Consider the following 57,435-nt stretch of genomic DNA (forward strand, 5'->3'; position numbering starts at 1 on the left):
AGGCTATTTGTCACAAATGTAGGATAGTTGAACACCCTTCCATCCCCTGTGTTAAGCCTCAACTGCATGTGTTTGCTTCCCCCATGGAAACGCAGCCCTCTGTCCCAATTCCAGTTGATCCATGGGCTCTCTCTGTCGTCCCCTCTGTTAATTTGAATGAAATGCATGTTCCCCCAATCCCTCCTCACGATATATTTCTTAAGAAAGGCAAAAGAAAGGACCTTGACTTACTAATGGAAGTCAAGATAGAAGAGGATGTACGTCGAAAAAGCAATCTCAGGAAGGCTCAGGGCTATGGTAAGGGAGGAGATGATTCTTTGGTTGAGAATCCAGTGGGTTGGTATACTGGTAACTCCTCGTCCTCCTCCTTTCACTCCACTTCAATTCCTCCTAACTGGTTCTCGCCACCCTTGGAATCCATCGACAGTTCTGAAGAGAAACGCAGGCACATATTTGCTGATTCTATGTTGGCGTCTCCCGACCCTCAGTCTGAGGCTAAGGAGGAGGGGGAGATGGAATAGTTTACTTGGTTGATGTTCATCTTGTCTTGGTCGTGTTCTTGGTTTCTGTTTTAAGTAATATTGCATGTTAAGTGTTTTAGTTTTAATTTCTATGCTTTTATTTTGTTAATCACATCTACTGGATTTGATGTGAGTAGATATCTCTGAATATTTCAAGTGGTAGTTTGTGTTTTAGTAATCGGATGTTACTATCTTTTGTTAATACTAAATATTATAGTTCAATTTGTTCCTGTTCTTAGGTTTTAGTTTTGTTCTGATTATCAGTAGCTTTTGATCTTCAACATATAGCAGTTTTTTGATCTTGATTCCGGAGCTGATAATAGCCTGCTGTTAGTTAGAGTCGTCGTTGGGCCCAGTGGGGTGTAGCTCCTTAGGCCTGATTCGTCTAAGCACCCCGGTTCTTTGGCCTGAGGTGAGTGCCTCTATACTCTCTTGAGGCAGTGCACAAAAAGTGCATAGAGGCAGGCCACGCAGAAGGAGCGCCTGTAGACATAGAGCGACGGCAGACTCCCTCTAGAGGCCCATATTTAGATAGGATAAATGATTAATCAGCACAACCCTTGCCCAACTATCCTCAGCTGGAATGTCAGAGGGCTGGGACAGTATATCACGAAGAAACACCTTATATCCTTAATCAATAGGCATAACCCGGACTTTATTTTCTTAGCTGAGACCAAGAATAGAGCAAATACCATTAATAAGAGCATTAAAATCCATAAACAATATAGTAGTCACTTTGTAGAACCGATAGGTAAAGCAGGAGGTCTAGTTCTTTATTGGAAACACCACTTGAAGACCTCAATAGAGTATTCGGATAACAATATTATTCACGCTAAAATCTCCAACCCCTCTACCCATTATTACATCACCGGCTTCTATGGTAGCCCATATCATAAGAATAAGCTCAATCCGTGGAAAAAGCTAAAAACCCTAGCGATAGAGACAGACATGCCTTGGTTGGTCATAGGCGACCTTAATAATATTTTAGACACTCAAGAGAAACAGGGTGGAACTCAGGCTTCTGACTCCAACATGTCAAGCATACTTTCTATCCTCAGTCAGCTGGAGTTGATGGATTTGGAGTATCAAGGAAACCCGTACACTTGGACTAATAAGCAATACGGGGAGAATCTTATTCAGGAGAGGCTTGACAGAGCACTATCTAATATTAATTGGATGACGTTATACCAGTACTCTAGTGTCACACACCTCGACTCTGTGGGTTCAGATCACCTCCCTATCATGTTAGGAGAAAATAACAACATTAATAACAAACCCAAACCTTTTAAATTTCTACGAACTTGGATGAACCACCCGGATTGCCATGACTTCATAGCAGCCAAATGGAATTCAACCACGAACATCCAAGGAGAGCTGAAGAAGTTAAGCAGACATCTCACCCTATGGAATAAACAGGTGTTCGGCAACATAGAGAGAAACATCAAAACCATTACAGACAGTATTCAGAAGAGTAGTAATAAAGAGGAGTTAGCTATGATGTACGAACAATTAGAGAAACTATACCTGCAGCAAGAGAGCCTATGGAAAGAAAAATCAAGAAATAACTTTATCTCGGTAGGTGATAAAAATACTAAATACTTTCATTCCCAAGCTATTCAGAGAAATCGTAACAATAAAATCAGGGCTATTAAGGATACTAACGGAGATTGGCAAGATGACATGAATAGCATCTACACTATCTTTACTGATCACCTCTTGCATATCAATACAACTGAGAATACCTCAATAGCGCCGGAACTCCTTAATCTCTTTCAACCTTCAATCACATCTCAGCAAAATTATATGCTTTGCGCAGTTCCGGAAGAGGAGGAGATTAATCAAGCCATTGCGGGTCTTAAAAAGGATGCTGCCCCAGGCCCAGATGGATACCCTCCCTTCTTCTTTCAAGCGAACTGGGACACTGTGAGCCTAGATATCCATTCTCTTGTTCAACAGTTTTTTACGACTGCAACACTTCCGAACGAGGCTAATCACACACACATTTGTCTGATTCCTAAAACCACTTCGCCGCAAACTCCAGCAGATTATAGACCCATTAGCCTCCTCAACACCACCTACAAAATCATCACTAAAATCTTAGCGGATAGACTCAAGGACACTCTTAAAGAGATTATATCTCCGTTTCAAGCGGCCTATATTCCGGGTAGACAGATCTCGGACAACATAATCATAGGACAGGAGATCATCCACTCCATGAAAAAGATGAAAGGGGCAACAGGATACTTTGGGTTGAAGCTGGATATGTCTAAGGCTTTTGACAGGATAGAATGGAATTTTATCACGGGCATCATGAGGAACTTAGGATACTCAGAGCATTGGATCAAGATGATAGACAGCTGTCTATCTACTTCTTCTATGGCTGTCCTAATTAATGGTCGACCGGGACCTTTATTCCATCCATCCCGAGGAATTAGACAAGGAGATCCTCTCTCGCCTTTTCTCTTCACTTTGGCTATGGAAGGCTTAAGCAGAATGTTAATAGCAGACAGGGACTCTGATACCTTCATAGGATTCCCTTCTAACCACTCAGACCTATCCATCGCACATCTCCTATTTGCGGATGACTGCATCATATTTGGACGGAACTCCATCGATAACATTCACATACTTAAGAACATTCTTAGGATCTTCTGTGAGTCCACAGGTCAGATGATTAATTACACGAAGTCTAACATCTTCTACTCAAAGAACTCGCATCCCAAATTCAAGCGCCTCATCATGCGCTTGTTAAAAGTCAGGAATGCCTCCACGTCGGAAAAATATCTGGGGGCTCAGCTTTTCATTGGTGCTAATAAAACCAATGCGTTTAAAGATATTCTTCAACAGATACAGAAGAAACTTGAGAGTTGGAATCACTCCTTCCTATCTCAAGCTGGGCGCACTATCGTTGCTGCAACGATAGTGGCGGCCGTACCCCGATACCAAATGCAATGCTTCGCCATACCTAAAGGTGTAAGTAAACGCATTATGACTTTGCAAAAGTCATTCTGGTGGGGTAAGTCTCGCGGCATTTGCACGAAGGCATGGTCGTCCATCTGCCTCCCCAAGGCTCTGGGAGGGCTGGGTATTCATCTGCCAGAGCTGGACAACAAAGCTATGCTTTGTAAACTAGCCTGGCGGGTTAAAGCTGAGCCTAATGCTCTGTGGGTCAGGTTCTTAAAAGCCAAGTATTTTCCTCACAAAGAGAGCCCAGGCCCAGTCAAACCCAATTACTCCTGGACCTGGAACACCATCAGGAAACACATGGATCTTATAGAGGACTTTCTTACGTGGGAAGTTCACAATGGTAATAAAATCAATATATGGAAAGACAACTGGATTCCAGATATTAATACCCCCCTGAATCTTCAAAATGAAACTACTATTACGAAAGTTGCTCAACTTATCCAGAATAACGAATGGAATGAGGAGGTTCTCTCCAGAATCTTCGACCCCCAGGCTCAAAATTTAATCAAAGCGATTCCTATCGACTCAGAAGGAGAAGATCAAAGAAAATGGACTCTCAACAAATCAGGAAGGTTTACAGTCAACTCTATGTATAAATACCTTTCAACCAGCATGAATTCCCCCCCTCTTCATAACCCAAATTGGAAATTCATCTGGAAGCTTCCCACTATTCCGAGAATCCAAACCTTTATATGGAAGATTTGCACGCAAACCCTCCCAGTTAGGAAAAGAATAGGCAAATTCATTGATGGCAACACGAACTGTCCCAACTGCGCGGAAATCGAATCTATTGAGCACGCTCTCCTTCACTGTCCTTTAGCTAAAATATTTGGTTCTACTTCAATATTATCTCTGAGAATATTTCGAATGTGGCGGATTGGATCTTTTCTTGGGAAAACACTACCCCGCTGAACGATCATGAGATCCAGAACCTTTTAGCTACGATCCTTTGGATCATATGGAAAATCAGATGTGACCACTGTTTTCAACATGAAATTAATGATCTTACACATATAATCAAAATGATACAAAATTTCCCTAGAAATGATAACATTAAGTTGAATAAGAACAAACCAGAGGAATCTAAATGGACACCACCTAAACGTGGATGGTTGAAAATGAATGTTGATGCATTTTACATGAATATTCACGAAATAACGGGTACGAGTCTGATTATTCATGACTCGGACGCTAAATTTATATAAGCTCACACCTCCATTGTGAGAAGTAGAAACAGCGAAGAAGGTGAGGCTATAGCAATTCTAAAAGGCCTGCTCTGGGCGGTCGAACATAACTATAACCTTATAAACATAGAAAGTGATAATCTTAATATCATCCAGAACATCAAAAACAGTAAAAATGGAATTCAATGGCAATCCTGCATCCACATCCAAAAAATCCATGAAATTAAAAGCAAGCTGGATAGAGTCTCTTTCACTTTCTCTTGCAGGTCTTCTAATGCCGCAGCGGACAAGCTAGCTAAGAGGGCACGGAAAAAACACAAATCAGAAACTTGGAGTAGAATTCCTTATTTTATTTCGAAACTGTATTGTAATGACACTCTTATTACTTAATGAAATAGCACTCTTTAACAAAAAAAAAACATAAAACACATTTTCATAAATTATCAAATGCAGAAAGTTCAAACACCCACAACAATTATCTCTTGAAACATTGATTTAAACAGAACTTAAAAACAAGCAATATAAAGATAACGATGGTGGAAAAGAGAAGAATCCCAGTATTATTCTACCCATTGTGGAAGCTTCCCAGATCGAAAAACAGCAAATTTCGAAACTTGTGAATAATAATAAGAAATCCCATTCTCTTTCAATAACTCTTCAAGCAATTTCTTAACTTTATCAGGATCTTCTCTCTCACATTCAATCTCATAACTAGTACCAAACTCATACTTAGTTTCATCTAATTCCAATTTCAATCCTTTCCATTCATAAACATTTCTAAAATTTCTAAACCTACCTAAACAAACAAATCCATTATCACCAACAATACCAAATTCATCTTTAACCCTTTTTAAAGCCCTAGAAGAATCAATAGACCCAAGTCTCCATGTTTCAGTAACACAAACCCCACCAATATATAGAAGGATCGATTTCTTCTTCATCTTCTTCAACACGGCTAACACCATTAGTAATTACAACTTTAGCTTTCAAAGAAACAATACAAAGAGAATCATTGTTGTAGATAGAATCGTAATCGAAGAATAGCTCGTTTTGATGAAAGTTTAGAATGGGTACCATCAAAAAGTTGAAATTGATCAAAGAAATTATTTTATTCCTTGATGGTTTACAAAAGAAATATAAGATTCTATTTATAGAGTTACAATACTACTAGTTTCTATATTTACTAGCTTCTAATATATTTACTAGTTCCTAATATCTTACTAGTTTCTAATAGGGTCCATGGGTATGAGGCCCAAAATAATGTTAAAAAAGGATTTAGGACCCAATCTTCCCAAAAAATGGGGGTTTTAGTCCTTTTGCACTTTGGACCTAAAAACCCTTACTATATAAACCCAAATCCCTTCCATATCCCCGTACAGATTTCTCGCTATTTATAAATTGGGCCCGGACCAAAATGCAAACAGCATTTTTGTAGCGTGATTTATGATATTAAATAGGAAATAAGGGATATTTCCAAATCAACTTTCTCTCTCTTTTTTACAAGTTTAGAAACCAAATTAAATCTCCCTCTTTTTTAATCGGATTAAGGACCGAATTTTTCTGGGATCAATTTAGCTTGATTTGGGGGTTAATATACAAAATGTATATATTACTTTCTCTCACTTAACTTTCTAATTTGGAAAGACTCTATTTTCTTGGATCAATTTAGCGTGATTTGGGGGTCAATATACAAAACGTATATATCACTTTCTCTCACTTAACTTTCAGATTTGGAAAGAGTATATTTTCTGGGATCAATTTAGCGTGATTTGGGGGTTAATATACATAACTTATATATCATTTTCTCTCATTTAATTTTTGTTTTTACTTATACATAACCAAACATCTCTTACAAATTATGAAACATGGTCATAAATTCTGTACAATTTACAAATATTAGAGTAGCATTTGTTTTTGTTTTTACTCATACATAACCACGCATCAAATACAAATTATGAAACAAGTTCGTAAATTGTGTGTTATTTATGACAAAGAAACCATCATTTGTTATGTATACAACGTAATTTATCCAATGGTTCACATTATTAATACCAGAACTTAATATTTTTTACACAGGTACACTTCAGTATCTTCTCAACTATCTGAGTCATTCAACAAATAACAGTTACACGCTTTAAATCATTCTTGACAAACTTGAAAACATGTCCTGTTTTTATACTATACTGTTGAAGGGTGAATCGAAATGCTTTAGTTTTATCTTCTTCCCTACGTTGGATGATTCTGTAGGAATTTCCATCAGTAACAGCTAAACTACAAAACAAAAATGTAAATAATTGTCAAAAATACGTATCATTTATGAAAAACTACAATGTAAAATGTTATAAAGTATATATATATTGTTTTATAAATTTCATAGTACTGTTTAATAAAGTATATATATTGTTTACCTTTTTCTTACAATAAAATTGTACGGAAATCTTCACTGGTTCGAATGTGTAAAGCGCAATAAAGTACATATAATTGTTTGAACAATACAGATTGTTTACATTCTGTTACAATAACATTGTACGGAATCTTCTCTTATTCAAATGTGTCATGTTCAATAAATTACACATAATTACTTTTAAATTACACATCATTTATATTCTGTTACGCAAAAAAAAAGGTCATGTTCAATAAATTACATATAATTTCTTTTAAATTATACATCGTTTACATTCTGTTACAAAAAAACGTACGGAATCTTCTCTAGTTCAGAAATGGTACGGTTACCAGGATCTGATATCAAGAAATGTTTTAAAAATCAATATTTGAAACCTAAATCTAATGAAAAATAAATTAATACATGGAGACAAACATTACATAATCGAAGATAATGAATTAGTAAACAAGGATTTAACATTAATATCATAAATCGGTTATGAAGATCTTAGAGAGAGAAAAACATGAATAATGATGAATATTTGAAAAGATGATATAGAGATGAAACCGATTATAATGAAAATCATAAATATCTTTAAAGATAATGATGAAAAACATTAAAAGAAGGATTAAATTTGTTACCAAACTCGGATGAAACTGTTTCTTAACAATGGTACGAACTAAGTCCTTTGATGATGGAAATCGAAAAAAACGATGAAGACTTCAGCTGGTCTAATGAAGATGAAGCAGATTTTCGAGAATAAAAAAAATGGAGGATGAATAGAGGATTCGGTTTTAGAGAGAGAAAAGTAATGGTTTTCGTTTTTGGATAAGAATGAAGGTAGAGGTTTCTGCTAATAGGATCGTGAGTGGACAGAGAAGGTGCGAGATAAAAATGAAAAATAGATATTTGGATATTTTGAAGAAAATAAGTTTTTGTTTATATAGAATGTTAGTTTAGATATTATGATTTAATATAAATTCTAGGGATTTATATTTTCTCTGGAGATGGATACAAAAAGACTAGATTTCCATTTATGTTAATATTTTGGTTTATAAACTCATTTTAGGATTAGAGAGGATTAAAAGTGTGTTCAAGGGTAGAATTTTGGACCATAAGCCCAAAAATTATATTTGGTACTTCTTAATATTTTAAGTGGTTGAGCTTTATAAATGAACTCTCTTTTAATATAAGTATTGAAGCACCATTCCCAACGAAAAAAAAAATTATTGAAGCACCATGATCTATTAGATAAATTTATGAAAAACTGAAAACTATTGTGATTATTGTATTTGTAGTCGTAAATATGTACTAAAACTAAACCAAAATATGGGTATAAGGAAGTGAGATTTGTATTGATATCAAAGTACACTATATTCCAATATACACTTTTCTCATATATAAGGAATGAATGGTGGAGGGGTATTTATAACCCTTTCCATGCATTCACAATTCCAACACGTAAGGGACTAATGTGGAGGTGAATGGGATGCTAATAGGCACCTCATGCTTGCATGAGTGAGGTGGATGATAAAGTTTCTATGGTGCAGGCACCTCATATTTGAGATAAGCTTTCCATGGGCAGCCAACTAATGCCCCATAATAAGTTTTCTATGGGCAACCACTTAATGCTCCATAACACTCCCCCTTGGATGACCATCATTCTCTTTGTAATGACTATCTCTTCAAAATCTTGTCAGGAAAAACCCAGTGGGACAAAAATATGACAAAGAAAAGAGCACAATGCTGAAAACAATGAGACATATAAGTTACGCTATAGCTGCCTCGTTAAAACCTTGCCAGAAAAACTCATTGGGATAAAAACTGGACGAAGGAAAAAGAGTACAGAGCGTAGATATCCAGTACTAGTGATGCGAAAATCTTCATAGATGATATTCTCCCCCTGATGAATATCATATCTTAGACCGATGTAATCTTACACCATAAGATTATTCAAACTCCGCATTCCAATGCCATGTACTAGTTTTCTGAACGTTGTAGTAGGCAAAGACTTGGTAAACAAGTCGGCATAATTTTCACATGATTCTATCTTCTGAATATCAATTTCGCCATTCTTCTTAAGATGGTGCGAGAAAAATAATTTAGGTGAAATGTGTTTTGTTATGTCACCTTTAATATATCCTTCCTTAATTTGAGCAATGCAAGCCGCATTATCTTCGTAAATAATGGTAGGTGATTTTGTAATCCCGGGGAGATCGCATGAAAGTCTAATATGACTAATAATAGACCTTAGCCATACACATTCTCTGGTAGCTTCATGAAGAGCAATAATCTCCGAGTGGTTAGAAGATGTAGCAGGCATACTTTGCTTACTTGATCGCCAAGAGAAAGTTGTACCACAACTACTAAAAACATAGCCTGTTTGTGAAACTCCTTTATGTGGATCAGATAAATATCCTGCGTCAGTATATCCTATCACTTGTGAACCATCAGAGGAATTCTTCGAATAGAATAACCCCATGTCAGTAGTTCCTCAAAGGTATCGAAGAATATGCTTTACTCCCATCCAATGTCGTTTTGTTGGTGCCGAACTGAATCTGGCCAATAAATTTACTGCAAAAGAAATGTCAGGTCTAGTACATTGAGCCAAATATAATAAAGCACCGATTGCACTTAAATATGGTACTTCAGGACCAAGTAGTGTTTCATTATCTTCTTTAGGACGATACGGATCTTTTATAGTATCAAGAGATCTGACAACCATTGGAGTACTAAGAGGATATGAAGTGTCCATGTGAAATCTTTTCAAGACTTTTTCAGTATATAAATTTTGATGAACAAGTATGCCACTTGTGCTCCTCTCAATTTGTAAACCAATGCAGAATTTTGTTTTTCCAAGATCTTTCATCTCAAATTCTTTCTTCAAATATTCTGCAGCTTTTGAGACATCTTCAACTATCCCAATTAAGTTTATATATCATCAACGTATATTGCAATGATAGCAAATCCAATATTTGATTTCTTGATGAACACACATGGACAAATAGGATCGTTTACATATCCTTCCTTGGTCAAGTATTTACTGAGACGATTGTACCACATTCGCCCTGATTGTTTTAAACCATATAAAGCTCTATTAAGTTTAAGTGAATACATGACACGTTGTTTTCCTTCAGGTAACTTGAAACCTTCAGGAACTTTCATATAAATATCTGTATCTAGATTGCCATATAGATATGCAGTAACGACATCTAGTAGATGCATATCGAGTCCTTCTTGAGCGGCTAGACTGATTAAATATCTGAATGTAATGGCATCCATAACAGGAGAATATGTTTCCTCATAATCTATCCTAGGTTTTTGTAGAAAACCCTGTGCCACAAGTCGTGCTTTGTAGCGAACGATTTCGTTATTTTCATTGCGTTTTCTCACAAAAACCCATTTGAACCTAACTGGATTTACATCCTTAGGTGTGAGGACCACTGGTCCAAAAACACTACGCTTATTGAGTGAATATAGCTCTGCCTGAATTGCATCTTTCCATTTCGACCAATCAGGTCTTTGTCGACATTCCTCAATAGAGCGTGGTTCATAATCACCATTCTCTTTCAGAATTGAGGTTGCAACTGCAAATATTGTTTCGAAAGATAGAGTTTGTAGTTCCGCTATCAACTACACATATATCCTCATCATCCTTTGATATTGTCTTTTTGTAATCCATACCTTTTGTACACAAAAATAAGACATAAGATTATGATATATTTGTATTATATGAACATGACAATATATTACATTAATTATTTAAGAAACAAAGTAATATATACAAATATAGCACTATTCTGGGAAAATTTTGTCAAACTCTTCATCAAGTAGTTTGTCAAATTCAGCGGGAGGTAGATGATCAAAGCTACCATCGTATATATCTCTTTCGGCTGCTGGGACGCAATCTTTTAGAATCTCCAGATTACCGCCGTAATCAACAGGAAATAACTCGGTTTGTGATTCAGTATGATGAATTTCCACTTCATCAACTAGAAAATCAGACACATCTAATCTAGTGTTATAGGAGGAACCACCTATCTCCATCTGGTTCATTTCTGTATTCGTCGTTGATTTCTTTAACGACGCTTGATAAAGATCTACCAGATGTTTTGAAGTTTTACAGGTCCTTTGCCAATGACCTGTCATGGCACATCTATAACATGATTTAGTTTGCATTTCAGATGGTTCATTTAATTCCCTTTTTCCTTTGTCTTGTCGACTAAATGGATGATGTCTAGTACTCGAGTTATTATAACGTCCTCCACGACCACGACCGTAACCACGACCACATCCACCAGAGTGGTAGCCACCATCTCTGTTATTCCCACTTTGACTGTTCCCATGACCGCGTCCTCCAGAGTGGTAGCCACCATCTCTGGTATCTAATTGGTGATCGTTGCCACGACCACGCCCTCTAGAGTGGTAGCCACCACCTCTATTATTTTGTTGTGATCGTTGCCACGACCAACTCATCCATAAGATGTCACATAGGTTTCAGATACTTCTGAATAACCTGTTGGACGAGCCTCTTGGTTTTTCATAATAACTTCTCTATTTTGTTCCGCAACAAGTAGACAAGAAATTAAATCAGAATGATATTTAAAATTCATATTTCTGTATTGTTTTTGCAGGTTCATGCTAGATACATGAAAAGTAGAAAATATTTTCTCCAGCATTTGTTCTTCACTAACAGGAAAACCACAATGTGCCAATTTTGTCGTTATTTTAAACAAAACTATACTCAGAAACAGTTTTATAATCCTGCAGTCTTAGATGCAACCAATCATTTAAAGCCTTAGGAAGGATAACTCTTTTTAAATGGTCAACACGTTTCTTTAAACCGGTCCATAACAATAAAGGGTCTCTCATATTTAAATATTCCGACTTTAGATCTTCACATAGATGGTGTCGGATAAAATTCAGTGCAGCCGCACGATTCTGAGAAGTTTTATTATTGCCCTCTGCTATGGTTTTCCTTAGATTCCTTTCCTCTAAATGAGATTCAACATCAGGAGCCCAATTAAGATAGTTTCTTCCTGTTAGGTCAAGAACTGCAAAATTTATATTAGTTAGATTCGACATTTGAAAAGTAATAACACAACTTACTTTGATTTTCAAACGGTCTTCAAGATAACCCTTCGTCTATAACTGGAATTATTTCCCCACTTGGTTAGAGCCTCGTGCTGATAACGTATTGTGATTATTGTATTTGTAGTCGTAAATATGTATTAAAACTAAACCAAAATATGGGTATAAGGAAGTGAGATTTGTATTGATATCAAAGCACACTATATTCCAATATACACTTTTCTCATATATAAGGAATGAATGGTGGAGGGGTATTTATAACCCTTTCCATGCATTCACAATTCCAACACGTAAGGGACTAATGTGGAGGGAAATGGGATGCTAATAGGCACCTCATGCTTGCATGAGTGAGGTGGATGATAAAGTTTCTATGGTTCAGGCACCTCATATTTGAGATAAGCTTTCCATGGGCAGCCAACTAATGCCCCATAACAAGTTTTCTATGGGCAACCACTTAATGCTCCATAACAAAAACAACAGATGTTAAGGAATGTAACCCGGTTATAAGTGATTCCTTTATACAAATAGAGTTGATTTTCATGTTTTCATTACTTTAAGACTTCTAGCATCTGCATTTTGTTTGCAAACTACTACACTTATGAAAAAATTGTAACACACCTCTTACTTTCTCCTTATGAAAAAATTGTGACACACCTCTATTATACAAAAAATACTTTTGTTTAACGTTGAAATTGATAATAATAGATGAATGTGAAATCAATTTCATACCAAGATCATGTTCTTGCCAAAGTAACATATAGAAATAGGATTTATCACATTGTTCTACACAAGTTCTCCATTCCACTCGAGTTAATGTAGTTTATAATGATATAAGAATTCGAATAACTAAGCTAAAGATTATATTGGTTATTACACTTCAGTACACTAAAATCTGACAAAGAAGAAGAAAACTCAGAGTAGCACTCCTATAAAAGTAATATCTTTAACAAAATATAAATCTTATATGGATATTGATTTACTTAATCAACCTATCTTTCATCATCTGTGTATTTCATATGGAACTAATAATTGATCCATTGTTTCATAAAGTCTCATATTAAAACAAATTAAGGAAACACAATTCAACATAAAAATGAGGATTAAACTAATTACGCAGCATAAAAATAATAACCAAATGAGAAGATAATCAAACTCAATGAACAATATGAAACAATTTAAAATAATAAGATGGAGAGAGAAAACAATATAGTTGAACTTTACCTTAGAATCAATATAATAACCAAGATTATATCCTTGGCTTCAACTCCTAATTCAGCAAAGCTGCAGTTGCTTCCAAGATGTAAAGACAATACCTACAAATGGCAAGGCTATGAAGATAAGAAAGTCAAATGATATAATTAAGTGATGATCGTCAGAAGGAAATAAGTATAAGCAAAAATGGTTGCCAATGAAGAAGTAGAATCAGACGGGCTAAGAGCCAATTCGAGGTTTCAGAAGTAGTTTAATGAGAAACAAAAATCTAACAATAGACGTCTAAAGAGCCAATGCAAGCAGTATTACACAAGCGCTACAAGTACAGTCTACACTTTTTTCTTTGTCAAAGATGACGTTATCCATGACAACAATGAACAACCATAAAATAAGCTTATCACAAAACATTACATTATTTAGGAAGGAAAGGAGAGAACCTTTCTCGATTGAATCTACAATTTATTGAAGTCGTTCATGAATAAAACAAATTCATGAATATTAACTTACCTAATTCAATATATGTTATTGTTCAAGAAAAACACTAAATAAAGAAGTAGTGCCTACAATCTGTCAAAACAGCAAAAGCTAGGTAGTACCTAAGCAGGTAATACCAAAAATCAAATCCTAACATCTAGCTAGACGGAAAAACACCTGAAGCCTATTAAAATGATTCAATAGACTAAATCAAATCATGCAACCTCTTATAGAAACATATGGTGGATTAAGAAAGAAACTAAAAAGTTACCAAGTTTAGAAAAATGGCTTACCTCCTGATGAAGCGTCTTCTGTGTAGATGACTCTTCGAGTAGTAGATGATTTTGGTATCTCTTCTACGGTTTGTCTATACTGGTACCAATTTTTTGGTATTCCTCTGTACCTGTGTCTGTATTCATCTTTGTGCACATTTTTTGTGTGTTTTTCTGCTCAAATTTCTACCACAACCAAATGGCAAAGGTCCCCAAATTTTATCTTCACATTTTGCCTTCAGATATTGGTGCGTAAAAGAAGCGTTTATCGAAGCCATAAGGCCTGGTCTAGGATATATAGGTCGGACATTTTCACTATTTAAGCTACCAAGGCGTCGTTAATTTTTTTCACGATTTTCAATTTCGTTTTGGTGTTTATTCCACTTTCCTCGACATCTGAAATCTATGTCAAGTTTTATATAACAAAGGTCATAGCAAGTTTTCCTATTAGTGTAAATCAGAAACAACTATCTAGCTAAACATAACAAAAGTGATTTTGACAATTAATCTAAGCAGCTGTAGCATGTAATGACCTTTATTCCTGATAAAGTATTTCACTTCCCATTGTAATCCTTGCAATCTTGACCAGTGAGTTATTTTACCTTTGCAGGATGATAGACTTACAGGGACTGGATTGGCGGGAATGAGGCAAAAAGATTTGATCCAGTGGTACGTAACTCAACAGCACGAAAAAGGTAAAAAGAAAAAGACTACTATAATTCTAAAGGCCGATCAAATCAAAGCTACTGTAGAGGTAAAAACACTGGCTTTAGTATAATTCTGAAGATTTGTTACATTCAATGAGTTTGATTCAATACCAGATTTTCATACAAAGAGAAGGATAACCGAGCGTTCTGGACGCGGGAAGTGCATATGCACAGGTCGATCAGCGGTCTTATTATGATACTTATTATGATGATCCAATGGACGTGTCCGATTCTTATTCGCAACAACATGAAACTGAGTAGGTTTTCGTGTGAGTTGACGCAACAACCGCTATGTTTTAGACATATTCGGGAATCCGTTCTTTGGTTTTCTTCTGTACTTGTGTTTGTATTCATCCGGTGAACATTTTTTTTGCGTTGTTTTGCTCAATTTTCTAATACAACCAAGTGGCAAAAGTCCCCAAATTTGATCTTCACCTTTTGCCTTCAGATATTGGTGCGTAAAAGAAGCGTTTACTTTATCAAAGCCATAAGGTCTGGTCTAGGTTATAGGTCGGACAGATTGGAGTTTCACCATTCACACTGTACTAACATATATGTCCATATCGACAGCGAGGAATGTAGAGAACGGAAATTATAACTAAACCAAGGGGTCGGTAATTTTTTAATCATTTTCAATTACGTTCCGTGGAAATTTCTCAGGTTTCCATTCCAAGGGGTCACCTAAAGAGTGCCATGGAAAACTACAAGAGAATACTGTGACAAACAAACTACATCGAACATACTACAAATGTATGCAAACAACATATACATGTTCTTTCTATTAGACATTTCATCAAACACATATATGACAACATCAAAAACATAAAGATGCAAACCAAATTTTGACATTTCTATCAAAATCTACCTAACAGCTACTGAAAGAAACATTCTTACCACCATAAGATCAAACCCACATAAACTTATGAACAATTTTGAAAAACGAAACCAACTGAATAAATTTCTACAACGACTACAATGAAGATTAAGTTTAACAGAGATTGAGAGAACAAAAGATGAACCAATAAATTTCTACAATGAAGAGGAAGTTTAACAGAGATTGAGAGAACAAAAGATGAAGTTTACCAGAGAACACTAACCTCTCTCTTGGCCTGAAAAATGAACCAAAACCCCTAGGAAAATGATGTGAAGGAAATTTTTAATCTATCCGTGATTTAAGTGGGGGGTTTTAGTGGTTTCAAAAAATGAACCAAAACCCCTAGGAAAATGATGTGAAGGAAATTTTAATCTATCCGTGATTTAAGTGGGGGGTTTTAGTGGTTTCAAAAAAAAAGTGGAGGGAGAGGAGATGTGTCTGGTGAGTGAGAAGACACATCCGATGATCTCATAAAAAAAGATACATCCGATGGAAAACAGGAAAGCAATGTGGCTATAGGCGCCCAGATGCACACATAATAGATTTTGTCAAATCCAACGGTAGATGGTAGTGCTGATGTGGGTGGGATGGTTGGATTTATTCTGGGGTTTGTCCCAGTCAGCACCCATCCACCTGTTTTATTATATAGATGAACAATATTATATGAGATATCTTAAAATATGGAAAGATATTCCAACACTCCCCCTCAAGTTGGTGCATAGATATCGCACATGCCGAATTTTTCCACCAATTTCAAAAATATTCGACTTAAAACTGCTTTCGTAAGAACATCAGTCAATTGATCTTCTGATCGGATCTTTGGTAACTCCACAATGTTGTCGTCCAACTTTTCTTTAATAAAACATCGATCCACCTCAACATGCTATGTACGGTCGTGCTGGACTGGATTGTAAGTAATATCACATGATGCTTTATTGCCACAATATAATTGAATTGGTCTTTCAGAAGGATATCCTAAATCATCTAAGAGGAGTCTTAACCATAGAGATTCACATATGCCATCTACCATGCCTCTAAATTCAGACTCTGCACTTGAACGTGCAACAACGTTCTGTTTTTTACTTCTTCATGTAACAAGATTTCCACCAACAAAGGTAAAATATCCTGTAGTTGATCGCCTACCATTTACTTCCCCTGCACAATCTGCATCAGTATATACATCGATAGTTTGACAACTCGTATTTCTAGTAAACAGAATACCTTTTCCAGGAGCTGCCTTCAAATAGCTCAAAATGCGTAAAACATCATTCATGTGTTTTTCACCGGCATTGTGCATAAATTGACTAACAATACTTAAGACATATGCAAGATCTGTCGTCGTGTGTGCCAAGTACATTAAACTTCCACTGAGTCGTTGATATCTTCCTTTATCAACCGGTATTTGATTAGGCTCCACAAACAACTTCAATCCTTCTTCAACAGGTGTATCAATCAGCTCACACGCTGACATTTCCACCTCATGTAACAAATCTAAAGTATACTTTCTCTGAGATAGGTAAAGTATTTCAACGGACCAAGGTCTTTCTGCTGATGTCAAAAAATGGCTTTCCATTATATCAGCATGAAACAGGGAGTTGATGCATGACAGCCTCCGTTAAGTTGAATGTTCTGTCAAGTTAAGTTAAGTTAGATCCCGTAGGTTGTTCCTGCTTCTAGCTCTGGTTCTCTACTTCTCTACTCCTAATCCTCGCTCATTGCTCCTGTTCTTTGCTCCTTGCTCCTGTTCCTCACTCATTGCTCCTGCTTATTGCTCCTTTCTCCTGTTTCAGCTCCTGTTCGTCTGTTCCCAAGGGGAAAAAATCTACAAAGGGTTCGAAAATTGCTCCGACGCTCAAGACAGTCAGGGTGCTTTCTGCAGTAAAAGAATGAATATTGATCGATCTTTTTAGGGGCGAGTTATGAGAACTCAGAATTAACTGTGTTCTTCTAGGGTTTAGAGATCGTGTCCTTTGAAGGACGATTTGGGGGCCTTTTATAGGCTTAAGAGGCGGCGATGATTGTCGTGGAGGGAAACTTTTCCTTTGTGTTTATCTTGCATCCAGGATAGATGAAAGCTCCTAAGTTCGAAGATCTTTCGTAGATATCATGCCGATGTGATAGATCTTTGGGGAGAAGTTTCCTCCCTTGGACGCGTGAAGTCCACACTTGCTTAAACACTTAAAGATTTGTAGCCGACTGAGATCTCCGTGGAGATTCTGGGATTAAGTCGGTAGATTGCTGATGCGCTTTGCCTTCCCAGTTCTGGGCGTAAGGCACCGACCGAACCTACGTGGACCCCCCTTCATTCCTTTAGAAACCCTAGGGCTGGTCTGTTCATGCCAAGGGCGTTACAGGGCTGGTTTCCTCTAGCCGACCTCCTAGTTAGGGGAGTACGTGACGGATCGTCAAGGGTTCAGCTGACCTGCTACCTTAAGTCGAGTTGACCCGATAGAATTCAGGTCTGATCTTGACTCTTCAAACGTTAGTCAACGTCTGGACATTTTGTGCATCATCACTTTCATCTCAAATTCTTTAGATAAGTAATTCGGTAAAGCCTTCCATTCTTCGGGATCATCCCCAATAACCACCATGTCATCAACATATACAATAAGTGTTGTGAGTTTTCCTTTCTGTCTTTTTATAAATAAGGTATGGTCAGAATTGCTTTGGCGATACCCAAATTCCTTCATAGCCTTTGTAAACCTTCCAAACCACGCTTGGTGATTGTTTTAATCCATAAATGACTTTTTCAATCTACATACCTTCTGGTTATGTATCTCTGGTATCTTGCATCTCGGTGGAAGATCTATATAGACTTCTTCTAATAGTTCTCCATGCAAAAAAGCATTCTTCACATCAAGTTGTTGTAGTGGCCAATCAAAATTTGCTGCTAACGACAACAAGACGAGAACAATGCTGATTTTTGCAACTGGAGCAAATGTCTCTATGTAATCAACTATATAAGTTTGAGTGTAGCCTTTTGCCATTAGTCTCGCTTTGTAACGTTCAATTGTACCGTCTGCTTTGTACTTCACCGAATAAATCCACCGACATCCCACTGGATTTTTATCAACTGGACGATCAACTAGCTCCCAAGTGTCATTCTTTTGTAAGGATTTCATCTCTCATTCATTGTTGTTTTCCATTTTGGATCAGATAAAGCTTCCTGCACATTGTTAAGAATAGATACAGTAGTTAATTGATTTACAAATGACTTATTTGATTCTGACAACCGATGATCTGACACATATTGGCTCATAGGATATTTGACTTTACTAGACAACTCAGGTTCATATGTCGGTTTAGGAATACCTGTGGTTTGACGCAACGGTATTATATTTTGAGGTAGTTCAGAAGGTGCTTTAAGAACATCCTCGACAAGCAATTGGTTTGGTGTGTTACTAACCCTTGGTTCAACGGCTTCAATTGGAAATAAATCCACAATTTTTCAACGATTTCATTAACACTTTCTTCAATTACCGATTCAGGTGGTGGTAATTCTGGAATTTCAATTTCAACTCTAATTTTTTCTTCAAAAATCAAATTTACTTCAATATTAGATCCCATGTTGTTCTCTTCTACATCATTATCTGTTTCTTCATAATCAAGAGTCAGAACTTCCTGCTTGCTTTTCTCCCCCTGAAGTTCAGACTCAGGTGAAAAATACTTGGAATCTTCCTGAAAGATAACATCCAACGTAACAAACATTCGTTTAGTTGGAGGATGGTAACATCTGTACCCTTTCTGATTTGCAGTGTACCCTACAAATACACATCTTAATGTCCTTGGAGTTAATTTTGTACGTTGGTGTTCATGAAGATGAAAAAATGCTACACAACCAAAGATACGGGGAGGTAAATTTGAAACTATCTGAGAGGTTCTAGCATCCAATAGAGCTTCAAAAGGAGTCTTAAACTCAATAGTACTGGAAGGTACTCTATTAATTAGATAGGTTGCCGCAAGAAGTGCTTCTCCCCAATAAGATAATGTCATATGTGCTTCGATCAACATAGCCCTGATAACTTCTAACAAGTGACGACTCTTTCTTTCAGCGACCCCATTTTGTTGAGGGGCATTTGGACAAGTAGTTTGATGAACAATACCATGAGAATCCAAATAAGTTTGAAGTTTATGATCCATATACTCTCCTCCGTTGTCACTACGTATTATCTGGACATTTGCGTTATACTGAGTACTAAACAACTTATGAATCTTTTGAAATAATAACTTTACCTCACTTTTAGATTTAAATTTAAGATCATAAAAGGAGTAGGACTTTTATTTAAATTTAACGGAATCATGCATGATGACTTTTTGCAAGTGCACAAACATCACGTTGAAAACTTGAAACATCGCATTTAATAAATAACGATTGAAATAATTTCTTAAGGTAACCGAAGGAGGCATGCCCCAAACGTCGATGCCATAACCATATTTCAACTTTATTTTTTATTTCAGAACTGTTCATAACTAATGCTCGATGCAATTTACTAGAGATTTCAGATACTAAATCCAAGTAATACAACTTTCCTCGCCTAACACCATAACCAATCGTTTGCCTCATCCAAATGTCCTTAAATACACAAAATTCAGGCCAAAAAAATGACAACACAAAATAGAGTGGTGGTTATTTGAGACACTGATAACAAATTATGATTTAAAGATGGGACAACCAAAACAAAGTCTAAGTTCAAGGTATTAGTTAGAGTCATAGGTCCTTGCCATATAACAGGGGTTGAGGTCCCATTGGCAGTAGAGACACATGTATGTGAGGATTGGTTAATGGTTGAGACGTGCCTAGAATCAAAAGTCATATGATCTGTAGCACTAGAATCAATTATCCAAGTACTATTCGAAACATGTGTAAACATGTTTAAAGTCTTACCTACATTACCTATAGTGGCTACCGTAGATGAAGCTTGCTCAACAGTTGGAACTACAATGGTCTTCTTAGAGTTTTTCTTTCGATTATGGTCCCACCATTCTGGATAGCCTAATAGTTCATAACAATGACTTTTGGTATAACCAATTTTGTTGCAGTGAATACACTTGTAAGTAATTTTGTCAGATTGACCATCAACCTTAGCAAAATCTGATTTTGCCTTATCCCGAGTCATTACTGCGGAAGCATCAGTTGTTTCAGTTTCTACATTTCATAAATTAAATTAAAAAAATTGATGAAGTTTTTTTTTCCTTCACTTTAGCTAAATCGGAAAAACAAGATGAAGATGAATGCTCTTTCTCTTTCAATCAATAGAAATTCACAAAACAAATTTAAGAGTGTAGGCTCTGATACCAAGTTGAAATTGATCAAAAAAAAAATTTTATTTCTTGATGGTTTACAAAAGAAATATAAGACTCTATTTATAGAGTTATAATACTACTAGTTTCTATATTTACTAGCTTCTACTAGTTCCTAATATTTTACTAGTTTTTAATATTTGGAGCTTCCTAATTTTTTAAGAGTCCATGGGTATATAGACCAAAAATAATTTGATAATAGGTTTATAGACCATTCTTCACAGATTATGGATTTTTGGTCCTTTTACAGGAAGGGTATAAAGTATAGATAATTTATTGGGTAATACCAAATGTATCCCAATTCAAAAAACCCCGGGTTTTTTGAATTTACGAGGGTTTTAGGAAACTTTCCCAAAACCCGTGGGCGTGATTTATGGAGTATCTAAGGCAGCCGAAACAGAATGGATCTCACTCTTCATAAAGACACTTTCTCTCTCTAAACCTACTTGATTTGGGATTTCCATCAAATCTTCCGGATTCCTCGAAGAAAAACCCTAAAGAGATCGTTCGAAACAAAAAGTGTGCATCCTTTCATCTTCTCCATTCATCTTTTCCATTGAAGAATCTGTTCAGGTGAAAAGGTAAGCTGGTTCATAAACCCCTTTTCGTTATCAAAACGATTTAAAACGAAACGTGTGTTTCTTTTCATTGAAATCATTATAAATTGTTGTTGCTTGTCCTTTTCACTTTCTATTGAAGAGGATTTGTTGATTTAGGTAAAGATTTCTATGTAAATAGGAGGGTTCTTTTCGGTTTAATGGCTGTTGAAATGGTTTAGGGTTTTTTTCGTTCATTTTTTTAAAAAAAAACAGGGTACAAAATCGGTTTTGTTTCAGGAATAATAGATCTTTAGATGTTTTTGAAGATAATCTCGACATTACAATTTTTAGTTTTACTTGAAAAACCTAATTTTTCTTTTTAAACTTTTACTTCTGTCTAAAAATAAGATACTTTTGTGTTAAAAAAAACATATAATTTATGGAAAATGAAACCATTATTTTTGTTTTAGGGTTTAATGAAAATTTTGTTCTTGGTTTAGGGTTTAATGAAAATGATGTTTATTGCAGCAAAAGGTTGAATATGGCACCTAAAGGTAAATCTAAATCGAATGTTACAGAAGAAACAACAACAACAGTAAGAAGGAGTCCAATGAAAAGAAAAGCAACTGTTGAAGAAGTTGTTGTTAAGAAGAAATCAAAAAGTAAAGAAACATCAGTATCTGAGGTAATGTATTTGGAATATGATATAATTTATTGATATTGTGAAGCTAAATTGATAAATTATGATTAATTTACATATCTGTGTTAATCTTTTAAGAGTTTCTCCCTTGTTGTATATACAAATTTGGGATATACATTAAAATATTCATTCTGTATATAGATTTTTTCATCATGTTAAGTAAACTATGCGTACTTTACATGATTTATGTGACAGTGTACAATTTTGTTTTTTTGTGATATTGTGCAGGCTGGTGGTAGTTCTAAAAGTTTGAAGTTGAAGGATAAAGGAAGCTCGAGTAAGTGGGTTGATATTGTAGTGGAACAGAAGCTAATACCGGAGCAAAAGAAATCGGCTCTATTCAGATACACCCTTAGTAAACCAATAGAGTTGATCAATAGCATCCGTAGCTATATGACTGAAGAAATGAAGGAGGAGATAAGCAAAACTCCTTTTAGCCAACTATTTGATGTTATGGCAGAAGGTACTATATTAAGGGAGAATTATACTACTCGTCCAACGACTGCCATTTTGGATGTTCTTTATCGATATAAAAAATCGACAAAGAAATTTGTTATTGGGGGTGTTGAGATAGAATTCAAACCTGAAGATGTCTGTTTGTTGTTGGGAATGCCCATGGAGGGTTCTGAATATGAGGCATTCCCAAAGAAAAATGATATAGATCCTTTGAAGTGTGCGTTCTTGACCAAGTATTTCAAGGAAACACTTGAAGCATCAAGAAACAAAAATATGGGTCTTTCTAGTGTTGTTGTTGGTAATGCACTTCAGAAATGCGTGAGGAACAGTGAACCAGCAATAGAATTTGTTGGCTTCTAATAATGATGTTATCGGCGAGCTTCCTGTTTGCGACTTTGGCTGGTTTCACTGTATTGCCTAGCATTTATAAGAACATCCAATCTAGAAGAGCAATCAACAGGGTGTCATGGCCAAGAGCCATACACTCATATATGATGGAAACGATCGACAAACATTCAGAAGACCCAACCAAAGCATCTGGTTGCTTGTTACTTTTGCCTGTGAGTAACTTTTTTACAACAACTTTTTATATAAATTGCATATTATTTCATATAAAGTATGAGTAATTTACATTTCTTTTTTTCCTTTAGTTCTGGGTGTGCATGCATACTAATCTGTATCCAAAAAATGCACTGAATGCAACAAGATACCCAAGGTTCTTAAGGTGGTCTGTGGATGGATTTATTAATGGGATGGAAAAAGACTAGTTGCACTGGTACCTGAGGAGGTAAAATTAACTTTTTATGTGTTTTTTCATTAATGAAAGTTTAAATTTTTTATAACTATGTTATATTTCTTTGAAAAGTATATGTAATTTATCGTAAATTACATATAATTTCAGAAGGTTGGTTGTATGCATGTACAGAAGACTCTATGATTTATGTAACTTTTTAGGTACAGGTTTTTGAGGATGTTGTGGATGATGTGAGTGAAGAAGAGAAGGAAATGTTAAAGTTTACTGAAAAGGTAGTAGTGGAAATACCTTTTGATGAACAGTTGAATAACATGGTGATGATGGAAGCCCTGAGTAGAGAAGTGAATAAACAAAGAGAAGAATTAAAGAAAAAGGATGAGGAAATTGAAAGTTTGAGAAATGAAGTAACACAACTGAAGTTACTTTTAAAGTCTGAACAGAGGGATGAATCATTGATTCATAATGATTATAATGAAGGAAGTGGTGGAGTTAATGTGGACCAGAATGAGGAGGAAAATAATGTTGGGGAGAAAGATAATGTCAATGATGAGAAGATTGATGGAGTACAACCGGATGATAAGGTTCAGGAAGAAGAAAATGTTCAAGAACAACAACAGGAAGGTCAGTAATTATAAATACTTTTACTGTTTTCAATTATAGTTTATGGTAAATTATGCATACTTTATAGATACTATTATTATCACAGGAAAAATTTTATATAATTTTTTACCTATGTTATGATAAATGATTTTTTTTTACATGATTGTTGTTGTCAGATGAAGATGGAAACGTGCCATGCACAGCCATTGTGTTGGTGCCTAATGAGGAAGAGAAGAATTATAGTTCAACTCCAATTTTGATTTGGGAATAGATTTCACAAATCCACCCGACTTCACCGACGTTGTTCAAGTTGCAAAAACCTATCAAGAGAATGCTGAAACAGATACACTCATAGATGATGACTTTGTCCAGACTACTCCAACAACAGTAAAGAAGAAGAGAACAAAATCAAAAGCTGTTAAGGGTGGATCGGATAAAACAGTTGATCCTGTTGAAACACCAAAACAGAATTCTCTTATTAAGAGAATCAAACAAGCTCCCAGAACAAGGAAACTAACTGAAAAAGCCGAGCCAAAAGAAAAGGCCGAGAAAGAAAAAAAGAAGGAAATTGCGAAAAAGGAAGTAGTGAATGTTGAAGAAGTGGATAAAAAGGGGAAGGGAGTTTCGATTGAGGATGATGAAAAACTTAGCAACTGGAAGAAAAGCAAAGTTTGGAAGAAAGTGAAAGATAATGAGAAAGGTCTGCTTGAGGAGTTTAACCAAGGAGTGAAGATGAAGTAATGAAATAGAAGTTTAAATCCTTGTCGTTGTCTATGTTTTGAAATGTTTTGTTGTTTGTGTTACATTATGATGATTGTAATAATCTGTTATCTCTAATATAATATAACTATTTTGCTAAAAATTCAGTTTTTTAAACTAACAACAATTAACATGCAGAACAATTGTATGGGAATCCAATCTGACGAGTGATGTTAGAGGAAGAGAGGTGAATTGGCTTATGATGAACTGTGAAACCGATGCTCAGCTTATAAATTGGTGGTCAAAGCATCTATCTTCCCAAGTTTTGGTTGGGGCTGGACAAGTGTTCGTTCTCGCGTCTGAATTATGGGTAAGTTTTATTTAAAGAATTCATAATTTCACAATAGATATTTTTTTAGGTCATACATTACATTTTTTATATAGATGAAAGATTTAGAATGATTAGTAAAGTATGTATAATTTACTGAATGTATCTTTTTAGAAGGTAAATTATGTATAATTTACTGAATATATGTATTGTCTGTCATAAATTATACATACTTTATTAAGAAGTATTCATATTGAAATATACAATATGTTGTTTTTATTTGACAGACAATGATAAATTGCAAGTCAGCTCAGGCAAACATAGACCCCCACCTATCTGTTCGGTTAATAAATGAGGCTGAAAGAGGGCTAATATCTTATATAGTTGCTCCAATGTGTCATTCGATGATTACAGATATTAGTAGGGGTATTCATTGGACTTTGTTAGTATTTGATTACTTTGATCAGTCTTGGACCCATTACAACTCGTTATTCTTTGACACAAAGCTCCGTAAACAATGTGAAGAAAATGCTGCAAGGTATGAACAATACATATTAGATGTGCTTCACAAAACTAAATATGTGAGTCCTGAATTTAAGAAAAAATGTAAGGTTTCGAAGACGCCGTATGATCATCAACAAGGAGAAAAGTAAGTACAAGATATTTATTACTTTTGTGATTACTGTAATACATACATATAGTTTTATAGTTTATAAATTATTTGGTGGTTTCATAATAAATGTTATATCAATGATTGACAGTGCGGATTGTGGACTATTTGTTATGCTTCATATGGATTTAGTATTCATGAAACATTACAAATGGGGAGTACCAAATGAATATCTTGCGGACGATTGGATTGAATTAGCTCAGCGTAAAAGAGCGGAAGTGACGTACGAGCTATTGTATGAAACAAGAGATCTGTGGAAAAAAACTTTAATATAGTTTTAATTTAAGTAAGGTTTTATTTTTTCGATTTGAAAGTAGTTGTAATGAATTATATTTGACTGTTTGAAGTAAAAAATATTTGGATGGGAAATGTAATTTTTAATTAAAAATTTCATATTTGTTGAAAAAATTACTGAAATTTATCAAGTTTCTTCCTTTATTTTTTGATACAAATATGAATGAACAACATGATAAATGTGAAATTTACATGAAAGTATGAATTAAATCTGCAAAACATTTACTTTGTTAAAAAAGTATTGGCTAATGTTGAAAAAAATTTCCAATAAAATCCTAAAAAATATATAATATTACGATATACAGTATTAGAGGTATTTGGTGTTCTTTATCAATATTCACATATGTTAAGCAAGGTTCATACCACAACCGCTAAAGTACGAACTTTTGATAGAGTATAAAAATAGAATAGTCAAACAAAACGTATAATTCAAACATTGAAAATTTCTTATTTATTTGAATTGAAAGTGTAATGTAACATATGTGAATACATCAAATGTTTGCCCTACATGTTTTGCGATTGTGGTAAGAAGGTTGCTTACACCTACCACATATCCTTAATTTCCTTGGCATGTTTCCCGAGCTCTCGATCCGTACTGTTCTTGGACGACCTGGTCTACGACGAATCAACGGTGGGAGAATTTTGGTAGCTTCATCAAAAGTCCTTGGTTCATCAACATTGGATATAGGCATTATATGTTCCTGGTAAGTCTTCACATAAGACTCAGTTGTCCAAATAGGATCGTAAAAACAATCTTGTTGGTCGTCAGACAAGCTTTTAATACACAACATTGCGTGCTCACAAGGAACACCATCAACTTGCCACCTTCTACAAGTACAAGAAATAAGTAGAAGATTAACACAATGAGAAGGTTCTGAGTAAACCTCGAATATGAATGGGGCTGCCTGGGCAATATTCCAAGTTGCCGCACTATCATATTTTGCTTTCAACAGATCAGTGATGGTTGGACACAAGAATGTTGTCCATTTTTTAGACAATTCGCGTGTTGTGTTCATTTTGTTCATTATATGAATACGAATTGCCTCCAACATTGCTGTAATTGGTAGTCCACGAGCATGTCGAATCTGATTGTTAAAGGACTCTGATAGTTGAGATGATATCGCTGTGTATCTGTATGGAAAAAAATCGTATATAAATCTTTTATATTTTGTTATAATATCGATAATTTTTCCTAAGAAAAATCCATAATGTACAGTAAATAACCTAATTATGCTGTGTAAAGTACATTTTATTTTCTGATCGTACCTTATACCGGGAAAGAAAGCATCTGCCCGAGAAGCAGGGTCTAAGGATTGAAAAAATGCAGCAACTTTTGAACCACCCATCTGTATCATCTGGTTTATAGTTGCGTGATACTCGGATTCGGGAAGAGCTCTAGCAGCCTTGAAAATCAATGTTTGGAAGAATTTTGATTTTCTAGCTCCATTTGCCAATCTTAAATTCAGATTGTTCCTTAGATGCCAAACACAAAAGGAATGGTGTGCTGTCGGGAAAATGTTCTTGACACCGTTGATTATACCATTGTGACGGTCTGAAATAAAGATATACGTCTTTTCCATATTCAGAGCATTGCGCAAATGCCTTAGAAACCAGTCCCAATTTTGATCATTCTCAACATCAACCACAGAATATGCTAACGGAAATAGACCTGAAAATTGAAAATATTTTAGTGAAAGTATGAAAAGTTAAACATTCCACAGGCATACTTCTTTAAAATGTATATAAGATGGTCTGTAAAGTATTCATAATTTATGGTAAATTTATAATAATGTACATAAAAAGATGTAATATGATGTTGAAAAAGGTGATACTTTTTAGATTAATTATGAGTAATTTAAGAATGTTCAGAAAATACCATTGTTACCGTCTTTAACCACAGCAGCCAGTATGCACCCGTTAAAACGAGTTTTGCAAAATGTCCCATCCACATATATAACTGGTCGACAATATTGAAAGCCAACCATACAAGCATGTGGTGCAATGAAAATTCTTTTAAATCTCCGAGACACATCGTCAACTTCAAGTTGTACTATGCTGTTTGGGTTGGTACGTGAAAAGGCATCAGCATACCATCTAAGTTTTGCATAGGAGTCTCCTTCTTGACCAAATGCTTCATTCATTTCTACTTTCTTCCCCTCATAAGTGTAGTAATATGGAAGTTGGACAGCGTAATCTTTCAAGAAATCTTTTTTCAGACTTGTTGTGGAACGATCTGGGCTTCTTGTAACCTCATCTAAAATAAGTTTCCCAACAAATGAACTGTTTAGTTTTGGTTTCTTGGTCTTCTTAATGAAATCTTCACAGTCATGTTTCATTTCCCTGTCTTTCAAAATAAACATAGATTCGCATTTCAATGGCGCACATCCATGTACTCTCCATTTGCAATCTTCAACAGGACATACAGCAGTTACCCGCTTCGAATCATTTTTAATAAATTTAAAAATCATGGCCAGTATTTATACTATATTGCCGAAGAGCAAATCGAAAGGCTTTAGCACCCCCGGGAAATAATTGACCAGGTTCAGTAAACATTTTATCCCAACCATCCGATTTTAGTATCGTCTTCTTGCTTTGAATTGATGAATCTGTTTGAATCTCCATCTGTTCTGTAAAACATAATATTAAATTAATTGATATTGATTTAATAATTAAGCATATATTTCAATACAGACCAAATGTACAAATACGTAAACAATTTAAACTGTACATAACAAATTACATACTTTATGTGTATGTATGAGATTAGCAGTCAAGTGTAAAAAAGTACGCATACTTTGTAGCAAGTAAAACTATAATATATGCCTATTACAAATTCCTTTACAACACAATGTCACAAGTATGTATAATTTGTAATGAATTTTAAATATGTATATATATTTTACAACACCATAATAGTGAAAAAGTAAAAAATATGGAACATAAAGTATACATAATGTATATTACACTACAAATTTTTTTCCATACAGATCTGAGGTTAAATAACTGGAATCTAATATCCATCATTATCTGTACTATCAGTTCAATTTGATCTGAATGTAATCAAAAATCTGAAACATCTAAATAATTGAATGTAAACATCAGATCTAGATTACATGGATTCAATAAAAATGAAAAAGAAATATCAAATACATGGAAGAACACTTTAGATATAGAAGATTACAGCAAAACAGATTCAGATTAAAGGAAATGAAAAAGAAGAACATTTGATTTTTATCAAATCTTCAATATGAATCGTTAACCTATAAACCAATAGAGATAAGATCTTAAACCTGATTAGTTGTGGCTAGAATAAAGAGATAATCAGTAAACCCTAAATAACAATGGAGGTTTTGATGATAGCTCTTGATTGAATACTAATCAATGGAGTTTTGGACAGCTGGGGGGAGAGTTTAATGTATGTTTAATGAAGATTTCATTTTTAGAGAGATAGTGGGAAAGTTACTGGATTTCGGTTACGGAATTTTAGAGAGAGAGAAGTTAGTTACAAAACAAACGTGATTGGAGAGAGAAAGTTGAGATAAATATGGAGAGAAAATCTAATACGGTTTAGAATGAAAATTACGTTTAGATATTAAAAGAAGGTTAATATATGAACAATATTATATGAGATATCTTAAGATATGGAAAAATATTCCAACACAAAAAAGGTGTTTTCTTGGTGATGAGTTTTGAGATGTAAGGGGGTAATAAGATCCGATAAGTTTTTGTGAGTAGTTGAATCTGGTAAATGAAGCTTCACTTCAATTTCCATTGCTACAATGGTTCTATAAACGCCCCTCGTCATTGTTATTAGCGCACCAAGCAAAAATTGGTTGGAATTGGAATGTTCAATTTTGTATGGAAATGCCTTTGATTTCATGGTGCTTTAGGTCATTCATTTCGTCGAACTTTAGGCCAGTAGTATGTCTCCAGTTATCGTACTTATCACATCGTATCGATGTATCAATGTCTTTGTAAGGACCATTGTAGTCAATACTAAAAAAAATTATACGAAAATGGGGCGTCTTTTATAGTAACGTGAGGCGTTTGTAGAACTCCCCTTGTGGGAGAAGAATGGTCCTATAGGCACCCGGGAAAAAACTGTTTTGGGCCCGTTATGGCATTGATTTTTTTTTTCCAAAAAAGGGGATTGACTTGGTCAATTTCTTCTGACTGAACACGTCTATAGGCGCGCCCCCTGGGCTCAGCCACCTACTTCTTCTGTTCTTTCTTCCAAAAGCTAACAATCTGTAATGGTTAGTATCGTAATCGTCCTTGTCACTGATTTGGTACTGTTAGGTCCGTCAGGGTTAGTGTAAGTGAGAGACAAGAAATGGGGAGAGAGAGAAGACAGAAACAAATTGTCTTCTTCGTTGCGACTCCGCGAAGACATTTTGTGGTTTCTTTTACTGTGTAGGGGGCAAGAATTTGGTCGTTTTGGCGTTTTTTTTTTTTTGTTGAAAGGTATTCGCTTTGGCGTTTTGTTCAACTCACAATAACGGTTTTGTTCAACTTACAATAACAGCCATGTAGTGACATCAATAGCATTGTTAAAGTCAAAAGTGTCTCCTTTCACGCCCTAAGCCAAAAGCAATTCGACCACAATTCTGGGCCCCCAGTAAAATTGGTCCCGGATAACATTTTTAGAAGTGCTTATGGGACTAACCTTTTCCCAAGGATTATGTTGTCATGGTTGCTACAATATTAGGGTTGGGGGTGGGATGAGAGCCCCTTGGCCGCAATCCCATCTGGAATTCCTGAGTCTATAGTGATTCTTATGCAATTGACTCATGTATTATGTGACTCGTGTATCGGTGGCAGGCTCATGGGTATTTTGTACATCGGTAGGGTTTGGGTTGGGTAAAAAGTTGATAAGCCGGAGAAACTCCTCACCCCAAATGTCCCAGTCAGACTCCACGCGAACATCTAACAAAATGATATGGTCCTTGTTAGAGCCAATTGGGCCTAATTTGTTGGGGATCATCATACAAGAAAAAATTTGTCCAAAACTTGTCTACTTTCAAATTCTAAAGTTTGAGGGACATCAAATAATACTGATGCCTCTCCTCAATGTATAGTTGAACTCAATTGTCTTCCCCTTGACTTGAAACTTAGATGACGAACGTCCAAAATCCTTGAAGCACTAGCTCTGATATCGTATTAGGGTTCATTGGAAACTCTCCTGAAGAACTGACTTACAAACAAATAATTGTCGAAGATTTATCTACTTTACACATAATACTAATGTCCAAACAATGCGGGATGATGTTAAAAATGAGTATCTAGTTATGAAATTGGCTCGCATATATAGGTGGTGCACGCAACGATTTTACCTAATTGTTCAAGAATTTCTTTCGAATTGCCCGTAACAACCCATTGACTGAAAATTGATCTTTTGATTTCGTACCTTCACTCTTTCCACATCCTCTTCCCTGACAAACTCATCAATTGGATTTAATTAAAAGATCTCCAGCTTATGAGAAACATTATAAAAAAAATTAGGTTTTGAAGATTACTAAGATATTGTTGAGAGCTAAGCTAATCCACATCAATTATTTGAGATTTGGTCAACAAAACAATAATACAATATTATTGTTTAAAATAACCAAGGTCTTACCATATTCTTTTAAGAAAAAGAAGACAAACAGAAGAGATCAACCATAATTAAGAAAGAGAAGGCTATAATTTTTTTGGTACCAAACTACCCAAAATGGCTAAGATTTGGAATTGACATAACCTATGATGAAATAATTTCAAACTAAGAGTATCTATATTGTGGTCCAGTTCTTGATCAACTACACCAAGTACTAAGGGGTTAGTTAAAAGAGAAGAAGTTGAAAAGGACCTCTCCTTTGTTGAGATCATGGGTTTGTTGAGCTAGACATTTCCACTTGGTTGGTAACTCCAAAGAAATTGATTGCTTATTTATGGGGCCAGTTCTAATATTCTATGTATCCTTTTCTTTTTTTGTTGAAAAATATTCTACGTATCCTAGTGATACGTGATTTTGTTTCTGGTGGTCGCAAAGTCATGGTTTGGGCACTATAATGTAAATCACCACCTAAACTCTACTGTCAAAATATAATGCATGGGTCATTTAAAGTCGACAAGATATCTATTTGGTAACTTTAATACTATTAAAATAAATATTATTTTGTCAAGTTGATTTCACTAAAGCATTTTTTGCTGTTCTTGCACTTGTTCATCTTTTTAAAGCCACTTCCAAAAGAGAATCCACAGGGTAGGAAAGAATAAATATTTTTCTTTTCTTTCTCACTCAATCTTCATGTCATTTTCAAAGAAAAAAACTACAATAAGAAAGGTCCACCCACTAGTGATGGGTACCCCACTACCCCACCTGCTGTGTCAAAACTCAACTAGATCAAATGATGTCATCCCACCTTATCTTTTTAATCTTTCTTACATTTTTAAGATGGTTCTTTAGTCAATTCAAATTAGTTTTTTTTTTTTTGTTGAAGTCAATTCAAATTAGCTTGGAAGGCCCATAATTTTTTCCTTTTGACTTATCTAACTTTCACTTGACCCTAGCACTCTTGAAACCCCTAATAAGGAATTAAGCTGCAAGGAGCAACCTCCATTTTCATACCTCATGGATAAATTTCAATTAGATAACACAATTTTCTACTTTTACTCTAGAAGGTGATAGCCATTTCATTTCTAGATGAATAATACCCCAAGAGATCTCTTGTCATATATTCTGATTAGGGGAATCAATCTAACTTCGTGGCTTGACTTCTGCCTAGGCTTGCATAGATTTAATCATGAAGACAAATTCCCTATTCTACTAATAGTCATTGTTGATTTTTATTTCTTTGTAGCTATACATAATTAATATAAATGAAAAATGACAATAAGATTGTGGGTTAGATTATTTATCTTTAACGCAATAAAAGTAGCGAAAAATCAACTATAGAATGATAGAGATCATCTTCACAAGCTATTGTACAAGCTAGCAATTCGAGTGAATAAAAGATGACAGACATAACATTATAAATTTGAAACTCCCGAGAGATTTTTCAATGACAATAAAATAGACTTTGTCTTCCTTTTGAGTATGTCTGTGACATTTCACTTTGTTGATTAATAATATTAGGTTATTCTATTATGTGTTTTAAGGGCATTCATAAAAAAATGCTTGACGGGTATACTTCATCGTCTAGTGGTTCCCGACATCTCTCTTTCAAGTAGGCAGCGGGGATTCGACTTCTCCTGGGGGTAGGTGATGAAGACCATTAGCCGAATACGGGTCTCGCGGTCAAGTCACTTAAGTTTAGACATCTCTCTTTCAAGTAGGCAGCGGGGATTCGACTTCTCCTGGAGGTAGGTGATGGAGACCATTAGCCGAATACTGGTCTCGCGGTCCAGTCACTTAAGTTTAGGAACTCGGTATTTTAATTGTTCAGGAATTAGGTATTTCTATGTTTAGGTATTTTATTTGTTTATGGAGTTTCTAAGATTATGATTAATGGCAATCAAGGAAACGAGAGTTAGTTTCGTAATTTTTTTCTTCCTAGTTTATGTCTATCTAGAAGTATCTAAACCCCTATAAAAGGGAGTCCAGTTTGTCTCTGTTATTTAGATTCGAGAATATTATCAATCGAATTTATTATTAATCAAGTTTATTGTTTTTACCGTTATTTATTTAGTTATTTTATCATAGTTTAATGGTAGATTCCATTACTTTAGCGCTTTCGCAACAATCTACATTAGTAGGGTACTACGAAAGGAGGATGATCGTGGATTATCCATAAGTCTAAATGTCGATGCCCGAGTGGTTAATGTGGGGGGAGGGGGAGAATGTAAATTCGTTGGCTATATGTCTACGCTGGTTCAAATCCAACTCGACCCAATAATTTTCGTCGATCCATCATGAGATGATATAACAAATTTAGCTTCCAAATACGCTGAATAAAGAAAAGAATTTCTATCCTTAATTATTTTATTTGTTCTCACATATTCTAACATTTCTAATAATATAGTGTGTAAATAGAAGGAAGTGGGTAAAGTAAAGAAAAAAACAACTCTTTTAATTTTCTTTTTGATGAGAAGTCTTTTAATCACTATAGAAAAAGGAAAATGACACTAATTTTATCCCACCACATCATAATACATAAATTCATTCCTTTTATAAGTCAGATTTCTTGGATATCCATAATTATAGTAATTGAAGTTTAGCTTGTTAAAAATGGAAAATATATAAGGTATAAATGTATAATTAAGAAAAAAAAGTAATCACACAACCAAACAAAATAAAGTTAAAAGATGTCTAGTGGGCTTAGTTGTATTTTTCATTAAATTATGTTATCCTTTTACTCAATATTTTCCAAATAATTTAATGCCCAAAATATTACTACTGTAAAAACTTTTAAAAGATTACAAAATCTGAACCAACAATTACCTCTTTCCCTCAAAAAAAAAAACAATTACCTCTTTCCCTCTCTCTCTCTCTCTCTCTCTCTGGTATTTAATGTCCCCTTACCTCCAATGGGTATCCCTCCATATGTTTCATTTTTAGTGAGAAAAACTGAAGATGGGTTCTTTAAATGGATTTCTCTTGTTCTGTTTTTGGGGAGTTTTATTTAGTTGTAGTAACATTATTAGTGTTGTTTCAGTAGATGTTTCAGGAGGAGGAGGAGGAAGTGTTGAAGGGAGTGTGTTGATTGATGGAAGGGTAGCAATTGGAAAAACAGATGAAGATTTCATTTGTGCTACTTTAGATTGGTGGCCTCCTGAGAAATGTGATTATGGAACTTGTAGTTGGGGTCTTGCTTCAATGCTCAATCTGGTATTTGTTTTTTTTTTTTTTTTATATTCATTTATGTTCTTTGTTTATTTGATGGTTTTATATTCATATGAACAAATTTTTGATCTTATGAAGTTTGGGTATTTGAAGATTTTAAGTTCTTTAGAAGAATTTCACTTCAAATCTCTCTCTCTGAGTTCTTGACCCTAAACCCTTTATTTCTTTGATCATAGTATCTATAAAATATTTTTGTAGAACTCAACAATTAGTTTAATCATTATGTTCTATCCTGTGAAATCTAGTAATTTTCTTGATAGAACTAGTTCTAACTAAGGTGGTGCTTGTTCTTTTTCCCATTGTCTTGAGTCTGAATCAAATCGACCCAAATTAGTCATTCAGTTCACCAGTCAGACAAAAACAAACATTCTGAAATCTACTTGAGTTGAGTCAGATTTCAAATCTGACTTAGAGGAAAAACAACCCTGCCTAAGAGTTACTTCATGGAATCAAACTTCTGTTTCATTTTAATGACCTATTCTTTGTTGAAAAGATTATGACATTTTGTTGAATTTTCATTTTCTAGGACCTTAACAACAAAATTCTGGTAAATGCAGTCAAAGGTACAAGTTTCTTCAATTAGTTTAATTGTAAAGGAAACTTTGTTTCTCAATTCTATAAGAACTCGAGATAAAATTACTGATCGAAGTTAAAACCTGATATTTGTGCAGCTTTTTCACCATTAAAGCTTAGATTGGGAGGTACTTTGCAAGACAAAGTCATCTACGACATTGGAAATCCTCGAAAACCCTGTAAACAGTTTATCAGAAATGCCACCCAGATGTTCGGATTCACTGAAGGGTGTTTACCAATGCCTAGATGGGATGAACTAAACAATTTCTTCAAACAGACTGGGTAATCAAACTTCCTCTTTCTTTTTTTCGCTTTACAAGCATGAAACCGTGAATATAACGACCCAAGTTCCAACAGTTATCGTTATTGTTCTGTTTTTCTAGGGCCAAGTATCACAGACGCTCCCCCAAGCGATACTTTTTTGCTGCAAAAAGTACCATTTGCTTTGAGTTTATCTCATTAGTTATGTTTGTTCAGGGCTTCGATTGTTTTTGGTCTGAATGCACTCTCTGGAAGGACTATAACACGTGATGGCTCTGCTGTCGGACCCTGGGACCCCACCAACACGGCCGCTTTTATTCGTTACACTGTAGACAAGGGCTATACCATCAGTGGGTGGGAGCTTGGTAAGAACTTTATCTGTAAGAATAAAAAAATTGTATAATGTAAAGAAAAGGTGAATTCTATTGATTGATTAAACCCATTAATAAGGGACTATTGTTTCGTGACTCCTCTGTCTGAGTTTTTTTGTGGGATTCCTGCAGGAAATGAATTGAGCGGGTCTGGAGTTGGCACACATGTTGCAGCAAACCGGTACGCGTCCGATGTGATTAATCTCTATAAGATTGTCCAAGATATCTACAAAGATTCCAATGTTAAGCCATTAGTAATAGCTCCCGGTGGGTTCTATGACGAGAAATGGTATCAAGAACTCGTCAATAAAGCACCAAATTCAATAAATGCGGTTACCCACCATATCTATAATCTCGGGCCAGGTATCCCTTCATGTTTTCTGATTTTAAAACTGATCTAAAAATTCATGAGAATTTGATCTAGTTTGAACTGCAATTTGATTTGTTCTTTCGTGTCCACAATAGGTGTTGATCAACACTTAATAGAGAAGATTCTTGATCCGACTTATCTCGATCGAGAAGCCAGTACATTTAGTAGCCTCAAAAGTGTTCTTAAGAAGTCTTCAACTTCAGCAACTGCTTGGGTTGGTGAAGCAGGAGGAGCTTATAACAGTGGTCATAATCTGGTCACTAATGCATTTGTGTTTAGTTTCTGGTAAGCAAAAAAAACCATAAGCTTAAACCAAAATCTCTCGATATTTTTAGTAGAATTTTGTTCATTAAGCAGTTCAAGGATTTCGTTTTCTGAGTCATGAACAAAATGGACCATTAGATTCTCAAGATAGTTTTACCACAAGACAGACTCATATGATTATTTATGCAGGTACTTAGATCAGCTTGGAATGGCAGCGAGTTACGACACTAAAACATACTGCAGACAGACATTGATCGGTGGAAATTACGGTCTTCTTAATACTACAACATCTGTTCCAAATCCTGATTACTATAGGTAAACTTTGAACTGTTATTTTAGTTGACAGAGAGGATTAAGAGCTTACTACCTAAAAACATTGTTCTTCATATATTCTTTGTTTTATGATTTTCAGTGCTCTTCTTTGGCACCGATTAATGGGAACAACCGTCTTACAGACAAGTTTCACTGGAACGAATAAGATACGAGCTTACTCTCATTGTTCAAAACAATCTGTAAGTTAAAATCAAACTTATCACGTTTTTATTTTTCTTTGAGAAGACCTCGATGTTATTAGCATTGTCTCACATCGGTTGGGAAGTCAAATTTCTAAAGTAGATAAATCTTGGGTTCCTTGTGAGGTGGTTTTCAAGGAGAGTTAGGCCCAACGGGTTTTAACATGATATTGGAACTAGATTTTCATGGACGGGTTGGGGTTTCGTAACCTTAGCCCTACATGGAGGGGGAGTGCCGAGGGAATCCAGTCTTATCGTTAGCCTCACCCCACATCGGCTGGGCATTATGATTTGCGAAGTAGATAAGTCCTGGACAATCCTTTCCTTTGAAAGATGGTTTTGGAGGAAAAGAGGCCCACTAGCCTCTAATAGATATCCGTAGATATAGATAATCCACTCCATGAGTTTTCTATTGGACATTTTGGTTCCGGATTTGGATCTCTTTAGTTGACCGATAATGTCTAACATACATATGAAATTTTTACAGCAAGGAATCACATTGCTCTTAATCAACCTCGACAGTAACACCACAGTACAAGTTCATGTTAAAACTGAAACAACTTCATCTAAACACCGAGTTTCGGGATCGCTGTTCGCTAGAAAGAATCAAGTTTCTACAGTTGATGATACTAAAAGAGAAGAGTACCATCTAACTGCTAAAGATGGTGATTTACATAGCCAAATTATGCTACTAAATGGAAAGATTTTGTCTGTAAGTTCCGAAGGAGAAATTCCTCCATTGGAACCGATAATAGTAAACGCAGAGGAACCAATAAGTGTGGATCCTTACTCAATTGTATTTGTTCAAATACCCATGAATAATTTCCCTATATGTACATAGATGGTCCCAAATAGAACTATATTGGTTCTGTTTGAGGATTTTTGCTTCAATAAGAAGTGGAATAATATAGTTCAATTTCTTATACGATAGGAAAACATATGTTTCTTGAAATTGTATATATATATATATATCTGTGTGTGTGTGTGTGTGTGTGTGTGTGTGTGTGTGTGTGTGTGTGTGTGTGTGTGTGTGTGTTGCATCTTTAATGAATGAAATGAATATAAACATGGAGAATTCAAATCACCAAAAGTATTCAGTACAAATTCAAGTTTTTGTGGTGAAAAAAAATCAATGGGAGTTTGGTAGAGACCTTGTGACCAGCAGGCGAAGTTTACCCGCAGACAAATCGAAAGATGTTAGATCTCAGAGTTTAGAAGAAAAAAGATGAATGAGATTTGTATAAAAGAAAAGTTCAGTGAATGAGGTTGGGTTGCTATGTCATGAGAAGGGCTAAACCCAAAGGGCTTATTTCATGGACGGGAGAGAAGAGGAGCCAGATGAAGGCATGAAGACAGGGAGGAGAATACAAGTAAAAGAGCGAAGGGCAAAGTTGGAACAAAGATACAAAAATAATTTCAACATAACGGAATCGTTAGCCAGGGGCACAGCATTAGTCTGTTTAACAAATGTGGGGGTCAAAATGGCTAATTAGTCACATATGGACGGCCAAAATTAACTCCAATAAAATGGGTCCCCTTGCAACTTTCTCTAGTACTCTGAAGTCTGACCAAGATAGCAAACTATTGGTTTGTCCAGTCTGTGGATCACATGAGCCATTAATTCTGACCTCAATCACATCTTTCAATATCAGGAGGGTAGGTCACTGAAATGGGATACCTATATGGCTATATCTTTCTTTTTTAGGTAACCTATCTCATCACATGAATCACCTAAACCACCATTTTATTTTGGCAAGTCAAAATTCTTTATCCATATAGCACTCTCTGGTCAAAGTATAACCTGCTGGACTTAATTCTGCAACTGAAAACATACTTTAGAGACTCTTCAGACTTGCTCAAGAAAACAAGGTACAGGGGTATATTGGACATTAAACTACGAATTTTCGTTCCGGTTCTTTTATTATATACTTCGGGTAAGACTGTTTGAGTTTACATGATGTATTGTATATACAATTGAATTCGTAAAAAGAGATATACAATGTAGAACAACCAAAACTAGCTTCGCCAGAAGTATCATATATCGAATTCGATAAGAATGAAGCCTACAATATCTAACACTAATAACTAATCTCTTGTGGAAAAGTTTTGAGGCTTACTACTTGCGAATTTTAACCAAACGGCCGTTCCCGTTAAATAGAAGAAGATCGATGGAGCAAATAATGACATCTACATGATCGAAAGTACAATAATATAAGTACGACTGTAGGAAAGGATTTTGTAAAAATGAAGGCTGATAGAAAGTAATAAGTGAAGAGTAAATTGGAGTGGAGAACTTACACTCCATGAATGGGTCGAATCGAGAAGATAGCCTGTTAGAGCAACACCAACAATTCCAGGCACAGCACCAACTGTGTTTGTAAGACCCTGAGAGAAAAAATCAGCGCCAATGTTAAGTTAGCACTTGGCACAAGTTAAACCTAACAATGAAGTTACAGACTTAAAGAACATCACACAATTAGGAGAGTTGAAGAGCTATGAACTCGATGCCTAAATACAAATTGATCATCTTGGAGAGACATCTTGAGTTAGTCGAATTAAATTGCTTGGACTAACGTTGGATGTGTCATTACAAAATAATAATTTTTAATGTGACCAATAACAGGGCAGACAGATATCCGAAATCATTGAAGTCATTCCTTTAAGAAGAACTTTTGAAGACAATTTCCGAGGGCAAGTAATCCACGATTCTGTCACCTGCATGTAGGTGAGTGCTACGAAGAGCGAGAATCCGGGCCAAACCAGGGATTTCTAACACGGGACACTCGTATATATAGGGTACTCAAATGGATGTACTCATGCTTTCAGTAAATACCCCATCGAAAGGAATCATTAAGTAGGCCAAACCGGTTAGTCTATGTAGCCCATGGTGGAGATCACAGTCACATCTTTCAATTTCAGGCTAACTCTCAAGATTCAGAATTTTGTGTAAATTGACTTACCAAAAGTATACTTGCGTATTCTGGAGAGATGTCCTGATGGGTACAATAAAGTCCTGCAGTAACAACACCATCACTTATAAAAGTCAGGCAGACGATGAAGCGTTCCAATGGTTACACTCTACAGTTGGTAATGCCATTGTCATGGGGCATAAGAGTTATTAGTTTGCTTGTCAAATTGAAGGCTTACAAAGTTAGAATATTGTCACACATGAGGAATATGTTGATTGCCGGAAAAAAATGATATAAGCTCTTTAAATACAGTTGGAGACGAGTTCTAAGACAAGAAGAAGTTAAAAAGCAAGATAATTCAGGCTCTGGGTGTCCAATCAACTTGTCCAATCTTTCAATATCATGAGCTGAAATATTAAAGACTAAGCCTGGTCTACAGAACTATGCTTTGTCTGCCTTTCATATACTCACAAAACATGTTCAAATGTGACTTTCTTCTCAAATGCAAGCAAACTTGAAGAGGTTGATACCTGATAAAGCGAAGCTGGATAGTGCTAGACCAGCAGTAAGAATTGCCACAACTTCCCAAGGGGGCAGTCCTAGATCTACAGATGAAAGAGTCATACAAACTGCAGGAGACAAAAAGGCAATTGTCTGGCAAATTTTCCGTACCTAAATGTACACATACGAGGTAATCAGACGTTGCAAAATAACTCATATAAAACTAAACAAAAAGTTGTTAGCTAGCAGTGTCTGATATATTTAGTCAGGACATATTCAAATGTGATGGGAACATGGATGACGAAATTTGCCGCATATCAATGTAGGGTTCTTGCTGGAAGTCAAGATAATACAAAGTAACTACCAAAATAAAGCTATAATTCAAGAACCATATCTCTCTAAACTATGAGAACATAATTTCTCTTATATCTTTTTATTTTTGAATAACTAGTACAAGGATATCATTGAATTTTCTTCATACCGTTGTCTCAGTGCCTTCGCTAAACTACGAGAAAATAATTTCTCTTATATATATTTTCTTTTGGAATAATTAGTACAAGGATATCACTGAATTTTCTTCATACCGTTGTTGTCTCGGTGCCGCTTGAAATTAATTTGTCTGCAACTTGTGATGCTACACTTGTAACTACAATTGAAGCCAATGGAGGAAGGACCGAAACCTGCAATATGAAACAAAAAGACGCTTAAGGAAAGGAGGTTTCATTAAGGGTTCGTGATTCAAGTTATTTTGCAACTGTTGGTTGTTCAACATCCCGCAAAAGAAGTGTTTCACATAACATCATACAAAGTATGTTTCATAGGATATCATTGTCTATTGATGTGTGCATTTGAGAGCATAGTTCTACATAGCTCACAGAATGCATGATTCGTCATTTAGGTAAGTTAATTTCTACAATCAATATCATGCATGTATGTAACTGGGATCCCGACCCCAACCAACATTTTTCCCTGATTTAGGCACCAATCAGGCCCCATTCAGCCAAGTTAAGGAGTTTTTTTATAGCCACGGACACGAAAGGACTATACAATATAGAAGACAAGGTGCCACCTGACTACAGGAGAATTTGGTGTGTTTCTAGTTAGTAAGGGAAGTGATCGTCCCTATGTCGTTAAATAAGAGCACCTAACTCTGCCATTCACAAGGACTAACCAGGTCTTCGAAGTCTTCCTACGCAGTAAGTAATGGGGACCAAGAGTAATATACATGAGCTTTCCAGCTCCTAATCATGCTGACTTCCTTTTCTCTTCCAACAAACTAAGGGACTTTAGTAGTTCTTCATTCTTTGCTCCAAAAGGAAAATGCATGAAATTCTAGAAAATATAGAACCCTACCCATGCAGCTTCTGTCAAATTCAGGTTCAGCTCCTCACTGTCAATTCAACCATCAGTTTCCATTTAATTTCATTTAAACAGGCAAAATAGTGAAAATAAAGAAACAAAATGGTAATTGTGCTCTCCTCGCATTTTTAGGGAAATGGAAACAGAGATCAAAGATACAGCTAATAAGAGGGGTTCTAAACAAAATAGGTCAAACTTTCCTTCCTTGTCAACTTATAAGAATTTTGGAACGAAGCAAAGTTGATTATAACACTTTGGTGGATTCATGCAGAACAATATGATCTCCTTATTCATGATTACAAAGTCAGCATGGATCACAAATAAAAATGAACACTTATGAATCAACTTAACTAAGACATGGATACGTAGGTCAGTCTGCAACTCGTATATAATGTTCAAGTTCAACATTACACTAGCCTCCTGAGGCTGATCAATCAACATGTCCAGGAACATCATCGCATGATCAAATAATCACAATAGATTATTGTAAATTGGACTAGGCCGTATGGACTCACAAGATGGGTTTAAAATGGATAAAAGAATCTTTTCTTGAAGTTTTCAAGTCACCAATTCTGTGGAACTAGTTGTGTGTAAATAAGTAGCTACCATGTCGTCTCTATGTAACTAGGTCTAATAACCAGTAGGGAATCTACTTCCATGCATAGCATATGCCACACCAACATACAAAACAAAATTACCTGAAATAAGTCGGGAGCCAGGATAAACAAGTATAATGGCCCCAACTTCCACAGAAATGAGCATATGTCATGGCCCATACTGCTTCGCTTTTGAAAAATGCCTTCCATGGTATATCCTACACAAACAATAAGCCAATCAGAGAAACATGCTTTAACTAGATGAATATGTGCAGAACAAGTTCTAGACAACCATGAAATTTCTTGGTATGCACACGCATTAATGTCTTATAGAACAAATTAAAAACACAAAAGAACCATCCAACGGGAAATGAGAGACGTCACTGGAGGAAAAAAAAAATGAACAGTCCCCAACAGTTATCGTTTTATGAGTTCTTTGGATATCGACCCATAGACCATTTCTTGTCAGTAACTATGCTACGATACTTGATCCAATATGATGGAAGTAAGTGTTTAGTATTTAATCACTTGTCCGTTATTGGTAAATGTTCTGTAATGGTCAGGAATTCTTGCATGGCCTAATTTAGATCTATATGGAAAACTGAGTCCAGTAGGACTGTAAAAAAATGAATCAAACAGGTCAAATACTAACCTTCCGTGTAAACGAAGCCAGATCAATTTCTCTAAAACGGAATGGTAAGAAATCCTAGCTAAACTATTATTTTGCCCTAAAGTTCAATTTTGAATCCTAAGATGTCTAGAAGATCCACTGTGTAACCAGGATTATTCAATACACCAAGAACCTCAACACAAAGGATCGAACCCGCCCATCCTCAATGAAAGGCAACACGTGATACTACCTGACCAAGTTGGGTTCCTCGATTATCTAGGATTCCTATACATACTTTGGTAGCATTTTGGATGATTTAGAATTAACAGAATCCATAAACCGTTGTTATAGCAGACCATGTATCCATGAAATGCCACTTCACCTTTAATGAGCTGTTCAACTCTTCCAATGAACTATCCAACGATTTTGTACCAGATGCGAGTGGCACAGGGACACTATCAATGCTCTCGGGCCTTCCTGTCAAATATAATAAATTAGCATTCTGAGTAATATATTATTATGTGGGATTGAATCATGATTTAATTGTTTAAGAGTACTAACGAGTATGAAAGTTAATTTGATTAAGTTCATCTGACCAATATTTGCTCAAATATCTTAGTTCCGAACTTCAGATAAAGTGTCTATACTCAACTGCCGCTGATACCCCTAGCTCATACTGTTAGTAAATTAACGTGGTTGAAGACATCCTCCACAAGCTTTCCTTTGATACAGTAGATCACTGGCTCCATGGACCAATTGTCTATGTTAGCAATATTTTCCAAGTTGACCATGCTGGAGCACTTTTATCATGCTTGATTGGAGTATCAACACGATGTCTTTTATGCATACATGATACATGGCAGGTCTCAATCTCCTTTTCAGCCATATACGTAATTAGAGACGGTCTCAATCTCTTTTTATCTTCATATTTCCCTCAAATCTTTATTTCATCTTCTTCTCAACTATTCTGTTCTTCGAATTTTACTCAAGTCCCTAACTAATATAAGCTTCAAAATGTAACCCTCCAAAGTCAAAATCAATGTCTAACATACCATAGGTACCACAAAAGGTTGGCGCTGAAATGACGTTACAAGTATACAGTTCACTAGATCGACAATAGAATTATAGAAGTTCTAGTTCTTAACAGAACTAGTAACAGAATATGATTAAGAAACTACTTACTTGATGCGTATTCATCGGCAAATGTTGTTTGTCCTTCAATAAACCGAAATCCTAAAGACCTGCAAGATTTGAAAAGAAAGTTCAGATTTCCAAGAAATGAATTACTGATATAGTGATGTACAAGAAATGGATGAATGTTTTGAAGAGGACATAGACCATTAGAAGATAAAAGGTATCTCTGTAGGAGATTACAAACTTCCGGTTTTCGTCCGTCATTTTATTGGTATGATAAAACTTATAACAGTTATACCACAAATCCTATCTCTGGGATCCCGGTGCTTCTAACATACTATCAACTTACAAAAGATAATAACCACAGTTACAAGAACAAATCATTCCTACAGTCAAAATCTTGTTGTAGAAGTGGCGAAATTACATCGTTCAATAGTTTTTCTGAAGGTCATTAATTACTAATGTAATTATACTCAAGATATATTCTTTTAATTTCATGTTATCATTAACGTAATACATGTAATTCATTGATGTGTGTGCATAGATTAACGTTTAGATTTTCTGTATTATAATGCTACATTAGATAGGTATGTAATCTACGAGCCCAATAGATATACTTACCAAAGGATTCCAAGAAACCCAAACAAATAAAATACGGATTCCCAGCCATAAGTTTGGATAAGGGGAGGTGCCAAGAGAAGCCTGCAAGTTAAAAAGTAAGAACGAGTCAACTCGTAACCCTGATATGCAGAAAACCTGATCAACTATAAGAACAAGGAACCTACTCTAAGCCTTAAAGTAATTGTTGAAATGACTTCTACCGTTGCCTATTGAGGAAGACAGTGCATGAGCAACACTAGGTAGGTTAAAACTTTCGAGATCAATAATAGTGGCTATTGGGCATTAGCCATCAGTCATTACGTGATAAGAAAACGATTAATAGCAGTTCACTTTTTCCTCCTCAGTCTACACTAGTCTTCTACCCTTAACACTGTCATCATTTGAAGATAAGCAAACGTAAATGCTAAAAAACGATGAATATTTAAAATGTTTGTGAATTGTTCCGATGATAGAAAGCATATACAAGAACCAGTAATTAAGAAACAACAACAGAGATAAAGATAAACATAATTATCTACTAACTAATCATACTTCAATGATACTTACCCTGCAACACTACCTACACTCAAACCACCAAAGACAAATGCCACTGCCCGTGAGCGCTCTTCTAGTGGTATTGACCTGCATATAATGAAGGCACAAAATGACCGACTGAAAATAAAGAACAAGAGCTACAACATAAATGAGCTAGAGTCCTAGACTTTTGCCTGGCAATAAGGTCAGTTGCAGCAGAAGGGGAAACACCTTCTCCTATTCCGACCTAGATGTTGAAATAAAAAGACAAAGACCTGTGAGGTTGTAATAGTGGTAAATTTATATAAATCAAACAAGAAATACGCCTAATGCGACAAGAGTGGCACCAAAAGAACATTTCACATATATCAATTAACATTCGGTTAGAAAAAGCGACTTGGACGCAAACCAACTTACCAAAATCCTTGACAAGACGAGTCCAGGCAAATATCCTGCTGCAAATGGAACACACATTGTAGCCAAAGACCACATCAAGACTCCAATTTCAAGCACCTTTCTGAGTCACCAAAGAAAACATATAATTACGAAAAGGACCACATTAGTCAATTCATTAGTAATAATCCACACGTGAAAACGTAGACTGAGACATGTAACTAAATGAAAAACATAAAAGTGAAGCAAAAAAGCTAAATTTGAAATTCAAAGATGGAAGAAATGAAATATTTGTAAGAAAACCAAATAACATAATTATAGCAAAAATATAAAGAAGAGTTGAGAGTTTTGGACACCAAAATTCATCGTAAGTGTCACTTCATCAAAATTTCCTCAGGATCAAACACCAAAAGAAAGGGTTCGTCAACAACTAGTTTCTCTTCTCTGGTTAACTCGTTGATTCCAATTCTACTTCAATAACTACCTTATGCCTTCAGAACCAATATTTACGAGTCGGATACCTTTACTCTGAATTGTTCCTGATTAAGTAACCTCCGGTTGTACGAATATCTCACAATCAAAACACAGCCACATGCTTGCTTTGACGCCCGGGTATTACTCCCTCTTTTTTACAGGTTTGAGAAACATTGTCATAAAATTACACTTTCACCTGCCTATGGGCAATGGTTGATTTTTCCCCGAGGATGACTCCTCATCACATATATACGTGCATACACGATATATATACATATATATATGTGTGTGTTTGTGTGTTTGTGTGTGTGTACTAAAGAAATGCATTAATGGAGATGGTCCAACGGATCTCCACGTGATGATATTACGACTATTAACTAATTTCTTAAGGAATCAACTATGTTTGTGCGCTTTCTTTGCGGAATCCAATTGTCTAGCCTAACTCGGCCCAACTTACGAGCTAAGTAATAATGAAGATATTTCATAACACTAACAATTCCTTTTAGAAAAGAAAAACTAACCTTCCACCAAAAATCTTTGCAAGCCATCCACCAGGCAATTGACTCAAAGCATAACCCCAAAAGAATGAAGATTGAACTAATCCAGCCATAGATGAATTCCACCCAAATTGATGAGACATTGGAATAATAGCAATACTTAAATTTACCTAATCCCCAGAAAAAATCAAAGCTAAAGTAAGCAACAAAAATCACCCAAATTCAAGAATTTCTCAAGCCAATAAAGTAATTAAACCTAACCTTATCCATATTACAAATAACAAAAGCAAGTGAAGTTGTGCCAATAAGTTTATATCTTAAAGGAAGATTCTTCCATGGTGGCCAATTCAAATTGAGGCCACCATCTTCTTTAGAGGTTTCATTATCATTCCCAGGCTGATCATCAGAACCCAGAACTGGATTTGACTTATCTGGTTCACCCACTCTTAACAAACCAGGTTTTCCAATATCTGTGGGAATTTTATCTCTTTTTTCTTTGATACTTGAGAAAATTCTGAGTCTTGGATTAGGTTTTAGAGTGAGTAGATGTAATCGAGTATGTAATTTGCTATAACAAGTGTTAGATATTGAAGTTTGGGGAATTTTGTGGGGATAAGATAAGTGATAATAGTTTTCTGTTCGAAGTGTAAAATTCGCCATTTTTAGAAGAACAGTAAATGAGAAGAAGAAGAAGAAGTTATGTTGCAAGTGTAGAGAGAGAAAGCTATGTTGCAGTCTAGAGAGAGAAAGCTATGAGAGAGAGAGAGAGAGAGAGGGAGAGAGAGAGGTGGCCCCGTAAAATTTGGAAGGACAGTAGTGAACCACGGTGTGGGGTTGTGCGTCTCTCAGAGAAGACGTGAAGGGGTAACCAGCGATTTTGCTAGTTACTGGGTCAAATGTGAAGTGGCCATCTCATGTGGGAGGCGATTGCTTTCTCTTCTACAGTAAGTGATAGTGGCGTGATGGTTTGAAAGTCCGACATGTAACTCGAGAAACTTGTCGTAAAGTCGCCACGGGGCCAAGTTTGGATCATCCAATATATATATATATATCCTACGATTGTGAGTGAATCGCCCTCAAGTATATAATGTTGCAACCCTAACTAATCTGTCACTTCTGTTCCTAAGACTAAGACAAAACCCTGTAACTCGATATAAAGAGACGACCCCGGGATAAAATCTCTTTTTTTGGAACCAATGATCTCACCTTCAGATGTTCTAAACACCGCCGCGGCAAAAGCTCGTGTCTGTATAAAAGTTCCAACGACATTAATTTTGAGTGCAACTTTAAACGCGAATGTTACCGGTAGTTAGTGGTTTACTCATTAGATGACATGTACATTCATCAAGTGAATGCTATATTGATCTTTTGAGGGGAATGTGGCCGTTCAAGATTGAGCCGCCCAAATTAAAATTCCTATAAACTTTGAATTTTCTCTTTAGATTTCTACATTCTGGTCGTCCAAAGACTGTTGCTTGAGAAGCTTAGAGAGAAGAAAATAACCGAAGGTCATCAAATTATTGAATCAGTTGAAGGTCCACCAGAAGACTGTGATCTCTTTAATGGAAATAGGGTTTTTGATAATTCCACTCATCCTCTTTATAAAGAAGAAGAAGAATGTCAATTTTTAACTGAACAACAGACGCTAATGTGAGGAATACACATGGTTGGTTCTCTTTTGGGTTGTTGGTCATTGTGAGCTTTATGGCATCAGGAATACTAACAAGCAGCAGTAGCTGAAATTTCTCAACTTGTAGTCGAAAGCAACAGAAAAGATCAAAATCTTGTTTATACGGTGAATAAAAGTAAATAACCCTCTCAACCCTTTTAATAAGTTTTTTGTTATAACTAGCTAGTAGTGCTAGTAAACTTAATAATCCAAGTCCTTCACTCTTACCTCCCTCCCTCCCACAGCTAGTAAATATTTCTTCATGCCATCCATTTCCTGCATCAGAAGTCAAAGCAGGCAGCACCTATTCAAAATTGTTCCACTGGATGTGACAACGACACTGATGGCGGTCATCGTTGCCCTGGTGGTGTTGGTGGTGGTGGTAGTGGTAGTTCCTTGGAAACTCGTTGCTTAGCAGACTCTGGCAGATCGTCCCAATGAAACCAAGGTGGATTGTCTTCAGAACTTGGAAGCCTAAATCTCAGTTTGTCAATTGTCGCCCCGATTTCAGGTTCATGTATAATAATGCAGGTTTCGAGCAACGGTTTGCAGCCAGGCCTGTCGAGAGGTTGTTTAAACCCATCGGGGGATACCACAAGTGTACGGCCTGGTAGGTTACATAGAGCGTCTTTATTCGGGGGCGGCGAGAATGTTAGAGTAAATACATTGGGGTCGGAACTTGACCACCATTTCTTCAACTTAGCAATATGTGGTGGGGGGACATTAGCTAAATCAAGCTTACGTAACACATCCTTGTCAAAATTGGTTAAATCGGGATATACGTTTTCCAAATAAGCTATCAGAATTTCATGCTCTTTTTGCAGTGAAGTTGTAAGTTGAAGTGATTGGTAGAACTCTTCCCGTCCTATCTTATTATTATTATTCCGATTAACGAGCGACCGTAGCTGCATAACCATATCAAATACTTATGCTACCATAGTGATGATATGAATGAGAAAGATGTTGGGTATAGTGATAGGTAGTAATACCAGAGTAGATGGAAAGTTGGTAGCTTCATAGAAAAAGAAAAGATCTTTTCTACTTATGAAGCCATGGCAGCTTCCATAACCATGTGATAGTTCCAGACCTGGTTTCATCTAGAAACTAGACCAGACGACATCTGGTATCGTCTGGTTTCCAAACCATATTTGGTCTCCTATGGTTGAAACCAAGACGAGACGAGATCTAGTCTGAAAACCAGACGAAGCCAGACCTGATTCCGTCTGGAAACTAGGGCTCCAGCGAAGGGGCTCCTCTACTTTGTCAGAGCTTTAAAGAGAGAGAAAAAGTAGGGAGAGATGAAAGGAGAGAGGGGAAGAGAAAAAAGGAGAGAGGGGAAGAGAAGAAAGGAGAGAAAGAAAGAAGAGGGAATAAGAAAAAAAGAAGTTTGACCGTCGGAGAAGATGTGAGGTGGGAAGAGAGTGATGACGAGGAACAGAGAAGTGATGAGATGGAGGTGAGAGAAATATCTTTAATGTTTTCAAATATACTCCATTTTATAACTTGTTTTAAATTGGTTAAAATCTTTTTGGGAATCAATCCATATTAAAAAACGGGCCAAATTTGAATTTACAGAATCACTTTTATAACAAAGACAATTACGATACAAAACAGTTAACCACTAAAACTAATTACAGTATTAACAAAAAAGAGAACCAAATTTGAATTTTCAAAAATCAAGGGCCAAAGAGGAAGCTGATCATAAGGTAGGGGGCAAAAAGGAAATAACTAAATTTTTTATACAGCCAGCGCTTTGGGGAAAGCTAAATAGTTTCCGGGGTGTGAAATTTTAAAGGGAATATGCATAATTTTAGAGATTTTCCGGGGAAATAAATTTTAAGGGGAAATAAAAAAAAACACTCCACCTCACCTCAATCTATCTCCACCTCACCTCACTCTATCTCCACCTCACCTCACTCTCTTTCCACCTCACCTCTTTGTCTTCTCCGATTTGGTCGCCGGCCGGAAAATTTTCCGGCCGGCGACCATTAAAAAATAAAAAAAAAAAAATTTCACTCTCTCTCTCTCTCTCTCTAAACTCCGGTGAAGGGGTTTCCCTTCGCCGGAGTCCCGGTCTGTTGAAGAACAGACCGGAACTGGTCTGTTCTTCAACAGACCGATCTGGCCTGTTGAAGACCGGATCTGTTGAAGAACAGACCGGACTGGTCTGTTCTTCAACAGGCCACTTCCGGTCTGTTCTTCAACAGACCACTTCCGGTCTGTTGAAGAACAGACCACTTCCGGTCTGTTGAAGAACAGACCGATCTGGTCTGTTGAAGAACAGACCAGTTCCGGTCTGTTCTTCAACAGACCGGAACTCCGGCGAAGGGAAACCCCTTCGCCGGAGTTTCTAGAGAGAGAGAGAGTGAAAATTTTTTTTTTTTTTTTTCTTAGTGGTCGCCGGCCGGAAAATTTTCCGGCCGGCGACCTAATCGGAGAAGATAGAGGTGAGGTGGAGAGAGAGAAGTGAGGTGGAGAGAGAGAGAGAGGTGAGGTGGAGAAGCTATTTTGCTTTCCCCTAAATAAAATTGTCAAACAAATTTGACCAATTTTTGACCAAGTCTTTACACCCCGGATACTTTTTAGCTTTCCCCAAAGCGCTGGCCTTTCGTTTTTTATCTAGTTCTCTCTTATTTTGTCTCTCATCGGCGTCATTTCTTTCTTTTCCATTTCTCTATCTTCCGTCGTCGGCCCTCCTCGAAAAAAAAGTATATTAAAACTGAAAGTCCCATTAGGAATACTAACTAGCAGAGTAACAACAGTAGCTTAAATTTCTCATCAAATACAACCTCCAAACTTGTACTAGAAAGCAACATAAGAGATCAACATCTTATAGGGTGAACAATCGTCCACCCTTAATAAATTTTTGTTAAAACAAAATTAATAGTACTAGTAAATGAACCTTAGGGAATATCTTTTCAAGTGCTTCATTTTACCTCCTTCAACTAGTAAATATTTCTTCGCATCTAAAGTCAAAGTAGGCAGCACCTATTCACAATGGTTCACTGCTTGCTGGCGTTAATGGTGGTGGTAGTGGTAGTTGTTTGGAAAGTTGCTGTTTAGCAGACTCTGGCAGATTGTCCCAATGAAACCAAGGTGGATCGTCTTCAGAACTTGGAAGCCTAAATCTCAGTTTGTCGATTGTCGCCCCAATTTCGAGTTCATGTATGATAAAGCAGCTTTCTAGCAACGGTTTGCGGCCTTGCACACCATCAGGCTGTTTATACTCATCTGGGGTTACCACAAACCAACGACCTGGTAGGTTACATAATGCGTCTTTATTCGGGGGCGGCGAGAATGTTGGAGGAACGACTCTTGGATCTGAATTTGACCACCATTTCTTCAACTTACCAATATGAGGTGGTGGGGCATTAGCTAAATCAAGCTTAGGTAACACATCCTTTTCAAAATTAGTAAAATCTGTAGAGTCGTTTATCAAATAAGGTACCAGAATTTGATCACGTTTCTGTAACAAACTTGTAAGTTGAAGTGCTTCGTAGAATTCTTCCCGTCCTATCACAACTCTTTTATTATTCCGATTAACAATCGACCATAGCTGCATAACCATATGATATATAATTAATATACCTTGTTCTACTATAGTGTTATGAGAAAAAAATAAAAAATAATGTACCTAGTGGCTAGTTACACACTACTATAGTTACCTTAGAATAAACAGTATGTGGAAAGTTGGTAGCTTCATAGAAACCGAAAAAGTCTTTTCTACTTATGAAGCCACCGCCACAGCCGGAGCCACCTTCATCAGGAGGAGGATGTGATTGTTCTACTGCTCTTCTGAAATATGCCTCAAAGGATGAATCTGGATCTGATACTACTTCTCCACTCTTACCTTCCATCTTCTTTATTATATATATAATATATAATAGGAAAAGATCAAAGATGATAAAATTATTATTATTATTATTATTATTATTATTATTATTATTATGAATCATAAACAATTCAATTTAATAAATTAACATTCACGATAATCAATCCACAAAGGTTGAGGGACAATGAAGGAACAAAAAGATACAAATATGTTAATTAGGGTTTTGTTTTATTGAATTGCAGAATCAATTTAAAAAGAAAACGAAAGAGGAGTCGGAAAAGATCTTGCCTAAATGAACCTTGTTTTGACCAAATTGTTTCAGCGAAATCAACTTGGAGAGTCGTACTAGTAGGAGTTAATCAGATCTTAATCTTCTTCTCCAATCGATCCCTAAGACATGGTTACTACCTAGGTTGTGTTTGATTGGAAGTTGGGGAAAAGAAAATAAAAAAGGTAACCGGTTGTCAGAGAAACCCTAAATGAACGGTCAGACTTATTTTTTTGAAATTTCCATCCACTGTTTGGTTGAGTAGGGAAAATAATATTGTTTTCTTATTTGTAGACTTTGCTTATGAGATTAACTATCAAATCAAATCTATTATATTAAAACAGCTCGGTTAGTTATGCAGGGAATAAGTCTGACCGTTCATTTTATTTTAGAGATTTGTTTGGGTACACATCGGACGGCCGATAAAATTCTCTCCCTGTAAATTTTTTTTTTTTTTTTGTTAAGGATCTCTCCCAGTAATTTGAATCAAAACAAAAGGGTATTAATGTAAGAGATTTCATACGGTTATGTTATTTCTAACCGACTAAAATTTCAGATTACCGGTTATCTGAAATTTGAATATAACTAATTCCTTTATTTTCTCTTGGTTAGTTTTTCTTTTCTCCCATTACTCTCTCACGGTTATGTTATTTGTAACCGACTAAAATCGAAATAAAAACCTGAAATGTCTCTCGATTTTCCCCTAAGAATTTCGTAATTACAAAGACTATTTAACCCTATTTATGTATTTTATCCCACGAATTTTGGTTGAACTACCCAAATTTTTAGGACTACCCACGTTTTTAGATGGCCAGTTAAAATTATACAGGAAATTCCCTTAATTTCCACTTAGAGCATCTCCAATGCAACATTCAATCTTAGAAACTCCGAGTGCCACGTAGGATTTTAGAGTTTTTTCTTAAAAATCATCTCCAATGCAACACTCTTTTTGGATCTCAAAGGTGACGTGTCGAGGGTGGAATAGAGATATCTCAAGAGGACATTCTATTTCTAGAGTGTCTTCTCGAGCTATCTCTAATTGTCTAACTCATCAATATTTGATTTTCAACCAATAAAAATCAAGTCTTTTATATTTTCTAAAAATAACTAATTTTTTATTTACAAAAATAACTATGCCACATACGTAAATAAGATAAGTTTAGAGTTTTGCATTGGAAAAAAAAAATTGAGGATCTTTATTAACGCCATGTAGGAGTAAGAATCTCAATTGGAACTTGACACATATGATGAATAGAGATTTTTTTGAGTTTTGCATTGGAGATGCTCTTATAAAACGTATGCATCTTTGTTTTATCTCTCAAAATTTTCTCCCAAAATGATCTATCCTCTCTGTGAATTATTTTAGGTTCTCATTTTCGTACTTGTTTTGATAAATTATCATGATTTTTATTTATTTTCAAGTCTAAAGCTGTGTTGTGGGACTCTGAACTGTCCGAACACATCCGACAGTGGTAAAGTGTGAGTCTTCCGAATTTATTAAGGTAATTGTTATTAATCATCTCCTTCTCTCTTCTGCAATTTATTTGTTTTAATGGTTTTTCTCTATTCCTTTGTAGTACAAGAGAATGTTGCAATCACTTGAATTCAAGTCACACAAAAGAAGCTAAAGAAAAAAGAGAATCAAGAAGAAGATTGGATGTTCTTTATACATTTTTTTTGTTTTTCTTCGTAATTTCATGTTATTCATAAAAATTAAGTAGTGATTTATGTTGCTCATTATTACTCTTGCACAGTTATGGATATTGTATTAGTTGTAAATTTATTTTTTTCTTCATGTGATTAATAAAAAATTAAGTAGTTTAGGTCAAATCTTTATTTCTTCATAAGTTCATGTTGTATCAATTGTAACAAATTAATTGTTTGTTGGTTAGGTTAAGAACCTAAGTTTATGATAATTTTAAGGTCTCTCAAGTGTATGTATCTGTTGCGAGCGGAGAATGCTAACCTTCCAAACTTCATCTATGCTTTCGAGTTTAATCTTTGATTTCCTACTAATGTAGAAAACTATGTAATTGTAGTTCTTATAGGTATAATTGTACAAAGTTTTGGTTTCTCTTTTATGTTTCAAGTAACTTTGATAGGTATAATTGTAGAAACCTAATATATGTTTCAAGTAACTTTAACCAATTTAGTTTCTCTTTATTATGTCATTATGGATAATTCAATGTTGTTTTCATGTCATAGAAGATCTCCAAAGCTTCTCGACCAAGGCCATGAATTGCTAAACCAGATATACTAATTTGTTGAGCGACTATACTGAAATTTTGCTTCCATCCCACGATTATCTCCACATCTTGGAAAGTCTTTATATTTTGTTTTCTTTAAAAGTTTTAGAGGATTTTTGGCCATTAGTTATTCAATTTTCTATGAATTTGTTGTAAAAAAAATGTTTCTTTTATTTTTGCTAAGAAAATGTGGCAAAGAGGAATTTGAATTTGATTAATGAAGATGACAAATAGTGTAATTTCACTTTATAATCTTTCATTAGGGATTGAGAAAAGAAGAGTTAGTCTTTATACAACCATCTATCTCCCTGTGCTTTTGTTCCACCTCTTATTATTTTTGGATGTTTTATTTCTTACAAGTTCTTTCTCTGACTCTCTCAAATAGCAGTCCAAGTTAAGATACTAACGACTATCTCCCGTGTCCATTTATCAATCTATTATATAAAACAGAAGGGAAAACGATGACTGGGACAAACATCCTTATTTAATTATGCATATTGTCTAGAAGCCCTTCTCAAAATTTAAAATATAGTCCTTCGTAGAAATAAAGTTACCTATTTAAAAAACAATAATCCTTTCCTTCTTAGAAATAAAATAACTAATTTAAGAAAAAAATTATCTATTATATAAAACAGAAGGGAAAACGATGACTGGGACAAACATCCTTATTTAATTATGCATATTGTCTAGAAGCCCTTCTCAAAATTTAAAATATAGTCCTTCGTAGAAATAAAGTTACCTATTTAAAAAACAATAATCCTTCCTTCTTAGAAATAAAATAACTAATTTAAGAAAAAAAGAAACAAAATATATTTCAAGGGTTAAAAAAAGAAATTTAAATCTCTCTCTCTCAATAGAATAATAACTAATTTAAAAGAAAAGAAACAAAAAAATAATAACTCATAAAAATCTCTCTCTCTCAGTAAAATATCTATTATATAAAACAGAAGGGAAAACGATGACTGGGACAAACACCCTTTTTTAATTATGCATATTGTCTAGAGGCCCTTTTCAAAATTTAAAATATAGTCCTTCGTAGAGATAAAGTTACCTATTTAAAAAATAATAACTGTATCCTTCTTAGAAATAAAAATCTTTTTTTAATAAAGGATATTGTCTATACAATAATCATTTCCGTCTTAGAAATAAAAATCTTTTTTTTTATAAAAGATATTGTCTAAAAGCCCTTATCAAAATTTAAGACATAGTCCTTCGTAGACATAAAGTTACCTATTTAAAAAATAATAATCTTTTCATTCTTAGAAATAAAAATTCTAATTTAAGAAAAAAAATAAACAAAATAAATTTCAAGGGTTAAAAAAAGAAATTAAAATATCTCTCTCTCAATAAAATAATAACTAATTTAAGAAAAAAGAAACAAAAAATAATAACTAATAAAAATCTCTCTCTCTCTCTCAATAAAATATAAAAATAAATTTCGTAACATTTGATTTATACAATGTCCGTGCCCTAGGGCACGGGATATACCCTAGTCTACTAAAAATTCGTAAGTCTATTATTAATTACTAATCGGTGGTAATACTTATCCATTACATGTATAGTCTTTGTCTTCTCTCCTCTTTTTAGTTTTCTTTCTTATATTTTCAAAGTGAGAAAACGTTCATGACTGAAGATGTTTGGTATAAGAATATGTTATGATTTCATTCTCTGTGTCAACCCATTTCTATTCAAGGTGGTGCACTTCATCAAAACAAATTATTGTATATTTAAAATTGATTCAATATCTTTGTCCCTGTCTGTAGTTCAAATATAAATGTGTAATATGATAATTTAATCAATTTTTTATTTAAGGTTTGGATTAAATTTGTAATATGATAATTACATACATTAAATTTCATTATTTACTATAACTTTTTCTTATCTTTGTACATTGTTGTTTATGTAATTGCATTATTTACTATTAACTTTTTCTTCAAATGTACAATAGTTAGTCTCTCATGTCATTTAGTTAATTACATTATTATTTTTTTTTCTTTATTTGGGTTGCTTGAGCTTTTTAGATTTGAATTTTTTTTCTTAATTTTGACAAAAAAATATTTTTATATTTTCATTTTCAAGTTTAAATCGAACTGCATCTTGCATGATGAGATACGAATCCAATTGCTTCGAGTGCTCTGCATTAAGTCTGACTTCTATTTCAATGTGATCTTTACCAATTGTATTTTTTTTTTGTTTTGTCTTTTTGTCTCATCTTGCTTTATTACTACTTGAAAGGTAACCATTGAGAAAAAGTCATTACGGTTTTATATATTCTGTTGACTTTTTCATATGTTAGATCTTTGTGTTATGATGGGATATGAGCATTTGTTTGGTTTATGAGCATTTATGATGAGACAAATTAACCGAACTATTTAATGAACTCATGTATATTTTTCGTGTTTGGATATTTTGGTAGCAATAAGATTCTTTCTTTGTATCGTGTTTAGTTATATTTTTTTCATAAAAAACAAATGCATCCTCCCTCAATTTCTTACCTTGCTTTTCGGATTTCTTTTTGTTTTGGTTAAATTTTGTATGAGAGCTCAAGGTCTTCGAAGAAAAGCCTTACCAGATGATTTTTCTACTTTCATTTGTTTCGAGGTCGAAGTAATTTA

At 35.2% G+C, this 57,435-nt stretch overlaps 4 protein-coding genes and 1 pseudogene across 5 annotated transcripts; 2 read left to right on the forward strand and 3 right to left on the reverse strand.

The window, feature by feature from the left end:
- Positions 1-5,232: 5,232 nt before the first annotated feature.
- On the reverse strand, positions 5,233-29,804 carry LOC147550489 (triphosphate tunnel metalloenzyme 3-like; annotated as a pseudogene).
- On the forward strand, positions 21,139-24,897 carry LOC147550490 (uncharacterized). The gene is made up of 6 exons (XM_086669811.1): positions 21,139-21,567; positions 22,054-22,210; positions 22,454-23,241; positions 23,332-23,468; positions 23,642-24,056; positions 24,212-24,897. The coding sequence occupies exons 2-3, from the start codon at positions 22,067-22,069 to the stop codon at positions 23,039-23,041; spliced, it is 732 nt and encodes a 243-aa protein (XP_086525937.1). The 5' UTR covers positions 21,139-21,567; positions 22,054-22,066; the 3' UTR covers positions 23,042-23,241; positions 23,332-23,468; positions 23,642-24,056; positions 24,212-24,897.
- A 4,437-nt stretch (positions 29,805-34,241) lies between the features above and the next one.
- LOC147550491 (heparanase-like protein 3) lies at positions 34,242-38,121 on the forward strand. Its single transcript, XM_086666665.1, has 9 exons — positions 34,242-34,832; positions 35,374-35,410; positions 35,519-35,702; positions 35,898-36,046; positions 36,185-36,415; positions 36,518-36,707; positions 36,876-37,001; positions 37,099-37,198; positions 37,686-38,121. The coding sequence occupies exons 1-9, from the start codon at positions 34,578-34,580 to the stop codon at positions 38,037-38,039; spliced, it is 1,626 nt and encodes a 541-aa protein (XP_086522791.1). The 5' UTR covers positions 34,242-34,577; the 3' UTR covers positions 38,040-38,121.
- A 959-nt stretch (positions 38,122-39,080) lies between these two features.
- On the reverse strand, positions 39,081-50,021 carry PHT4;5 (phosphate transporter 4;5). Its single transcript, XM_086666664.1, has 15 exons — positions 47,067-50,021; positions 46,830-46,975; positions 45,859-45,958; positions 45,636-45,688; positions 45,475-45,549; positions 44,929-45,009; positions 44,356-44,414; positions 43,556-43,650; positions 42,666-42,781; positions 41,962-41,998; positions 41,193-41,288; positions 40,638-40,779; positions 40,159-40,211; positions 39,497-39,583; positions 39,081-39,385 (listed from the first exon to the last, which is right to left on the reverse strand). The coding sequence occupies exons 1-15, from the start codon at positions 47,463-47,465 to the stop codon at positions 39,284-39,286; spliced, it is 1,641 nt and encodes a 546-aa protein (XP_086522790.1). The 5' UTR covers positions 47,466-50,021; the 3' UTR covers positions 39,081-39,283.
- A 1,164-nt stretch (positions 50,022-51,185) lies between these two features.
- Positions 51,186-52,714, reverse strand: LOC147550493 (uncharacterized). 2 transcript variants are annotated; one of them, XM_086666666.1, is made up of 3 exons: positions 52,605-52,714; positions 52,140-52,334; positions 51,186-52,030 (listed from the first exon to the last, which is right to left on the reverse strand). In XM_086666666.1, exons 2-3 carry the CDS (start codon positions 52,329-52,331, stop codon positions 51,467-51,469), a joined length of 756 nt encoding a protein of 251 aa, XP_086522792.1. In that variant the 5' UTR covers positions 52,332-52,334; positions 52,605-52,714; the 3' UTR covers positions 51,186-51,466. The 2 variants fall into 2 exon arrangements, with proteins under 2 accessions (XP_086522792.1, XP_086522793.1); XM_086666667.1 differs by having other exon boundaries at positions 52,595-52,711.
- Between the last annotated feature and the right edge of the window lie 4,721 nt (positions 52,715-57,435).

The sequence above is a fragment of the Eschscholzia californica genome, unplaced genomic scaffold (assembly GCF_041429995.1).
Source record: "Eschscholzia californica isolate CP2 unplaced genomic scaffold, dmEscCali1.0.p SCAF_3, whole genome shotgun sequence".
Lineage (NCBI taxonomy): Eukaryota > Viridiplantae > Streptophyta > Magnoliopsida > Ranunculales > Papaveraceae > Eschscholzia > Eschscholzia californica.

What these genes read in the sequence shown, in the direction of transcription:
- LOC147550493 (XM_086666666.1), bottom strand. Translation starts at nt 52,331, where the DNA reads ATGGAAGGTAAGAGTGGAGAAGTAGTATCAGATCCAGATTCATCCTTT. An exon ending in CACATACTGTTTATTCTAAG is followed by an intron (nt 52,031 to 52,139) that starts GTAACTATAGTA and finishes ATGGTTATGCAG; the next exon opens with CTATGGTCGATTGTTAATCG.
- LOC147550491 (XM_086666665.1), top strand. Translation starts at nt 34,578, where the DNA reads ATGGGTTCTTTAAATGGATTTCTCTTGTTCTGTTTTTGGGGAGTTTTA. An exon ending in CATCAGTGGGTGGGAGCTTG is followed by an intron (nt 36,047 to 36,184) that starts GTAAGAACTTTA and finishes GGATTCCTGCAG; the next exon opens with GAAATGAATTGAGCGGGTCT. An exon ending in TATCTATAATCTCGGGCCAG is followed by an intron (nt 36,416 to 36,517) that starts GTATCCCTTCAT and finishes TGTCCACAATAG; the next exon opens with GTGTTGATCAACACTTAATA.
- LOC147550490 (XM_086669811.1), top strand. Translation starts at nt 22,067, where the DNA reads ATGGCACCTAAAGGTAAATCTAAATCGAATGTTACAGAAGAAACAACA. An exon ending in AAGAAACATCAGTATCTGAG is followed by an intron (nt 22,211 to 22,453) that starts GTAATGTATTTG and finishes GATATTGTGCAG; the next exon opens with GCTGGTGGTAGTTCTAAAAG.